Source organism: Lycium ferocissimum, chromosome 5, assembly GCF_029784015.1.
Source record: "Lycium ferocissimum isolate CSIRO_LF1 chromosome 5, AGI_CSIRO_Lferr_CH_V1, whole genome shotgun sequence".
Classification (NCBI taxonomy): domain Eukaryota; kingdom Viridiplantae; phylum Streptophyta; class Magnoliopsida; order Solanales; family Solanaceae; genus Lycium; species Lycium ferocissimum.
The window spans coordinates 70,696,115-70,768,203 of NC_081346.1; the positions used below are offsets into that span (position 1 = coordinate 70,696,115).

Below are 72,089 nucleotides of genomic sequence, written 5' to 3' on the forward strand. Positions count from 1 at the left end.
GTTAGTGTGAGAGGTACTTTTGAGCCCAAAAAAAAAAATAGATTGAGAGTATTTTTAGATCAATAGGTGGGTGGAGGGTATTTGTGAGTCATTTTTCATACGTTAGGGATATTTTTGGCCCTTTCCGTAACTAAAATAGTAATTTTCGTTGTCGTTTTCCAAAAATACTTAACAACATTGTTATTTATTAATAAGAAAAATATTTACAACTTTGTTAAATTTCTTAGAGTTTAATAAATATGTAAATTGGTCAAGTAAATAATTTTTTTTTTATTAAAGGTCAATAAATTGTTACATTTGTTGAAATAAAACTGTTAAATTAGATTGAATCATTGTTAGCATTTTTATTTAAAGCAAATTGGTTTTGTTAAACATTTTAAACTTCATGACCAATTTATAAAAATTGTTCAATTTGTGGTAGCATTATGAACCAAAAATTAAAGCGTTGGACGCCCACTTGTCAGGTTGGGTTCTACCCCTTTTTGTCAGTTAATGTGGTTATTCACTGAACTCGCTTGTGTAAAATTCTGAGTTAACCCCTGATATTCAAATGACATCAATTTAATAGTTCAAACTATCAAGGTTCATCTATGAAAACAATTTTTTAAACCCCATCTTCTTAAGGTTCTTGATGAATTTTCTTGAATGGTAAAATATTGTTGATGTATACAACCTAAATCACCTGCTTGAATCGTCGTCTCTATTGCGTTACGATTGTGATGGGATAGGTTGTCTCAGGTTCGACATGAAAAATTACCCTTAGCCTAAATCACCCTTAAATCATCGTCGCTATTGAGTAATTGAATAAGATCTTTCTATCTTTAATTAGAGGTCTCAAATTTGACTCTTGGATATGAGAAAAATTGATAGAGGGCGCTTCCCCCTTAAAATGAGGCATGTGGGACGTAATTTGATTATATTAATTGAGGCTCCAAAATAAATATTGTAGACCGAGTGGAAAAACCAAAATGACAATGACTCGCTCATTTACTTCAGAGAAGAGCCAACTGAAAGGCTTATTCTATTCTTTCCTTGAAATTCTTGAAGTGTAATTCCCTTCTTTTTTTTCCAAATGTGTCACCCATGAATGCCCTCATGGGCTGTTTCAGATGATTCTAAAATGTGGCCTATGCCATATTTTATTTTTATTTTAGAACCACATGGCAATTATAGGAAATAATAAAATATATAAATACATTAATTACCTTGTTAAAAATGTAGAATATATACATATATATATATATAGCTATAGCTATATAGTTATTATTGGCAAAGTTACTACTTTAAAGTTAAAAGAGTTAGTTGCCTGAATGGTCACTCAACTAATAGTAATGGATCATCAAAGTCACCTATTTTTTATTTTTCAAGAGTCATCTAACTTTTTCTAATTAGTTTTCGTGTTCATTTTAGCCGGAAATACATTTTTTTATATTTATTTAATAACGTGTTAACTGTAAATTTTAAAAATATATATAAAAAAATTAAAACTGTATTTGAATTTGTTTAGGACCCAAGCCACCTTAAACCCGACTCAATCCCTAATCCGACCTGCAAAAACAGTTCGGGTGCCGATTTAGAGTTTATGCAAGTCATGTAAGTAGTATTGTCAAATTAATAATCTTCGAATCTAAAGTATAAATTTTCAAATGTATTCAACAATTTTCATATGACACTTCAATGGATTGCAAGGAAGTATTTTACTAATTTTAGAGCTGATCCAATTTGGAAAGAGCTGGATGGGGTCGGGTCAGGTATTGGTTTCTAACTAAACCCGAGTATTGATTTTAACCTTTTTAATATTATTTATAACACTTACAGCTATCACGTCATTAAATCGTTATCGAAAATTATATTTCCGGTTAAAATGACTATGAAAGCTAATTAGACAAAGTTAAATGTGTTATACCCCGCGTTTTCAGAGCATGAGTATGGCATGTACCTTATCGTGGCAATGGGGAGCTTCGGAGTATTCCGAGATCGAGCAAATTGAAGAAAATAAGTTCGACGAAAATTTTAAAAAAAAATGTCAAGTAAATTTTAGTCAACTTTGGTGGCGCATATCTCATAGTATATGTGGAGTTTTAAGGTGTTTTAAAAGCCTAAATGAAGTTCATCGAGTCTAGTTTATGACGCAATAAACCGTTCATTGATAGGACATCGGAGTAGAGAATTATAGACGTTACAAACCGAATCGTCGACGCAAAAACAGCATTTCAAAGCAGCGCACAAGATCGCTAAGGAAGATCGTAGCTACAAAAACCGATTTTGGCCTTTTCTTTAAAGGGACAAAAAAACTTCATTTTTTCAGCAAAGGGTTCCAAACATTTTAAAAATTCAGCCACAAAGGGGTCATCATCTTCTTGTGGAAAAAAAAAGAATTGAGAAAGAGAGGAAGAAAAAAATTTAGCCTTCAATCTTTGATTCAAAAAAATTGATTCCTCTAGTATTCCTACTAATTTAAAGACCCTCTTCAACGCGGTATAATTATTGAAGCAAGCAAACCTCTTTTGGTGTCAAGTGGAAAATTGAGGAAAGAGGTAAGAATTTTTCTTCTTTTCATATATTATGGATGTCTTGTATATGTTGTAGAGTGGGGAATGAATGAAATTTATGAAATATGTAAGTATAGGGGTGTTGGCCGAATGGAAGTGGTGTGGTATAGAAGTGATTTTATGTAGCATTTTGATTGTTGTTGTGTTGTGGATTTTATGTTGTTAAATGGAGATTTAATGGTTTGAAATAAAGTTTGTAATCATTTTGGATTATGGAAGAAGTTAATATGACATTAGTATGGTTTCTTATAATTGTAGGGATAATGTTGCTAATATGTAGAATGTTGGTGTAGTTTATGAATTTGGAAGAAAGAAAATGTGTTATAATTATTCTTGTTGGACTTGAAAGAATTTGGGTAGTGCATGTGTTGGGTGGGTTGTTTGGGATATAGTGCGGGTTGTTGAAGTGCTCTTGAATACTGTTGAATGGTTTCGGATTAGTATTTGAATGCGTGAACAATTGTGAATTGAATATAAATGAAATATTGTTGGATTATGTAAAAGGAGCTACTAATGTTGGAATATATTTTGAATAAATTATAGAAGTTGGAAGATATGATTGTTTGTATTGTTATTGATAATTTGGCCGAGTTGCATTCTCGGGTTTGTTGATTGTATTTTTGGCCGAGTTGAATTTCGTGGTTGGTGAATATATGGGGGAGGTGTCTTTACGAAATTTTTATAGAAAAAGTGATGGTTTGGAATTGGAATCTTCATGTCTATGGCTAAGGTCGGATGTCCAATGACATTTTTGTAGATCGCGAGAAGCCGAGACGTAAGCGTGGATTAGCGTAGAGGGCGGCCAAGGTATGTAAAGCTCACCTCTTCCTTTGGCATGTCTTAGTATAGTAGGCTATAATATGGTCCCCGAGGTAACTCTACTCCCGCGGTCCGAGCATGTCCGTGATTCTTATTTGTTTCTTGACATCCGTATGCATAGTGTAGTTAAATTATGGTTTCTATGCCTTTGTATGATTGAATATGAATGTGCATGAAATATTATGTTCATAAAAGAGTTGGAAACTACGAACGTCCGTATCTTTCACATATGAGCTCGGATCGCTCCGAGAAGCTCGTAGAGGTTCCCTAATGTATAATATCCCCGACATTCATAGGCGGGCTCGGGCCGGATCGGCTTGCCCGTGGGCCCGCAAGATGTCCCGTTGTATAGTTTTAATAGCTTTGTTAATATAACTTAATATGGTTAATAATTTGACTTCCGAATATGATTACTCACTTATTTGTTAAGTTTGAAATAAAGGTTCGTATATATATATGATTTCCGATACGTGGTTATGATGCTTAAAATTATATTGGATAGGTTCCAAATAACATCCGAAAGAAACCCGATTTGGTTATTGCTTGGATTCGGAATGACAGCTTGTTTTGATTGTTCGTTAAGTCCGTGTCTATGTTTGGAGATGCGTATAGATCACCCGATCTCCGTTTCGTGCATATGTTTGTTACTCTTCGCCGAGTCCCGGCAGTACTATCGTGCGCACAATGCGAAATATGATGAGCTTCCGAAGTATGATGTGTCCTCGCACGCCGAGCCCCTTTTGGCCGGGTACCGTGGTTATGTGATATCATTATGGTGTTATGATGTGTCCGGCACGTCGAGCCCCTTCGGCCGGCACCGTGGTTACGTGATGATGTGTGACCGAGATGTGTGAGAGATCTCGAAAACTTCCGAAGTATGATGTGTTGTGGCGCCCGGCGGTGAGGGCGACCACGTTCCGTCCGGGCCGGGACCTCCATATGGGCCGCATAGGATATATGATATGCTATTCTGTTTGATCTGATGATATAATGATTTGGTGATGTGGAAATCTGACAATATAATGAGTCTGTTCTGATGATGCGATAGTCTGATAAGGTGACGATCTGATGATATGAAAATCTGATGCTATGATAATCTGATGATACGATAATATGATGGTCCTGTCCGATGTGATGACATGTGATCACGATGATTCTTTTTTACCGAGCCCCTCACGGAGGGCCGGGACACATTACGTGTTACATATAGATATTCGAAGTACGATCTATTTTTTATATGTAAGCACGTAAATGTTTTTCGAAAAGAAAAAGAAGAATAAGCTAAGCCTTCGACATTCCTCGACTACTAAATGTCGTACTTTATATGATTTCGAACTAATATGATTATGATATGTTTTGCTCACCGATATATATATACACGACAAGAGCTACGGCAAGTTATGACTCTACGATTCCTATACTTGTTTTCCGTAGTTTTTCATTAGGTTATGATTCCGTAAATGAATTTCCGCTTTTACATACTCAAGACATATTCCGCACCGACCCCCGTTCTTCGGGGGTGCGTTTACATGCGCGCGTGTACACCTGTGTGAGCTAAAGATATTAGCGAGAAGATGTTCCCGGGATTGGCGAGCTCCACTTGCTTCGAGCGCCGCCGAGCCCGAGTTTGTCCGTGTTATGATATCCGGTCATGTTAGAGACTTTGCGGCATAAAAGAGTCGTGTGTATAAGATGTTAGTTGTGAGAGCGGCTCTATAAGCCGTCGTATTGTCATTCATGATATTGCGGTGTTTTGTACGGTCGCAAGTTTTGTTTGATTTGAAACGATATAAAGTACGTTCGTTTTTCATACAATTTTATTATGTATTTATGATTTGGTCGAGGGCCCAGTATGAATACGAGTATTACGATAGTCTGAGGGTTCGCTCGGCCCTAGATAAGGGTCGGGTGCCCATCACACCCTATCGAAAATCGGGGTGTGACAAAATGACTTTTAAAACACAAAAGAAAACCAAGTGACTTTGCCAACAAATTACTATAAATTGAGTGATTATTGAGACAACGAACAAAAAGAGAGTCACTCCTTTGCTTCAGAGAAGAGCCAACTGAAAAGACTTACTCTATTCTTTCCTTGAAATTTTTAGAGTGTGATTCCCTGCTCTTTTCTAAAAATGTGTCACACGCAAGTGCCCTTGTGGGCTTTTTCAGACTTACTCTATTCTTTCCTTGAAATTTTTAGAGTGTGATTCCCTGCTCTTTTCTAAAAATGTGTCACACGCAAGTGCCCTCGTGGGCTTTTTCAGACTTACTCTATTCTTTCCTTGAAATTTTTAGAGTGTGATTCCCTGCTCTTTTTCTAAAAATGTGTCACACGCAAGTGCCCTCGTGGCTTTTTCAGACTTACTCTATTCTTTCCTTGAAATTTTTAGAGTGTGATTCCCTGCTCTTTTCTAAAAATGTGTCACGCTCAAATGCCCTCGTGGGCTTTTTTAAGGGACTCTAAAATGTGGCTATGCCATATTTTATTGGGAAAACAACACCAAATACTCCTAAAATATAAAATAATTATTCGCCTCATGCCCTTCCTAAACTAATTCCCTTCTTACCCAACCGGCCGAAACTATTTACCCGACGTACCCCTTTGCCCAAACTTCTTCCTCCGTGATATCATCGCAGTATATTTATATATCATGATGGTATCATGGAAGACTAAGAGAAGGATTGAAGTAGTCCTCCAAGATACAATTTCAGTATATTTATATACCACGATGGTACTACGGTCCCAAGGAGTGTTTCATTGAAGGACTAAAGCAGTCCTCCATGATACCACCACAATATATGCATATAAGGTGATGGTATCATAGAGGTTTTTTCGAGAAAAGTGTGTCTTTTTGAATAAATGAACATGATCATCTATAATACCATCTCAGTATATTTATATACCATGATGCTATCATGGAGGACTAAGAGAAGGACTAAAGCAGTCTTCCATGATACCATCTCAGTACATTTAAATACCATGTTGGTATCATAAATTTGGGGGGCATCTCGGGTAAATAGTTTTAGTTTTTTCTAGGGGTACGAAGTAATGGGGATATGGGCGGGTAATTATTTTGATTTGAGGGGACACACACGTTCTTTTCCCTATTTTATTTCTATTAAAGAAACACATGGCAATATATTTAGTATAGGAAAATAATAAAAAATATATAACTACCTTGTTAACTATTCAATAACGAACTTCCTTTGTCCCAATTTATGTGGCACACTTTTCTTTTTAGGTTGTCTAAAAAAGAATGCCACATTTCTATATTTAAAAATAATTTAACTTTATGAGATGATTAGCAGCCACACAAATATGTAAAGCTTGCTTATTGGCAATATCAGTATTATTGTACTTACTTGAGTTGATCTCAATTCATTTCTTAAAATACTTAAATTGACCTCAAAGCTATCCTTGGAAATGAGAATTTATTCCCTCTTGTTTTCCTTATATAGTATGAGTAATGGATTTGGATTTCCAAAGAGAACATATATGGAAATTAACGTTGTCAACATCGATGAGGTTGTCCTCCAAGATTTGTGCACGCCGAGATTATCCTCGGATGGACGGAAAATTCATAAAGTTCCACAATGTTTACGAGATGAGAACAAGGACCATCTTTACGATCCAGAGATTGTTTCTTTTGGGCCTTATCATCATGGAAACCCAAAGTTTCAAATTACGGAGGAATACAAATATAAAGTGATGCACCGCATGATTCCAGGGCTCAATGACGTGGTTAAACATTACAAGAGTTTTCTTGCTAGCATCAAGGATATCAGAGATTGTTACGTTGAAGGTTCTACGGACCGTTATAGTGATGCTGAGTTAGCTCGAATGATGCTCCTCGATGCGTGTTTACTTTTGAGCTTTATGCTAGATATCAACTCTGCTTGTCCTGCACTTGACGTAGCAATAATATATGCAATTTTCAATGATATAATATTACTCGAGAACCAAATTCCACTCTGGATTCTCAAGAGGTTGGCCACCTCGATATATGGTGATGGTAATATTATTGCACAAGGTAAAACGGGCTCGTCCTGGAAGGAATTGCTTGGCGAGTTCTGCAGGCAAACGGTTTACTGGGGGTCTATGGACGAGGCAAGAAATAGTCTTCAATTGTTTAGGAACAGATGAGGAAGCCAACAAAGTATTGCAAGAGATTCCCGCTGGTCGTATATTTTCCTTTGGTAGCGTTTTGGATGTCGCATTGGAAATTCAACAACATACTAGCAGCAAAAAAATATTATTGGCAGAGTTGTATTGGAAATATTTTAGTAGTCCATGGTCAATTATGACTTTGCTTGTAGCAATTGTGCTACTTGGCTCAACTCTTGCCCAGACCTATTTTAGTATCGATCCCAGGAAGTAATGTATTTATGTAGCCACTATTCTATATGTACTTTGGTATTTGGAATTAATAAGCTCTATAGTTTTGCTTTTTTTCGTTGTTTGTATTATTTGTTTTAAATGGCTCTTGCAGCTCGTGCTTTTGTTCAACAAATATGGTGATCAATAAAGTTGCATAATACTTATCAATTTGAATCTTATTTTGGTCATATGAAATACCCTCATATGGGGGAAATGAAAGACGAAATTGTTGGGAATAAACCCGCCACAGAAATAATATTCACGGTATTTACAGCGGCGTAATAATGTAGCTCCGTGATATGGTTAATCAACAAGAATAAAAAAGCTAGAGCGATAATGACACCAAGATTTTTACATAGAAACCCAAAAGAGAAAAAATCTGGTAGCAAAAGGAGAATCGATATCACTATAGCAAGGATTTTACGCTTTGTAGGTCCGAGTAAAATACTTCAAAGACCACTATACACTCAAAAGAAATAATCCTCTTTTAAGATTTTTTCACCTCACTACAATATCGCTCACACTCTCTATTTTTCCTCACAGACTATTTCTCTATCTGTGAAAAATCAATTCATGATTTAGATTTTAGAGTTTTGGGAATCTAAATTGGTTGGTACTTATTTGTCCATGTTAGTTATAGTATATATCAAGCAAGTTATTGTCATGAACTTGCCTTTTGTACAGAATCAATTTAAGTAAACTTTAAATATTTACTTATTTAATTGAGGTATCTATTTAATCTTGATTAACTGATACAAATTTGGTTCTTATGATCTAATAAACAATCAAACGTATTTGCATAATCCTACTATTTATGTTTTTCCATCCTAAACCCTAGTTCATGAAATTCAACCAAGAAAAAACATTTCTATATTTAAATGATGACTTTCAACTCAACGTACAACCCCTAATAATCATCTTAAACTCAAGGAAGATATATAACCTTTTGGGTTCAAAACCCTAGCTTCGATTTTCTTGTAGAGATTCTGGAGGAGGTTAGTTCTAGCCAGAGACAAATGTAGGATTTCTATAACATGGTTGCACCACTTAAAAAAAGAAGGAAAAAAAAATTAAAGTGGAAATTGATCCCTAATGCTCTAGGTAATAAACTCAGCATTGAACCCAGTGCACGGTTCAACCTTTTGGAGCATGGGTGTCAAAAGTTAATATTATATCAATTCTTAAAAGATATCTAATTTTACGGGAAGACCATAGGTTCACGTGCCCTGAAATTAATACTCCCTCCATCCCATATTACTTGGCCACTTTCCCTTTTGCAGACTCATCCAGAAATTATAATTATAAATAAAAGAAGTATTTCACTATCTTACCCCTATATCTATCCAATAAATACATTCTAATCAATATTGACTATTTTTATACTAAGGGTAAGATGGAAAAGATTTAATTGGTAAGATGGAAAAGATTTAATTAATTTTTTCTTTGTTTTGTAAATGAACAAGTAATTTGGGACATATATTTTTAGTAATATGACCAAGTAATTTGAGACGGAGGGAGTATGTAAATTCGCCCCTGGTTCTAGCAATAGAATTATGTTATTCCACTATTAGAGCACCAAGAAATGTTACCTCAGTGTAATTATGGTACCAAACCGAGATATGCTCTCTCTAGGATTCAATACCCAAAGTTTTCAAATGTATTTTTTGCCTGAAAGGTCCGCTTATCCGACGCATCTACAATGTATCTAATGAATGTAAATAAACTTTTTGGTTTGATTTTAACCAGAATAAAACTTACAAGTTAATTATTGTGTTTCAGGACTGTGTTGACCTTGGTGTCTTGAATCCTTTAAAACTACTGTAGTGTCTGTGATTTCGATAAACATAATATATATATATATATATATATATATATATATATATATATATATATATATATATATATATATGCATCTACAATGTATCTAATGAATGTAAATAAATTTTTGGTTTGATTTTAACCAGAATAAAACTTACAAGTAAATTATTGTGTTTCAGGACTGTGTTGACCTTGGTGTCTTGAATCCTTTAAAACTACTGTAATGTATGTGGTTTCGATAAACATAATATATATATATATATATATATATATATATATATATATATATATATATATATTAAGAAAACGCGTCATGATTTGATACAGTTAAAATGTTGAAATTTCAAAAGAAATATTCTGCATCATGCTTAATGGAGCCACATTCGTGTTTGAAATTATGATTTGATTTTATATGTTTTGCTCGAAGAATAATCTAAATTATTGAAGTCATATTATGTACATATATGTATAATTTGAATGCTAACAATTCAATATTTACGTTCTTATTGCATAGACACTAAAAACCCATTCCTTTTTATGATGAGCAACAACAATATAGATTGATCTCCAGAGGGAAAAAAGTTACGCCATAACTAAAAATGAAGATTGTGCATTCAAATAACTAACTCCATACATCGTTCAAGATCATGAATATATCTTTATAAAGGAATAATACATGTATAATAGCCACTGCCTTGAAAATTCACTTTAATATTCTTTGCACATATAAATGCTTTAGAATTTTCAAATATTTAGTGGTTTTAAAGACATTTCATACCCCTAAGTGCAGAAACAATGTCCATCTTTACACTTGGCAGCATAAGTAAATGTATAACAATGATAATAACAATCTGCAGCCTTGTTGCATACTGGCTGTGCTGCAACTTCCAAGCAAAACAAACTTGCAAAATCATTAAAAAAAATCTTGTAAAATAACAAATAAAAGAATTTGATTTAACCATCCGATATTCAAATCTCATCGGTACAATAAATCCACATTGACATTAAGTAGGCCTGTTGATGGGGTAAAGCGTTCCTCAGTATCGAAATCAAAAATTTTGTTAAAGAGCGTTCAATATATATATATATATATATATATATGTACGTACGTACGTATGTATGTATGTATGTATAAAGAGTAACTTTTGACCTATATACATAATATAATTTTTAATGGTAAAATTTTTCAATGAAGGGTGTTCCATCGACCACTTTTCGATCTACATATATGGCTCTCCCTACCATAACATTCTTCATTCCTAGCTATCAAACCTGAAAGCTCTTCATAATAGACTGTTTGTCGAGCTTCTAGGAAGTCAAAAGTGCTTATTTTAGAAAGTTGAGTGGTCAAATTTTTAGGAGAAAAGAAAAGGTGTTTTTGAGTAATAAGAAATAGGTTTTAAAAATTAGTTTTTCCCCGAAACACTTTTGGAACCATGGTCAAGCACAAATCGCTAGTCAATATTGGCAAAAGTGTTTTTCAAATTGATTAGCTAAACATGAACAACTACTTCCAAGTACTTTTTCGAAAAGTAGTTTAGATCACAAGTACTTTTCAAAATAAGCAGATTTTAGAAACTTAGTCAAATAGCTTTAGGTGTGCAGAGATGTCAAACATCCCACCGGTATAAAAGGAATGAAAAAGAAAATGTAATTAGCTTGCATAACATTTTGGTCTAACATATAAGAATCTTTCTCTACCAAAAATCTAAAATGGCTAAAATTCTTGCGCACCAAAAAGAAGGAAAAAATAAAATTGAATAGGATTTTTAAGTGAAGAGAGAGATAAATTACACACCAATAATTGCGATTAGAACAACATAAACCAAGAACATTGTGGTAAAGCAAACTCTAGCCATCTATTCAGATATAACACAAGTTTTTTTGATGAATTTCTTTTAACCTGAACAAATTTTACATTTCGAGGTGCAGATATTTATACACGCTTGTAGGAGAAACAAAATCTGATTTAGGTGGGATTTAAATTGGAAAATAATTAATTGTGTTGAACTTCTTTTGGTGATGGTTTGTTAGATTGTTTTAGGGTAATATGTCAATTTAGAAAGGAATCAAAAAGAAAATAATTAGAATTGAATGGTTGACCGAGCTTTATACGAAATAATTAAATAGTGACCTCTTACAACTATATAACAATGAAAAGTAATCTAAAATTTGGCTCGTAATATAGCATTTGTCGTGGGGCGTCATTGTTAACGTCACATGCATCAATTAGACAGGTTGATTTAAGCAACTGTCCTTTTGTTTAGGCCACCATATAAATATTGTCCCTTTTTTGCCTTAAATCCAGACAAAATCATATTTGAGTCTAATGTTTGCTCATGTTGGACGAAACATTTAGAATGTCTTCTAATAATTTCAATAACTTACAAAGTTTTAGAGTGATCCAGCATTTTCTCGTAAATTTTCAGTTTGTTTAAAAGGAACCTTTATACATAATTGAGCTTATTGTAACCTTTACATAGGTCTTACCGCCCTTTAAATATGTAATATTATAGCAAGCATTAAAAATATAATTAGACTTTTTATATAACCAATTAATTTGATATTACGACACGACTTACTCTCTTTCTTTTTTTTTTTTTCAAGACAAAATTAACGACACAACTTAATTTTTATTTTTCAGCCAAAAGCCATATGATCACTTTCGACTTGTTGCAATTTTATTTCTACTCTTTTCTGTAATCCCTAAAATACTCTTTAGAACACAAAATCCCTAAGTCCTTGCTATCATTCGTCTTTTTCATTTTCATGTAAAATCCTTTTAACATTGCAGCCTAGGTTGCACTTCGATTTCACAGTGCAAACAAAAAAGAGAACGAGGTACAAAGAGATCCTTTAAACATTTGAAAGGATGACTGATGATAATACAACATTTGCTGTACAAATTTTGAGGTGAAGCTAGTTTTTCCCTCATTGGAGAAATGTTCTAAATACATATTTACACAAAGTTTATGCCAATAGGTCATAACTAAATAGATCATTTTTCTTTCATATCGTCGTCATCCAAAGCAGTTTTCTTGCAGATCGGACACACGTTCTTCATCGACAGCCATTTTCTTATGCACCCCACATGAAAATCATGGCTGCACGATTTCAGCGTCCCGACATCATCCATGTTCACATACTCTTCCTGTCAAACGCAATCACATACAAAGCCCACTTGTTAGAATTTAATCTTTCTCCTTACTCGCAAGAAAAGCAAAAGCTCTATATGAACTAATAGACTGGTGGTAAAAACTACTCAATGCAGAGTCCGGTCTCAATGAGTAAACCCGCACGGAATCATAATGATGAAAGGATTTAAGTTATTTTTTACACTATCAGTGTAGTTAGTTACAAGTAATGTTTATCACAGAGATTTACTTGTAATTACTTAATTAGTGACACGATTGTGTATGCATAGAATTTAAACTCATCGTAAAAGCACCTAGGAGAAACCACAATGCTTGAAGTCATAATATCTATATTTGACCTGAATGATATACATTTCTACATTTCTGACAAGATAACAATACTCACCAAACAGATAACACAATTTCCTTCCTCATGAATTTGGTCGGAGGAACAATAAATTGACTCGGTCAGACACTTTGAAATCAGCTCCTCCGCCAAACCAGTATTTACATGGCCAATTCTTTCTCCCAGTGCAAGAAGTTCCTGGTCAAGTCGAGAGTATCGAAGCTGAGCAGATGGCTGTAAGTTGAAAACAGAAAGCGAGACAAAGGTGCAAGTAGAGTTTCAGCATTTACCTCATAGCCCATGTCGTCAATGTCAAGTCTCATGTCCCTATGCTGATCAAACATGCTTCTGGATCCATAATAAGTGGAACGATCTGGAAGAATAACACCCTGAAAGAACCCCAAAAGATTCACATTCAACACGTCATGAAGGTGATATGTTCAGAGATAGTAGAAATGATTAACTAAAACATCATATTAAAACCAAGTTGCCATCTGCAGTTATTTGTATTTCCCAGTGTGCCAAATTGAAATAAACAAGTGTCAATACCAAAAAGCAAAATAAATCCACTAAATTATAAGTTATGAGAATTGAGGAGCTCTGACTGAATTTCATCAAAGACTGACTGGATATAGGAAGGATCACAAGTCGAACAGCTTAAATTAATGACACGACCCTAAATATCATAAAACTGTGTGCATGCATATTCCCAGTTAATCTTTCAAAGTAAAGCACATAATTCCCAAGATTAGCTGGTTAAAGAATTGTACGAAGTACACCTGGTAGCATCTATGATTTAACTATAAAGAATTTACACCAATATGTATACACACATGTAAAGCAGAATAAGACTTTTGACATTCTAGTGGAATGAAGCAGAAAGGTCATTTTTTTATCAGAGGATAAGAAAAAGGAAGTCCTGGACATTCATGCAGTGGCATGAACCAAGACAACTAGATGCATGTCATGATGGCAAAAGACGGTGTATCTGCTATAGGGAGCCTAGACAGGAGCTAACACCTTCAAAAAGACGACATGACAATTTCTTGTATAAGATGAGCATACACACCTCAGATGCAAGTTGCTCACGGAAACCTGCATCACCAGCCAATGATCTGTACCTATCACTAGATACCCTAGCTCTCCCATTTCGGTCGCTACTACGCAGTCCTAGAGTAGACAATGGCCGTGAATGTCTTGAGGAGTAACCTTCAGCAAACATCTGTGATGCGTCATCTGAAGTACCAACATGCCCATGGCGCAAATAGCTTGAAGAAGCCCTAAAACCAGGAGAAGATCTTTGATTGTAGCTACTTCGGACTCCCCTCGAAGATTGCAAGTTGCCAGGCAAATGTTGAGGAAGGGAACTTCTGTTGGGGTTGAAATCATTGTGGTAATTCCCCATCTCCAGAGAGGTAGAGATATTGCCGGTAACCATATCATAGTGGTTCATATCATAACAATAGAAGCTTGTATCTGCAGTTTGCAAAACATTACTATTAAATTCAAAACATAACAAAGGATAACAAAATAATTTAAGAAACTAACCAGGAGGGAAACTCCTCCCATGAGCAGCAGCAGGCGGCATGACTGCATGGTTCCATTCCCTTGCTGAAGAATTTGAACTTGGAGCTAGATAGTTCACTGAACTACAATAATCAGTGCTTGTTCTACTGCTATTAGAATGATGTGGAGGAGTACTTGTTGTATGAGCCCTTCCTACATTATTTTGCAGGTCAAATGCGGCTCTGCTTCTTACATTCCTCTGAGAACCTTCACCTCCAATAGACAGACTATTACCTCTGTAACTAGGGTGTAAACCCCAACTTGTGTAATGGGAGTCCGGATTTTGTTTCTCATGCCAAGAGTCAGAAGGGAGATCAGATGAACTGCCAGCATCAAAGTATCTGCTCGTACTGCCACTTTCACCACCTGCAGGTATACTAGGACTCTTCCGTTTGTATGGCCCTCTCCCACTACCCATTGTGAGGTCAACAAGGCCTCCATCCACCCCATGATATGTCTGTCCGCCGTGGCTTGATGAAGATGCTTGATGTGGATAACTCTCATGGATCATATGAAAGCCTCCACCAGTACCTGAATGCAAAAAAGGATCATGAAGAGGACCTTGAACCTGTGGCTGACAGTGTGGAATTTCCATATTTGGATTCGAGGAAGAATATCCACTTGGCCTGGAGGCATGACTCCCCTGAGCAGGATGGTGAGTCCCGTCGATCGACATACTGTCCACAGGATAAACAAGATTACTGCTTTCAGGAGCACCAGCCCTTGCTGCAATAAAAAAAGGAGACATCGAAATGAGAAGATTCATTACTGTTTAATTGTATCTTTCAGAAAATATAAATGGTCAATAAAGTATACTTTCAATTTTATACAGACAGAAGGCATTATTTTGTTCACTACCCTCGGCACTTCCACAAGAGCATTTGTCAAGACTGTTAATTTCCATGTTTAGCCAAGGTCAGTTCCTTTAATCAAAAGCCAAACTCTGCTGTTCTCAGTCCAACGGTATAGTTCAAGTCCATCCACTGGTACTATATGTAGGTAGATTTTACATGGACCAATAAAAATGCCATTTTCCTACAGGAGACAATCCATCATGAAGCACCAGAAAGGCACATCTCCATTTTTTAAAAAGAAGAAGTTTCCAATGATTTAACTACTTTTAGCACTAATGTGATGATAGGATCATCTCCGTAATATAATTAGTTTACAGGCATGACATGGCAATAACCAAAGGAAGGGCAAGAATGAAAAGGAACGATCATGGTACGCTTAGACAAAGAGGGCTAGTGGCATGCTATGAACTTGCAGCTCCCAAGGCATGTGATATATTTACTTATAGACTAATTTCGGACAAAACTTAAAAAACCGAAAGATTGGTCAAGCTTTATCTTAAAAAATGAAATCTGTACACCTAAAAGGAATATCAATTGTTACCGAAAGGCAAAGGTGGCTGTTCTGGATGATTCCATCTCTGATCATCTTCTGTCTCAAATATTTGAGACATGTTGAATGAATTTCTGTGCCCCATTGTACGTGAATGTCGGCAATAAATTTATCTCTACGTGAAAAGAAACCTGCATTCAATAACAGGAGTTACTTCACAGAAAACATGATGAAATTATTTGCACTTTTGGTTTCACCTCGCCGTTTTTTTCTTTATATAGAACGGAGATATAAACAGTTACTTGGTGACAAATAATTTGACCATTCAGCTATACACCACAAAATGACACATCAAAGATCCACATTAACCAACCATGACTAAGAAAATATCAGCATAAGCTAATGTACAAGTACCTTAAAGAAGCACCTTTATGATACTCTCTCTCTCTCTCTCTCTCTCTCTCTCTCTCTCTCTCTCTCTCTCTCTCTCTCTCTCTCTCTCTCTCTCTCTCTCTCCCCCTTTCCCTTTTAGTACACATAGTAACGTATTGGAAAAGTATTATCGATCTTCCCTCATCTTCAGAACCCCGACATAATTCTATATAATTTCTCATAAAACAAACTTCAGACTTTAATTTCTATAAACCTACTCAAACACATCTTGTTACACATATTTACTGATAACAGATACAAGCCAACATAGAAGAAAGAACTTATCAAAAGTAATTTTAAGGAAAGTCGGGGAATAAGCTTGGGATTTCACAACGAAACAGGAAATCCTGATTTAAAATTGTCAAGCCCCTTGACAGCAAGTAATCAAGATCAGACATCTAGATGTGGTAGAATTCTTGCACTGAAAGCCACAATCAAAAGTCACAGAGATGTGAAACTTACGTAGCAGCATGCAGGATAAGTCAAACAGAGCTAACTTATAATCTTAACGGGCACAAGACATAAGCTACTTGATATGGCCAATCTGACGCAGATGACTGTTGCTATATGCTAAAACCATTTTTTCCTTTTGATAGTTTATGTCAAAAGTCGAGAAATAACGTTGTTATATGTTGAATACATCCAGATTAGTGACATTAAATATTATTCTGTGATTGGTAATCCAAAACATTAGGACAATTCCTTCTTCTTCTTTTTTGTGGAGAATGATAACAGTAAAACATCAGGACACTTCCTTCAGCCTAAATTTTCTTCTTTCTTGTATTCCAAAATTTCCTAATTTCATATTAGCCCATACTCCTGTGTAAAGAATCCTTATATGTGTAGGTTTTCTCTTTACTAGTTCCCTTTTACATGGTAAGCCTCTATAAACATGATCAACACATAAGCAAGCAGATTCTTTATGCTAATTGTCTGGTCAAAATTTTCCCTTCTTTTTTACAAGTTACTATTTTCACTCTGATGACCGTTCTGGTGGCACCACATCTTTTCCATTGGCACCATCTCTTCAGACCACTATTCTAGTCATTCTTCTAGCAACTTTCACGTAAAATGTTCTCTAAAACTTTTCCTACTCGTCTTTTTCTTTATTTTTTTTTTATTTTTTATTTTTTTAATCAACAGTTCCACCTTGCTGGTGGGGGTTAGGCATTGCCCAACCTGGTATATTTATCAAAAACCAAAAGTACACGGAGGAGGACATAGACCTTTGCCTCCAAAACATAAAATAAGAAGGTGATACTATGATCAGATCCCTCTTGCCAGAACTTCCCAAAACCATCTAGAGAAAGTTCAATAATTACATGAGATGGAGTAAAGATGGGAAACCACAGAGCCATAAGGATGACTGATAGTTCACTATTACACCAGATCATAGAAAGTATTTTCTTTATAGGCAAAAGTCATAGATAGCCCCCCAAACTTTGCCACATTTTCCTCTGGGGTACCTAAACCGAGGGTTGTACCTATTGGGTACCTAAACCCCTCTGAATTTGTAACACATAAATAGTTTTTGCTGATGTAGCAAAAAAAGTGAACCACACTTTCCTTTGGGCGCGTGACCCACTCAGAAATGTTAATTTTCTTTTTTTTTTTTTTTTTGATTAAAAACTTACCTCTTTGACTTTAATTAAATTTAAGAAAAAAAAAATATTGGCCCCACTCTTCAGTCACCTCCCCCCTTCGTCAGTCATCTCCCCTCCTTCCCTCTTCGTCTTCTCCACTTCTGTCTTCTTCAGTTCTTCTTCTTCTTTTCTTTTTTTTTTTTTTTTTTTTTTTTTTAGTTTCTTTATATTTTGTTTATAAAAATTAACTTTAAAAAAAGGAGGAAGACAAGTGGACCGGTCTTCCTCCTCAATTCTTCCATCCAACTATTTTCCCACCCCTCCATTTCCGGCGAAGCTCCATATCTGCTCCATATCTTCAGTTCTTCTTCTTCTTCTTTTTTAGTTTCTTTATATTTTGTTTATAAGAATTAACTTAAAAAAAAAGGAGGAAGACAAGTGGACCGGTCTTCCTCCTCAATTCTTCCATCCAACTATTTTCCCACCCCTCCATTTCTGGCGAAGCTCCATTTTTCCCTTCTTTTTTTTTTTTTCTCTTCTTCTTCTTCTTCATTATAACACTTCATTTCTTTTAATTATTTATAGAAAATTAATTTGTGAATTGGATGTAATTTCTTACCACCATTTTTTTGTCCTTTTTAGATCTGAAAAGTAGCATTACCATCTTGTTCACCGAAAAAAATGGGGATTCACCATTACTATGACTCTTTTTTTAATCTCACCTTTCATTAAAGGTTGGTGGGTTTTGTAAAGAAATTGATATATCTAAATAAGAGAAGAAAAGGGGAATAAATTATTGGTGGGGCGGGGGGACGGTGGTTGGGGGGGGTGCGGCGCCGGGTGGGGGAGCTGCGGCGTTTTCTTTGCGCTTTTTTTGTGTGTGGGGGGGGGGGGGGGGTGTATAATTTATTTTTTAATTATTATGATGGATCCCACCGCCACGTGTCATGTTTTCATTTGACTAAGTTGCCACGTCATGGAGAGTGTAATATACTCTCTTAATTTTGTTGATTATTGTGAAAAAGGTACCTAATGGGATCGAATTTGGACTAGTTTAGGCACCCAACAGGTACAACCCTCGATTTAGGTACCCCAGAGGAAAATGAGGCAAAGTTTAGGGGGCTATCTATGACTTTTGCCTAGTTTCTTTATTTATTAAGTAAAGTATTTTTCTTACTAATCACTACCAAGCGAGTACCATAAATACAAAAAAAGGCTTAATCACGGCTAAAAGTTAAGGGAATCTAGTACAGTTGACATGCTATTTCAAAAGTTCACCATGTCACATAATTATATTTTGTATAGATCTAGATTTAACACGAGAAATGCGATCTTTCTCCTCTTAAAAGCATTTCTCTCTCCTTGCAAGGCAGACAATCCATACAATGCATAAACGGGTCGTCTGCCCCAGCTGTCTCTATTATTTGTCTGTTTTCTGTCTCTGCCAGCAGTTTAACAACTGCTTCAGATTCTGTGCATAACCCAAAAGGCACCAAATATGTCTAGAACCAAGCCCATATCTGACGTTTGGCTGCAGTGAAGAAATAGGTGACTAGTTCAGGGGATTGCTCCCATACAAAACATCTGCTGCAGAGAGTAAATCCTCCGCACTGAAGCTTATCTTATGTTAAACATGCTTCATGTGTTGCTATCCATCCAAATATTGCTACCATTGTTTTCTCTTCATGATATTGAAGTTTGGGTATCGCTCCTTGGAAAATTGTTCCCACAACTTTTTTATTACTCTTCCGATGCCAATTCAAGCTACACTAATGATGTCCTAAAATTAACGTCACTGCACCTATTTGCAGTAATTGAGTTTAGATTTACTTTTTTTATTTTTTTTGGGGGGGTGGGGGGTGTTTGGGGTTGTATTCAAAACAGTAAGAAAACAAAAGTACATCCCATCCTAGATATGTAGGGCTTCTAGCAGCTAATAGAGTATAGATTTATTTCTGTGTATGTTACTAGCACTTTCTTTCACAATACAGTTCATCCCAACCGCTTTCTTTCCGCTGATGGTTTACTTGTTCAAATACCACTCCACCAACACTACTCGAGTGATTGATTACTATTTCTGTTATTTTTTTAGTATTTCTCTTTCGGGATTAACAGACTCAAGTTACTTCACCACCTTGAGCTGAAAGTCAAGAGAATTATGTCATTTTACGTTAATAAATCTAGGTTAATAGTGTGAAACATTCTTCATTGTACATAATTAAGAATTTAAGAATACTAAGAATTATAAACTTTACAACGACGACATACCTAGTGTAATCCCACAATCGGGGTCTGGGAAGGGTAGGATGTACGCAGACCTTAACCCTACCTTTGTGGGGTAGAGAGGCTGTTTCCGGTAGGCCCTCGGCTCAAAAAAGTGCAATCAAAACAGGATAGAAACGAAGATAACGACAGGAAAATAGCAAGCTGAACAAAGCAATCGAAGTAACAGGTAGTAGTAAATATGAAGAATACAATACTATGTGAATACTAGCTAAACTAATAGAGAATTATAAAAATAAAAAATAAAAAAAAAGAAGTATAAACTTTATTTCGCTTAAATTTTATCGATTTCATTCTTCTGTGTTCTCACTGCTTAATAAGTATTTCTTTCTTTCTTTTACTTTATTCTTTTCACAACTCAAAAGCTAAAACCTCAAAGAGGAACCACGACAAATAATTAGAAGTACAAGTACAATATTGAATTTCTTTTTTCCCGCAGAGGGTTCAACAAAGCTATAGAAGTAAATAAAAGCAGAACTTTCTTGGCGGAAGGTTTACTCCTTTATGTATTCAACAAAACAAAAAAGTTTGCATGTCGAAACAAATTGCTCTCTATTCAATAATGTAAAGCCCCAACTTGCATACATTGCAGGGAAGAATCCCTTTCAGTTGTGTACTTTATGGAGAAAGACTTCCAAGAGCAAGTAGATATTTACTTGTCAAACACATTCCTCTTCTTGTTGTCACACTAGCTACCATTTGTATCATTCTCTGTCGCTTGTGCGTATAGTTAGGCTCTTAAGCGATAGGAGGACTATAATGCCTGGGGCAATGATTGAAAAGATAGATAGAGATTTTCTTTGATTTTTGAAAGGAAGAGAATAAAGGAAGCTCTAGGTCTCCAACTGGACTATTGTGGTCAAGATTAGCATCAAGATAGAATTTTCTTTCTCTTGCCCATACCATTATTCTTGGCCCCTTGGTGGAAAAAGTTAAGAACCTAAAAGAAGATTATTACAGTTCAACTTGAATTATGTTTATTAGTTATCCATTTTCCATCTCTAACACGAGTATTCAAGGTGAAGACGTCATCCGCCTCCTCCTTTTCGGAGTATTCTACTTTAAAAGAAGTTATGTTTTCACAAAAACAATACTTGCAAACTGAATCCCCTACACAATAGAGCTTATGCAACAAACATTAGCTATCTAACCCTTTCTTCTTTCCGTTCTAGTTATATTTTATCTTCCTACCAATTAAAGCATAGAGTCTACTTAAACGGTTATCTTAACTTCAAATAGGTTTGCTGACAAGAGGAAACTCTCACGTTTATACATCTCCACAGTGCGATGGTCTATAATGGTTAATGGAATTTCGTTTGAACTTTTTCAGGAATAGCAGGATGTGCACGCAGAGATCATTTATCCCCATTACTTTACTGCTTTGCTATGGAAACGATTAATAAGGTGCAGGCAAAGCAATAAATGGAGCATGTCTGAATGGTTTTATGATAAAAGCTATCAGTAAACCATAGATTGAAATATCAGTTCTAATATAGGCAGATGATACCAATTTACTAGGATCCTCAATTGACACAGATCTGTTCGCCGTTTAAGACCTTGACATAGTTTGTGGCAGTGTATTGGCTCCGAACAGGTACAATAAAATCGGAGTTCAAACCTTTGGAAGGTGCATAATCACCATTGATCTAACTACGATCAAGGAGTGGTTGCACATGAGTTCCGTACAAACTGCCTGAATCTTCCCCTAGAAGGCAAATTCAAGGAGGGAGAGCTTTGGCTACTACAGTTCGAGAGAGTATTGAAAGGATATAAAAAAACGTACATGTCAAAAGGAGGGAGAAGTATTTGATGAAGAGAACTCTTATCTACATTTTCATATTCTACCATTGGTGCCTAAAAATACTGAAAACCTTATGAGGGTAAATGAATGAGGTAGAAATTTCACCTGGTGCGTTGGGAGAGCTGGAGAGAGACAAAGCCCCTATACGAACAGAAGAGCCTCAGTAGGAGTGGAAGCCTTACTATCTGGGAATAACTGTGTTCGACTGAGCCCTTTTGGGATGGTGGTGGGAGATAGAAATTGATGAGAGTGCTAGATGGAGGGAACTATCAATAAAATGTATAAACCCATACATCTTGGATGGTTATCAAAGAGGCGATTCATTTTTATAAAACAAGCTAATGGAAAAGATCATGAAAAAAGAGAGGATTTCATGAAGTTCATAGGAATCTCTTTTAGGGACGAAAACTGTACACGATGTTGGCTCGATATTTGGTGAGATGGTATTATTCTAACAGCTGAATTTTCTCATCTCTATTCAATCTCAACTGCAAAGAAAGCCATTTATGGAGATTCTTAATGCGAAAGGACGGCAGATCGCACCAGACAAGAATACAAACTAAAAATTGACAATGTGGAAAGATTTCCTCGCAACTATACAAGCTTTTCATGATTAGGGCGATGAGATGGTCTGGATAGTGACCTTCCCAAATTATTCTCCAAGACGTCTTACCATAACCTCCTGCTTGAGTGGGGTTGAAGTACAACCATTTGGACGTCAATATGGCAATTTGGAACCACCAAAAAGTGGCATTTTTCACATAAAAAGGTTGTCAATGTGTGAAAGTATTGTTATAAAGGCAACAAGACCATTAAATTATACAGTATTATCCCTTTAAAACAATAAACTAAGTATGAAGAGATCAGTGGTAAAGAGATATGAATCACTTATAAGCTCATTAAAACTTTACGCTACTTTCACGCTCAAGATCATCCCCGATCAATCAGAAAAAAAAAAAAAAAACATGGACAGCTAACAAGTTGTCTGAATATGTGAGCCTAAAGAACAAATTGTCACTAAGCAAGATAATGATAGTAACGATACACCTATTGCACATAATTTACCCAAAATTGATGCAGTCATGATAATTTCTTTCTCAACGTTAACTCAGTAAGGATTAGAAAATGGAAAGAGTAGTCATGTCTCCCCTGGGGATGGATATCTATGACCATTCCTATTGAACTACTCAAAATTGAATAGAAAACAAGAACACAAGCTAAACCACTTGATTACTCCTGCTGTTTCACCAAGATGACAGAAAATATTAAAGACAGCTCATTATTAATAAAGCTAAAAAGCTAAACATATCATCACAAGTACCTTTGACGAGCCATACCACCAAATAGACATGGCCAATTTGGTTTCCCTCATCCCATGGCAGTCTCACTGAAATATATTCCATTAAGAAGAAGCCCCTACAATTTTTGTTCCATCAATCTTTTCTGATAATGACTGTTTCAATGTTCAGAACTCAGATAAATGCAGGACGAAGAGCGAGGGGTGGGAGAGTAGTATGAGAGTTCCTATGCAAGCACTTATTAATGTTTTCTATGAGATGTACCAGTGTAAAAGAATATATGAGAGTTTAGAAAGAAGCAACTGCTATTTTTGTATGAGATGCACCAAAACAAGTTGACTTGTCTGAGAGAGAGAAACTATATGGATAGGGATGGTATGAGACAAGCTAAGAATCATCTTGTCAGAGGGAGAAAGTAAGGAAATAAATTTGTTAACAGTAGCAGATATGCTTTGTGCTTGAATGAATTCAGTATGAAGTGTTGCGAGTACAAAATAATGATTAGAAGCAAAAACTGTGAAATGGCTGTAAAAGCTTCCATCGTTGCATCTACTTGCAAAGTGAAATATAAGAGGCACCACCTCAGAAGATTGTGGGTAGTACAAAAAGATGAATAGTGCCGGGTATCAACTAGCCCCAAGGATCTACAGAGAAATTTCCAAGATACAGAAGTGTTACAAGTTTGAGAGTTTTTTTTACATCAATGGGAGCTCAACCATAAATACAGAGGCTAACTGGTAATGTACATGTTGTCTCATTCATCTCAACCACCTATGATAGTTGTCCTTCAATATTGGGTAGACCAAGCAACATTATGATTAAGTGCTCTAAAGAGTTGCAGCACACTTAGCAATATACTAACATCAATGTGCTACATCTTAGTGGCACCACTATGAAAATGTACCTTCCATTGGGCCCCAGCTCTGTATTGTGATGCAACACACAGAATCTATTAATCAGGATTGCTCTCTCACTCTGTTTCGTACTAAGGCACCAATAGAGTAAGATTACAACCTAAGCCTCCAAAGGAGCAGAGGATCACTAACTCAACAGGCTCAATTAAAGGAATTAGCAGCATACAATTGAATCGGGATAAAACCATCTGGCAGTGAGAAAAGAGAGAGAACATTGCGTCTAGTGAGCACTATAGTATCTGCTCAGTGCCTCTACTCTGAACCTTAGGGGGGATATAGTAATAAAGTTTCAACCCACTCAACTGTGCACCATTCAGTTCTTTTTCACCAGCAAAAAATTCAAAGTGTGCACAGATAAGCAGCAGATCAAGATGGCGCACACCTGCTCCCATGTCACTACCAACAGACGTAACACAAATCCCAGTCAAGAATGTGCTCTGGAAGCAGCATGGTCAGCAATCATCACCTATCATCAACCAAAAATGGCATAAGCCAGACAGTCCTTCCAAGAGAAAGTTGCCCCGTACTACCAGCAGTTGTCATAGTGCAAACGAGTCCCACAACTAATCAGAAAGTTAGTTGCACCCTGTCGAGTGAAATTCAGGTTTTCATGCTCACCCCACAGTTAGGCAGCCTGTAAAATGAACTTCAGTTTTTCAACAACTCCTCACTCCCCAATTAGTGGCAGTGTGTAAAATGAACTTCAGGTTTTCAACAACTCGTCACCGTCACCCCATCACAGAAGAATCTTTAATCGTATAGGTTGATTTCATTTTTCACACTGCAAGGTCATTAATTCTGCAACAATAGCAGAACCTATTTCCTATGAGCTCTTCACGCTCATAGGAACACCATAAGAATGAGATCTCTTCATAACCTGCCAGATTGACCAAAAAGTTGCTTGCAACATCATTTGTGATTGAGGTTCTATACATTAGCAAAGCTAGCTAGCTATCCACCATATAAATACCCTGCACGAGCTCCCAGATTATTGTTCAGTGAGAGAGATGAGAAGAATCAGAAATATGATTATGACCTATCCTAATTATCTGAGACGGTAATAAGAAGCCCGGACTCAGATTGAAAAAAGAAAGGAAGAACAGGAAGATGCTAGAGCAAAAGCTGGAAACAGAGAACAACGTAAGCTGAGGACATTGTTCCTCAAAATAAGTACTAAAGATAGAGATATGGCTGGACTGAGAAAGGTAGGTACCGAAACCCCTCACCTGTACTTGTAATCTGTCCTCATTCCAAGCCCTCACATCAACTTATGTCGTGTCAAAGTAAGAAATGCCAAAGGAAATGACATTTGATCATCATGCCCTCAACTCCAACAAAGCCCTAGTTTGAACTATTTAGCCCAGGAAACCCGTTCTTATGAAACTAGGGCAATAACCTTCATCTGACAATAATAAGCCGCCAGCCTCCCTAGCCTGCATATGAAAAACCATCTAAACCTAGATGCTCTGAAAGGTAATATAGAAAAATGCTAGCACATAGATTCTAGGAACTCAGTGCGCCTAAAGACGATAAATAGATTACAAAGTGGGTGCTTAGCAGGAATATGGGACAGATATTTGCTAATATAAAGCCATTGTCACATGGCTTCAGATAAATGTTTGCATAGAGTCATTTAAGTTGGTTCATCCTATTTCTTCAAGTTCATATCCCGATGCATATGGTCCCATAGTATAATCAATTAATGAGACAGCAAATGCTGAACAAGATCACAAAACATCAAATAGTTAATGGAGTAAAGCTAAATGTTTTTCAAGTTCCCGAGTAGTCCAAGGGAAGTAACTTTACATGGTGTCCAACAAAATGACAATATAATATAAGCAAATATAGACGACTCAGTGCTACGATGTAGAACAAAGGGACTGATCAAATGTTGTTTCATTTATATTTAGAGTGTTCAAATATGTAATCGCAAAAGTTGTTAATAAGGAGAAAAATGTATCAGACAACTTTTGAAGAATAACATTGACATATCATAATATGTGGCACCATATCCTCCTCTGATCCAAGGAGAGCTATGGCCCATGATAAGAGAACTCCAGACATCTAAAAGCTGCATGGTACAGGCAGATGTTCCACCTAAATTCTTTTAAGGGTAGATCTCAAAACTAACAATTTGAGAGTTTACATGAGAAAGGACATGCTTACGTGAACAGGAGAGTCTCACTCAAATCTTGTCAGCAACAAAGAAAAGGTATTATGTCTTCAGGTCCTTGCAAGGCCTTCAAGTCCGCGGTTGTATGGTATAATGTGCAAATAAAACCTGCTTCATTTGCATTGGACAAATTTTGAATCAATAGTACATATTAAAGGAGTAAACAAAATCTTGATTTTCAGGGACCACTATAATACTATATGCACCTACTCCCCCACAATCACAAGTTATGATTTCCTCATATTCTTGCAAAACACAATAACAACTGCGAATCATATCTAAAGAAATTCAAATGCATTCATGAAATGAATTTCAGAACAATGGTATCTGCAATCAACAGCATAGCTCATGGTCGAATGGTATAAAATTGATTCTAGGCTCCATTTGTATTTGACTTAAAATTCATGGAGAAGGTGTAATTTCTTATCCAAATAAGTTGCATGACTACGAAACTCAAATCCCAGTTCAGTATAAAAGATAAATGCTGACACCTATATATCCATGGTCCATCACATCTCATCTTTGATTGGCCCCTAGGACCCTGACGCGAATTTAACTCCTAACAGTTATAATACACTGGACACGTATTTTTGAGAAAAGGAATTTCATGCTGGTCCATATAAATGCCAAACACAGTCAAACTAGGGGAAAAGTTTATACTAACCCTACATGATATAAAGAACTCAAAGGTATTATTAGATTATACTGATTGCCACTATGAGTAGCTAAATGTCAATGTTCCTCTTAGACTAAATTTGACATTCTACCTTAGTGAAAGACGTATAACTGAAATAGAACTAAGACAACGCAAAAATAAGTAGAGAATGAATCTACGCACACACACACATATATGTATATGGATTATATTTATATGGATTTTACTATTAGCCCTCCTCTTTTCCTTTTAGTCGTAGCACTCAGTTATCGCGTAGTCGCTTATTCTTCGGTGTGTACTACTATTTGTTGCTGCATTTGTTTTGTATCTTGCTATTTTGCTCTCATATTTTATTTTGAGCCAAGAGTCTATTGGAAACAGTCTGTGGACCTCCCAAAGTTAAGGGTAAGGTCTGCGTACATCCTGCTTGTGGGATTACACTGGGTATGTTGTTGTTGTTGGATTTTACCATTAGCTTACCCAAATTATGAAAAGATTCACGTCAAATTACTAACTCTATTTACTTGGCGTGAAAAGGAGTGTTGTGCTTTACTGCTCTTCCAATCATACCAAAACAAAACTAAGCCATGAATACTCCAAATTAGCTTGTTTGACCAAGCTTATTTTTCCTCAAAAGTGATTATTTTTTCCAATACGTGCTTCTCTTAAAAAAGTGAAGTGTTTGGCTAATCTTTTGATAGAAAATAAGTGCTTCTGGGGAGTAGCAAAAGCTGTTTTTCAGAAACTACAAAAATGCTTCTGCCCAAACATTAATTGCTGCTCAAAAGTGTTTTTTTTTAATTTAATTGGTGAAACACAAACTGCTTTTCGCCAAAAGTACTTTTTTGAAAAGCACTTTTCAAAATAAGCTGATTTTAAAAGTTTGGCCAACCAATTTCTCTCGTTTAATTCTCCCCACCCTTTTTGTTAAATAATTAATGCTTTCAGGAACTCCTATATAAGCTTTCCTGGACAGCAAGATTTTCACATTTAAAATCTACAGTTAATATTATCAAAATGTTAAAAAAACAACCTATTCATGCAAAATAAAGTAAAACTAACAACATAAAAAAATCACACAGTATATATACTAAACGATCGGGTTAGAAAATCAGCTCGAAAATGATTTTTTTTTTTTTTGTTAGAAAATTGCAACCAAACAAAAGCCTAAAACCCAACAAAAAATTACAACCAAAAAAAAAAAAAAAAAAAAAAACATAGCAACTGCACGATAACATAAATTTGATGATCGGGTGAGAAAATCAACTTAAAACAAAATTAATTTATTTTAATCGATGAAACAAAGCAAAATCAAAACAAATATAATAACTATAGGGACTAAAACAAACAAACAAAAAACATGATGGACTAAAAACGATGATCGATGAATTACCTGAACAAAAAAAAAATATTTCCGGGGAAGAAAACAGTACCTTTTTGCTTTGTGGATGATCGGTTTGATTGAGATGAATAATTTTAATTAATTTAGAATTTTGATATTTATGGAGATATAATTTTTAGATGAAGAAAAGACAAACACGTAAAGAGAAAGAGAGAGAAAGAAAGAGAGTAATTTTGTGTGCTCAAGGCAAATGAATTACTACTACATAGCGGTTGGGGTTATTTTATAGAAGTAGTGGCTTCCTTTTTATTCTTTTTCTTTTTTTCTTTAGAGAAAATTACATTTGTTGGGAAAACAATGTTATTAAAATTGGCTTTTTTTTTATAAAAAAGACACAATTTTTCTCTCTGCGCGCGCTCTTCTCTCTCTTTTTTTAAAATATGAGAATTTACTATTTTGTCAAAGAATAGTAGGCGTGTAGGAGCTTGCGTTGGAATGCAGTGAGACAGCCCGAAGCTATTGAATTATTCCATAACCAAGGAGAAGAATAGAACTCTTTCCCAATATCATCATGTCTCGATGGGAAATGAAACTTAGATCACTGAACCTACTTTTTTGGAATTTATAAGTTGACAAGCAAATTCCCGTAAATTTACAAACTAGTCAAATTTTCCTTTTTTATCCATGACCTCCTTTTTTTTTTTTCCGAGATTTACTAATGTAGTAGTGCTAATTTGTCAAAGAATTAAACTTGCCCAAGGGAAATTCAAAAGGAGAAATTTTATTTGGAATTTTGAAGATGGAGTTAGATTTTGCAAATTATATTAGATATAAAATATTACGTCACATAACTTGGTTATATTTTTTAAACACCAAATCAATATTATTGCGTCGGGTTTAAAAAAGATTATACATAATGTATCGGGTTTTTCAATCGGGTTTTCATAATATTATATAAAAGTTTTTATAAACTACATAATTGAATTAATTTAGAATTTGATATATGGAGATAATTAGATATTATTATTATTATATAATTAGATCTTAAGAAAATAACACACATGTAAAGAGGGAGAAAGAATAGAAAAGCTAATTTTGTGTGTTAAAATAAAGATGAATTAACTACTTCATAAAAGAAAATTATTTCATAATCTAAAAATACTAAGTCATTTTTATTTTTTCATCCATGATTTTATATGAAAAAAAAAAACTTTTGCTTTTTGTAGTCTTTTTTTAAAATCTGAAATCAATTTTGTCAAAGAATAGTAGATATCCAACATTATTGAATGCAGTGAGAGAGCCCGAAGCTATTGAATTATTGTTAGGATTAGTGTTGAGTTGGTTTTGGTTTGGACTTTCCCAATATCATAATGTCTCGATGGGATATAAAACTTAGATCACTAAACCTACTTATGAGTGGAATATGATAATAGATAAAAAATTACAAAAAAACTTAAGAAATATTTATAAATTACTTTACAAATAAATATTTTTATTATTCTCTCTTTAAAAATTGAATACATTTTTCGGAGTTGGTTTGGTCGATTTGACTTTTTTTAGTTAAAACCAATAGATTTATGGTCAAGATTTTTTTTTCACAAATCAAGTGATTCAACAATTGACTCATTATCGGTTTGGAATTTTGAAGCGGAGTTAGATTTTACTTTTATATTTAGTTGAATGTATTGAAAGTGAAAACATGATATTTGGAATTTTGAACTTCAAGTTGCATTTGGAATTTTCATGATCAAACGCTAATTTTTAAATAAAGTGAAAATATTTCGAAAAAAAATGAAAAATTCTCATGGCCAAACGGGTTAAACTTTCCCAATGCAAAAAAGGGAAATTTTTAAAAATATACAGTCTCGTAGTAATATTTCAGTTTATACATATATAATGTATCAACTTTGTATAAAAGTGTATAAAACGTGCTTAAACACAAAATTATGGGTATGTTGTTGTTGTTATTGTTATTAGCTTACCAAAATTATGAAAAGGTTCAAGTCAAATTACTCACTCTATTTACATGGCGTGAAAAGGAGGGTTGTACTTTACTGCTCTTCCAATCATACCAAAAATAAAAACTAAGCCATGAATACTCCAAATTAGCTTGTTTGACCAAGGTTATTTTTTCTCAAAAGTGATCATTTTTTCCAATAAGTGCTTATCTTAAAAAAAGTGAAGTATTTGGCTAATCTTTTGATAGAAAATAAATGCTTCTGGGGAGTAGCAAAAGCTGTTTTACAGAAGCTAAAAAAATATTTTTGCCCAAACATTGATTGCTGCTCAAAAGTGTTTTTTAAATTAATTGGCCAAACACAAACTATTTTTCGCCAAAAGTACTTTTTTCAAAAGCACTTTTCAAAATAAGTTCATTTTAGAAGCTTGGACAACCAATTTCTCTCGTTTAATTCTCCCACCGTTTTTGTTAAATTATTAATGCTTTCAGGAACTCCTATATAAGCTTTCCTGGACAGCAAGATTTCCACATTTAAAATCTACAGTTAATATTATCAAAATATTAAAAAAAACAATCTATTCAAGCAAAATAAAGTAACACTAACAACATAAAAAAAAATCACACAGTATATATAATAAAAGATCGGGTTAGAAAATCAGCTCGAAAATGATTTTTTTTATTTATTTATTTTTTGTTAGAAAATTGCAACCAAACAAAAGCCTAAAACCCAACAAAAAATTACAACAAAAAAATAAAAAAAAAACATAGCAACTGCACGATAACATAAATTTGATGATCGGGTGAGAAAATCAACTTAAAACAAGATTAATTTTGTATTAATCGATGAAACAAAGCAAAATCAAAACAAATATAATAAATATAGGGACTAAAACAAACAAACAAAAAACATGATGGACTAAAAACGATGATCGGTGAATTACCGGAAACAAAAACAAAAAAATATTTGCCCGGGGAAGAAAACAGTACCTTTTTACTTTGTGGATGATCGGTTTGATTGAGATGAATAATTTTAATTAATTTAGAATTTTGATATATATGGAGATAGTTTTTAGATGAAGAAAAGACAAACACGTAAAGAGAGAGAAAGAAAGAAGAGAAATTTTGTGCTTTCAACGCAAATGAATTACTACTACATAGCGGTTGGGTTATTTTATAGAAGTAGTGGCTTCTTTTTTACTCCCTCCGTTTCAATTTATATGAACCCATTTAATTGGGCACGATATTTAAGAAAGAGAGAAAGACTTTTGAAACTTATAGTTCAAAATAAGCCTTAAAAATTTGTGTGATTGTAAATCATTCATAAAGTGAATTTGTTTTTAAATTAATAAAGAGGTCATTCATTTTGATACGGACTAAAAGGAAAATAGGTTCAAACAAATTGAAACAAAGGGAGTATTATTTTTCTTTTTTTTTTATTAATCCATGACCTCTTTTTTTCTAATATCTTTTATTTTATGCGGGAAAATTTCAAAAATATATAATTTAGTCACTTATATTGCAAATTATATCCCGAAACTTACATTATAAAAAATAGCCCAAAAAATACAAACATATATAGATATATACAAACATATATAAATACTTATACCAATATATACAAACATATATACAAAGGCAGAGAGAAAGCGAGAGAGAGAAAAGTTTGGGTGATTTTTTTATAAGAATTAAAAAAGTGGATCAATTTTATAGCATTTTTGCCCCCAATAAACATATAGTGTAATTTTCTCATTTACAAATGTAGTGTGCTAGTTTGTCAAATAACTGAACTTGGCGAGGGTAAAAGAAAGGAGAAATTTTAAAAAGTATACACCCGACATAAAACACTAAGTCACGTAACCCAATATATAATATCATACAATATTATAATTCGGAAAAAATATTATACATAACGTATCAATCTTGTATAAAATGCATAATATTATATAAAAAGTGTTTATATACTATATAATTTAATTAATTTAGAATTTGATATATGGAGATAATTAGATATTATTATTATTATTATTATTATTATTATTATTATTATTATTAGACAAAGAAAAGACACACACGTAAAGAGAGAGAGAGAGAGAGAGAGAGAGTAATTTTGTGTGTTCAAGGCAAATGAATTACTACTTCATAGCGGTTGGGTTATTTTATAGAGGATGTAGTGGCCTCTTTTTTATTCTTTTTTATTTTTTTTATCCATGACCTCTTTTCAAAAAAGACACACTTTTGCTTTTTGTAAGTCTTTTTTTAAAATATGAGAATTTACTATTTTGGTGTGCTAATTTGTCAAAGAATAGTAAGCGTTTGGCCTTATTTGAAATTTTGGAGTTGGAGTTAAAGATAGAATTAGTTTTTGCAAAATATATTTAGTTTATGTATTGAAAATGAAAATAAGATATTTGGAATTTTAATTGACCCCATAGTATAATTTAAGAGTATTTGGCCCTAAAATTTTTTTTGAACTATCAAACGCTAATTTTCTTTTCCGTTTTTTAACCTCTTTTCAAAAAAAAAATTTGCTTTTTGTAAGTCTTTTAAAAAATGAAAATTTACTATTTTGGTGTGCTAATTTGTCAAAGAATAAACTTTCCCAATGTTAAAAAAAAGGGGAAATTATTTTAAAAATATGAAAGTGAAAATAAAATATTTGGAATTTTGAACTTCAAGTTATATTTGAAATTTTCATGATCAAACGCTAATTTTCAAATAAAGTGAAAAAATATTCCGGAAAAAAATAAAAAATTTATGGCCAAAAAGTGTATAATAATGTTTAAAAATATATAGTGTCTTATACAGTTTATACAATATTATACCTGAGGATATATAATGTATCAACCTTTATAAAAGTGTATAATAATGTATAAAAGGTGTTTATACACAAATATGAGCTAATATAACGTATCAACCTTGTATAAAAGTGTATAATAATGTATAAAAGGTGTTTATACACAAATTTGAGCTAAAAGCGTGTAAATATTTTCTTCCAGTAAAGATAAAGTGTAATACCAAAGAGAGACTTATAGTCAAGCTTATTTATAACAGTTTTGTTCAGATATGTTTTAATGGCTATGGAAAATATTATTGCAGAAATCATATAATATAACATGAAAAATGTGTTCTAAAAAGAATTAACCTCTATGATAAAACGTTGTTATAGATGATGAATGTTATAGAGAGGTTTTAATGTAATGTTAAATATTTTTTGTCAATTTAGATATGTGTTCTTTGTTCGTTTATTAAGAAAGTAAAAAAGAAATGGTGGATATATTGTTTTGTTCATTTTTTTCTTCCAACATTTTTCCTAACAATTGTTTCACTTGATTATTTGGTTGGGGCTTGGTCATGAGTTTGTGTCGATATGCGGTTAGGAGCATGAAGCATTTCATGTTGATTTGTCAACTATAAGAGTAAAAATAGCCATTTTTCAAACTATTAGGTAATATCTTTAAAACCGTATATTAATGGTAAATTAATAATCAATAGCCATTACCTCATAATTATGATAATTTAAAGACCAATATCTCATCAAGAGTGAAAATAGAACAGAATGGAGAGACAATAATGAAAAGGATCAAGAGAGACAAGTAGAGAAAAAACAAGAAAGAAGGGGGTAGGAAACATCGTCAAACTAGAATGAATATTAAGCAATAAAGCTACTTTATTTTTCACCTTTGGTTTATCATTTTATTTGCTTCAATACCTAATTTAAAATCAATACTGATTTGATTTGTGGTCGATGTTTAGTATCATAGCTACATAGGACTTTCACCTCAAATAGCAGTTAAAGTGTTTTTTTTTAATCTCAATCATCAAGTTATAGAGATATACTGTAAAATTGCATGTGCCTTATTTGTTCGCTTTTAAATGTAAATTACTTAGAAAAACTATATTTTTCAAGACAGCTTGAATGTTTTAAGATTGAATTGATAGAGAATTCTTTTAAAAATAAAAAATTACAATAGAGTTGAATTCATCGTGCCCTTAACAATCAATAAAAATAATTGTCACAGTATGAGTTCCAGTTTTTAACGAGATTTTCTTATTTATGCCAAACTTATTTATCATTCCCAAAAAATTAAAAGAATTTCTTTATAAGTAATCCATAAAATGATTTTTTCTATTATTTTTATTTAAAAAAAAGTATAACGAAAAGCTATACAAACTTGTATAACAAAAAGCTATACAAACTTGTCCTGGCCAATTTTTCCATTGCATTTTTCCTCAATAATTGCCACGTAGGCATGGACATAATTTACGTCAAGGTCTGGACTCCGAACCAAGAAATATTTGCAATTAGTCAATAATAATAAAGCCAAAATAAGGACGAGATCTTCTATATAAAAAGGACTGCATAGAAACAATAACATTATGTGCACACTATGTGTACAAAAGCCAAATTTATGACGATTGCCTTTTCTCATGGTAATGTGCTAAGTGCTAACCAAGGAAAATTTTGTTTATTAACAATTGTTTTTTTCCTGCCTATCATTTTATTTCCTCGCAAACACTAATAATATTCACACTTGTCAATCCTAATTGTACACATAACTACACTCATTCATTATTATTAATTAATCGCTTGATAAGAGAATATGTAATTACTAGACTCAAGTAAAAAGATATGTGTAAGACTAGTGATATTTTGTATTAATTGAATTTGTGTAAACAATGAGACTGATTAAGTTTTGCTATTAAAAATACTTAGAAAATCAAACTAGCAAAGTTATTAAGAATTGAAAGGAAAGAGGGCATCGACTCCTTCAACTGTGGACTTTGGGTGTATAAGAAAAAATTGAAAATTTAATTGAAAAATTAAGTCAAAATATGAAAAAAGTCAGATTTATGGTTTGACTTAACATTTGTGGCTAAAAAAATTCATTAAGGGTAAAATGGAATGTTTAGGTTAAATCATTTTCATTATTATTGCAAAATGTGTTTGTTAGATTTGTTGTTCTTTTGACGACTTAATGATTGAGGTTTGCTATTTATGATAGGGATAAGGCACCGTTACCCCCCTGAACTATACCCGAATTTGCTACGACACACCTTACCTTTCCCAGGGTCCTATTACCCCCCCCTCTAAACTTATTTAAAACTAATAATTACCCCCTAAACGCCGATGCCCACTCATATGGGAGAGTGACATACACTCTCCACACTATGTGTATTTATTTGTTTTCTTCTTTTTTTTTTAATTTTTTCAGCTTACGTGTGAATTTTTTTTAAAATAAAAATAAAAAACTGAATTTTCATTAAAAAAAAAAGAGTTTTAAAACCCGTCTTTTTTTTTAATTTGAAAATTTGATTTTTTTAAACCCATTTAAAAAAAAAAAAAAAAAAAAAAAAAAACTAAAAACATGGATTAAAAAACTGAATTTTCTTTTAAAAAAAGGATTTTTAAAACCCTTTTAAAACAAAAATTGAAAATTTGTTTTTTTTTTTAAAACCAGTTTTTGAAAAAGAAAAAAAAAACTGAAAAATGATTTTTTTTTAAATATGGAAAAATGGATTTGTTAAAAATATGGAAAACTTGATTATTTTTTTAAAATGTCTTAAAAAATCTTGATTTTCATGATTTCATTTTCTTAGGACACTTTTATTTTTCAAATAAAATCCGGAAAAGTGTTTTTCTTGCCAAAATGTGAAAAAAACTGAATTTTTATAAAATTTTGAAAAAATTAATTATTTTCTTAACATGTGGAAAACCCTTTTTTTAAAACTAAATGTGGAAGACAAGATTTATTTTCAAATTTTTAAGAAAATGCATTTTTAAGGAAAAAAATTAAGTTTTCCCCTTTTTTATGTTTCTCACTCTCTCAAAGAGAGTGAAACACACTCTCTTTGCCACATCAGCATTTGGTGGGTAATTATTCCGTTTTAAATAAGTTTAGGGGGTAATAGGGCCGGTGAAAGCGAAGGTGTCAGATAAATTTCGTGTATAGTTCTAAGGGTAATGGTGCCTTATCCCATTTATGATATATGGAACTTATGTTTCCAATCTGAGCTTGTTTGGAGTAGATTTGAGTGTTAAATCGTGTATTGAATTTTTTAAATTGGAAGAACAATTTGTTTTGGCAAAAAATTCTAGACACATATGGCTAAAATTTTAGCCAACTTTTTACATGCACTTCTGTCTGAGTGAAGACATGCATGATAAAAAAGTAAAAAGGATGTGTTTGTTAGATTTGTTGTTGTTTTGACAAACTGATGATTGAGGTTTATTCTTTACCACCTATGAATTTGAACTTATTTGGAGTAGATTCGGTTGTTGGATCATGTTTTGGATTGTTGAAATTCATAGAGGAATTCTTTTGTCACTAAAATTTAGACACACATGACTGAAATTTTAGATGATTTTTTTATACAGTCCAGACATGTATGACCGTAGTGCAAGCATACGTGAAAAATTCAGACACAAGTAAGTGAAATTTTAGGCAATTCTATACGCACTTTAGTAAGAAATGTGTGAAGTTAGCTTTGGAAAAGTCAAATAAAATTTCAATAAAAAATATCCGAAATTTGGTCTTGTCAAATTCACAACTTCAATAAAAATATGACTGAAATTGGACCTGGCGAGTCATATCAAACTTCAGGCAAAAATGTTTGATGCTTAACCTTCACAAGATCACACTCCGTATGCAAATTTTCAACTTCCTATCGCGTACGTCTGAAGTTGTTTTCAAAATGGATAAACTTGAAAAAAAAATTAGAAAATCAATAGAGATATACAAAGAAGATTTACACACATATTGATAGAGGAAAACAAAACAAGAGATGCACTGGCAAATCAAGTTTTGGATAGAGGTGCAGTTAGATGTCAACATTTTAGGGATTTAGAGGTGGAGCTAAGAAGGATCTCAATAGCGACAAATCACAAGTTCCATACTTGAGCATATAGGCAAAAAATGAAGAATACAAGCAACTCAAAGAAGAGTTTTCATACACACACAACATACATCAACAAGAACTTTTCAAAAATGGGAGATATACAGGCACAAAATCGACATGCAAGTAGTCAGAAGAGAGAGGATGCGAATCTACACATCAATAAATTCTGGTTGCATGCACAGCTTGTTGAAAACAATAGAGACTCGATCTTAAAAAAGGGAATTAATGTCTGCAAACAACACACAGAACCACTGTGAGGAACACATACATACCAATTTCGCAACAACAATCAACAAACAAGAAAAGAAGGAAAAAGAGATAATACCTGCACGAAACCATCAGATCAAGAACATGCGGAGTTCAAACATGCGAGAGACAAATGGATTCTACGAGGATTCACGTGAAAATGCGGCATAGAAGACGTCGAAGAACTAGATTGCCATAACTGGAGCCTGTGCCAACAACAAATCGAAGATAATAGCAGAATCAGGTGTTTCATTTAGTTTACTTTCCTTTTTATATTTTCCAGACTTTATTTTTGCTGCTGAACCCTTTGCTTTTCGATATTTATCAAATAGCCCCTCTAAGGCTTTAATATACTAAAAAAAATAAGAGTTAAATGGGCAATTTGCAGGATTGCCCTTCTTTTGGGGTGGTCTTTAAATTTTTCCCCTCATATTTGTGGTCTTTAATTTTTGCCCTTCGCATTGCAACCCTGAGCTTCGCGCATAAATCATGAGGTTCTGTGTTCGAACCCCGCCCAGGCATAAAATATATATGTAAAAAAAAAAATCGCAAGGCAAGGCTTGGGGCGCGTGTATGCCGGATCCGACATACACTTCTTAAGGAATAACTATAGTTATACCGAACCTAGCATAAGTATAAGTTCCGCCTTATAAGACAAAGTTTATGCCTTAAGGAAAAGTTCCACCTTAGGGGCATACTTTTAGTTATGCCTTAACTAAACTAAAAGTATGCCCCTAAGGCGGAACTTTTCCTTAAGGCATAATTAAAAGTTTGCCTTATAAGGCAAAGTCTTTGCCTTAAGGAAAAGTTCTTCCTTATGGGGCATACTTTTGGTCATGCCTTAACTAAAAGTCTACCCTATAAGGCATAACTAAACTATGCCTTAAAGAAAAGTTCTGTCTTATGGGGCAGACTTTTAATTATGCCGTGGTTATTCCTTAAGAAGTGTAATCCGGCATATACGCGCGCCAGGCCTTGCCTTGCAATTTTTTTATTTTATTTATGTCTGAGCGGTGGTTCGAACCTAGAACCTCAAGTATTCGTCCACCTTTTCAAGCGAAGGGCAAAACTTAAAGATCACAAATATGAGGGGCAAAATTTAAAGATCATAAATATGAGAGGCGAAATTTAAAGACCGTCTCAAAAGAAGGGCAATCCGCGCACAAAAATGTAGTTAAATGGCGGCTCCAAAAACGGATATTCGTGCACTTAACCCACCCCAAACATCTACTTATAGATCCAAAGAAAATTTGGGCTCACTATTAAGCCTCGATATATGGGCCGAAGTTAGGCTCATATATAGTCACATTGTTTTCCACACACACTTTACTTGCATCTAAACTTCATGACGGCTGAAGTCCAACAAGTACTACAAAATTGAATCTGCTATCTTTGTGAGTTTCCAAGTTCTTTTTCGTTGAACAAAAAGATTTTCTATTAGTAATTGTTCTAACAGATATTTAAAAAAAGAAAAGAAAAAGAAATCTACCCTAATATATCAATAATCTTAGACCTATTTTATTTATATTAGTAACTGTTCTAACATATATAATCTTAAAAAAAAAAAAAAATTACCCCCAATCTATCTATACTATATTAAAAGTACGAAGGGCCTTAGAAATGTTGATTGAACTTTTTGCCCTTCATTAAAAGACTCTACAATAGACAAAATCGTCATTTACTATATTCGTCAATACTTAATTATTATTTTAATTTAATAATGAGTAAACCAATTCGGAATTGGTTTCTCGTGTATGTCCATCTGGACTACGCAAAAAAGGAATTGGATACTGATTTTTTCAATAAAATATTATGGAAGACCACATCAATTATGACATTGGACTTTATGGAAAGTCCATAGTCTATGGGTTTCAATTTTTCCATAGAAATTGTCCATAAAATTCTAATTATGGAATTAGACTTGAACCCCAAGTAAACCCTACCTTAACCAAATAAGAGAAAGGTTTATAAATGACCCTATATAAAGGGTGATGGAAAAGTTTCATAACAGGTTTTATTATGAGAAAAACACTTATTGAAAGTGTATTAGACCAAATCAAGATCGTTTGTTGTGAGTTGGGATTTTTGAGAAAAATTTCAGCAAAAGAGTTTTAAACTAATTTGTTTGTAAGTTCCGTTGATCAAGGAGTTGATAGCAAAAATCAATCTTGGTGTGGAACAATAGAAGCAATTTGCGATCTTAAATATACCTTGATCTTTTATTTTTTTCCTTATTTTTCAGGTAATATCATAAGATATATGTGTTGAATTAGATCATCATTGGCTCTCTTATGCTGGTTTGTTGTCCAAACATGAAGCTTTTAATCAGTTTGTGTTCATGAAAATAAAATATCATATTATTTTTTGCCTTTGCTTTATTTTTTTTGTAGCAGAATTTGTCTTGCCATGGCAAATACTGCCTAGATGAGGGTTAGTAAGATCTTTGAAACTAATTTTGTTTCATCCATTCACGGAAAATTTCTTCATTAGTTTTTATCTATCCCCTTTATGTATGTATGCAGTTATTATGATACATAAATGATCAAATCTATCTTTTATATTTTCGTGGAATTGATAGGTCAAAAACTATTATGAATAGCAGAAAGAACTATGGTGCAGTAAGTCTCTTTAATCGATCTGATTTTTTTTTTTTATGTACTTTATTTTTAGTCTATGCCGCCATGCTACACTATGTTATTTCATCTACTAATTGGTGATTATATAGCCATAAAGTTTTAGTTGGCAAAATACTTTATTGTGGCTAAATTACTAGAAAAAATTGTTCGTAGAATATAATAATTAATGACTGAGAAGTTAATTTGTAGTTTCTTTCTTTATTGAATTAACTTTTTATGATCCATAATTATCATTTTCAATAATCTAAATTTTATGATTCAAACTAAATTTTTAACATGATAATATATATTTTTTCTTTAAAAAATATAAATAGATATATTTTTACAGGCATTTTTTCTTTTAAATTTTTTTTTTTTTACAAAGTTTAAATATATATGAAAAAGTTTAAAAAATAAAATAGGGGTCCTTTTTTATTTTTCCCCACTTTCAAAATAATTATTAGATTTAGGACTCCTTTTTCTTTCTATGATATTTTAGCATGTTTGCATTTTGAGCACTATCGAGTTTATTAGAACTTGGAAACTCCAATACAAATTAAATTTGTTCATTTTGGAAAAACAAAATTGTGAAAATAATGCAAAAAGATCGGATTCTTTCATATCACTTTAAGTAGGCCCTTGGCCATGCCATGGTTTGAAACCATGGTTTCAAAACCAGTGTTACTGACATGAAGTTTAAATCATATTTCAATTTTTTTTAAACATAAAATTTAACTCATGTTTTTATATTTTGTAAAAAAAGACCCATAAGTTAGTAGATATTTTTAACAATTACCCCCATCAATCATTTATCAATCCATTAACTTCCACCAAATTTTATTTATATCTACCAACCTTTTAATTTTGTAAAAAAAGACCCATAGTTTAATTTTATTTATTGAACTAAAATTTGATCAATTAATGTTGTATTTTTAAAAAGGTCTTCTAGTATTAATTTTGAGCAGGTTGTTATATATTAGCGTATTAATTTTGTTATGAACTATGACTTGCTCATTTAGTAAGATTGTATAAGAATTGAGAATATTTTGATAGTTTTCACAACTTGTGGGGTTTTTATGTTTATAAGAGAAAATGCTCCTTAAAATATCCAAATTACATGTCCAAACATGATTTCAAATCATGTTTCAAACTATAACTTCAAACCATATCCAAACGGGACCTAACTTTGGATTTCTTTTACCAAATGGCCGTACTATACAAAGGGGAAAAACCCGGCAACTATTGTTAATTAGGTTTAGGATTTTTTGTTTTACCAGAATTACTTTAGGATACAGAAAAATAAGACCCAGCTATTAATGTCACTTTATGAGCCTTTAAGTAACCGTAAGTTAATATTTTTTATTTTTTAGTATTAATTTTGATAATACCTTTTTTAGAACAATTTTTTTTCAAATTAAAAATAATTATTGTTGTTCTAGAAAAAAAAATAAACTTTTAATGTAACTAAAAAAAGTGAAGACATCTTATCCTTGTATATTAAAAGGCACGAAGCCCCTTAAAGAAATGTTGTTCGCTTTTTTATTCTTTAAAAATAGATTTCATGTTGGACAAAATTGTCATTTAATTATTTTTCTAATATATATTAAGTTGTTTCACTCCTAAATAAAAATGAATTATCGATGGAAAGTTAGATAGTAAAATTGACCGTTAATCCTATTTAGCGACAGATTAGTAACGAATTATAATTTTTTTTTATAGCTACAAGCAATTTAGCAACGGTCAACGACGAAGTCCGTACTAAGTCCAATTTTGTTTACGTAGTGTTTGTTGTCAAATAAGGTACACACTTTGGTCACGCGCAAAGCGCTACACCGAAACTAGTATATCCATAGTCTTAGGACCCGTTTGGCCATGGGAATTTTTTACTTTTTTCCGGAACTTTTTTCCCACTTTATTTGAAAGACCACAAAAATTCCAAATACAACTTGAAAAACACTTAAAAACCTATTTCACCTTTTTTCACTTTCGGTACATTCAAACAACCAAATATCCTTTTGCAAAAAATATAACCAAACACAACTCCATTTTCAACCCCAACTTCAAAATTCCAAATAAAGTGAAAAAATATTGGGGAATTCACAGGAATGCCCCTTGTTCGGGGTGGTCTTTAATTTTTGCCCTTCACTTAGAATACCCTGAGGTTCTGGGTTCGAACCCGACTCAGACATAAAAAAAAAAAAAAAAAAAAAGCAAGGCAAGATGCCTTATGCAGCATAGGTTGCCTTAAGGCATACTCAAAGTTCTGCCCGATCCGATAGAGGTTGCCTTATAAGGCAGGCTTTTAGTTATGCCTTAAGGCAACCTATGCCGCATAAGGGAGTCTTTTCCCAAAGCCTTGCGATATTTTTTTTTGACTGAGCAGAGATTCAAACTCAAAACCTGCTATTTTCAGTCATTTATTTTAAGCGAATGACAAAAATTAAAGACCGCCCAAAAGAGCACAATCCGTGCAAAAAAAACAGAAAAATATTTTATTTTCATGGCCTAACGTCTACTTAGATCCAAAAAAAGAATTTGGGCTCACTATTAAGCCCAAAAATATTGGGCCGAATATATATAACATCGCATATTTTTCACGCAAGACATCTTCTTTTGGAATTTCATCCAACATTTTCATAACGGCTTACCTTAGGTTATTTGTTGTTAAAGCCTCCAATTACTCTTCACTTACTCACTTCATCGCCCACCGCCGGCGCCAACCATCTCCGACGAACTTTAATTATCTCCGGCGCCGTATTTTCTCTTCTAAATCCCATAATAATATGGTCAACTTTTTCCCTATACTCATTAATTCTAAAAATTCTTTTTTTTTCTACTTTTTTAATGTGAATTGAAATGTTGTTAGCTCAGTTTTTTTTTTTTTTTTTTTTTTTGTTATATTTATTGATTTTGTTTCTGTAAATTTAAAATTTCTGTACTTTTTTAATGTGAATTGTAATGTTTGTAGACTGAGTTTTTTATTTCTAAATGTGAATTGATATGTAAGCTGAGATTTTTTGGATATTCATTGATTTCGTTTCTGTAAATTTAAACTTTCTGTACTTTTTTTTTATTTTTTATGTGTGAATTGAAATGTTTGTATGCTGAGTTTTGTAGTATATTCATTGATTTCATTTTTGAAAAATTCAATTTTTTTTGTACTTTCTAAATGTGAATTCATTTGCTTTTTCGAATATTCATTGATTTCGTTTCTGAAAATCCGAACTATGTGAATTGAAATGTTTGTATATTCATTGGTTTTGTTTCTGAAAATTTGAATATGTGAATTGTGAAATGTTTGTAGGCTGAGTTTTTTCGTATATTGATTGATTTCGTTTCTGAAAATTCGAACTTTTTTTTTTTTGTATGTGAATTGTAATGTTTGTAGGCTGAGATTTTTGGTATATTCATTGATTTTGTTTCTGTAAATTCAGACTTTCTGTACTTTTTTAAATGTGAATTGAAATGATTGTAGGCTGAGTCGGAGAGTAAATCACAGGAGACAGTGAAAAATTGCAAACCGGAGGTAAGAATGTGTCCGCTACTAAAAAAAACATGAATTAGTGACGGACAAATTTTGCAGCTAAATCGCTAATCCTATTTAGCTACGAGCAATTAGCGATGAAGTTCATAGCTAGTTCCAGTTTTTTGTAACGGGTATCAAACAATTTAATAGCTGATACTTCATATATGGTCAGGAGGAGGCAATAAATTGAACTTCCATAAATGAGCGAGAGCATTTGTTTCAGTATGAAACAAATATTAAAATTGGAATTTGCTACAAACTACGTAGCTAAATTGCTTGTAGCTAACAGAACTTTTTGATAATCTGTCGATAATCTGTTGACGAATAAGATTAGGACAAATACTGATGTTTAGCTACAGAATTTGTCCGTTGCTAATTCCTGTTTTATAGCAGTGGTTTGAGGTAGTTTTGTGATACACATTGTGAATTTCCTTTATTGAGCTTGCTTTTGGATTGACTTTGAGTATCTGACAGGCGGCGACAGCAGCAGAGGGAAAGCAATTAACACCTGAAGAGCTCGAAAAGAAAAAGAAAAAGGAAGAAAAGGTTCGAACACTATGTTGTAATTCTACAATATTTTTGGTGTTCAAACATCATTTCCTTGTTAAAATCAATATTCTTAGTGATATGCAAGTATATGGATTCTAACTTAGGATTGACGCAGTTAATTCAGAGGCAAATATAGAATTTTATGTAGATGGGTGCACCATTATGGTAAATATTTACCCGCACTTGTATTATACTACTAAACTATATTAATTTACCATAATTAAGCGATAAATTTATTAATTAAGTTAACAATATTTATTAATTAACTATGATTTATGCTGCGACCCTTCCCCGGACCCTGCTAGAATTTTACGAAGATGATTTAGTTATAAGGTTGTCTACATCCCTACCCTGGACCTTGCTAATGCGCGATGCTTTGTGCACTATGATTTAGTTATACTTGTCTATTTAAAGACATATATGGTATATCCATTTAGTTAGTATATATAAACACCAGATGCAGTTAACTTTTCACCACACTACTACTTTCAAATATGTAGTGATGATAATTTAATGAGCACACAATAATTAATACTCTGTAGGTATTTAATTAGTTTATAGTTGGCAATGGAAATACATTGGAAAAAAGGGAAAAAAGGAAAAAGAAAAGTTCTAGGAACAAGAAAAAGTAGATTTCTATCCCTTCTCCTTTAGGAAACAAAGTAGCTACCCTACCAGTGCACATCTCGGACCTTTTAGAACATGGGGGCCAGCAAGTGATATTACCAATATCATGAGCATTATGCACACTATATACCAGAATGGATGACCCTGGTTCACGTGAAAGTTTACACTTAAGATCCACCACTGAGATAATTGATTGATTCAAAATATTCTAAGTGGTCCTTTTGTGTTAATTGGTTGACAGGCTAGAGAGAAAGAGCTGAAAAAACTCAAAGCTGCACAAAAGGCGGAAGCAGCAAAACAGGTAAAACTACTTTGTTTATTTATCTAGTTATGTTTGATACCTGTGTACTTCATAAATGCTTGGCTTGGTGGAATGGCTATTAGCTATCTCTGTTATGCCGTTTGCAATATATTGATTGAGCAAAAGGAATTGCCAAACTCTAGGTACGACTACCAATATTTTTCAGCAAGTCCAGACAGTGATGAATTATAATTTTGTTTCAACTCTAAATCTAATTAAGGCACAAGCCAGCTCCAATGTGTCAAAGACTGCCAAGAAGAAGAGCTCAAAAAAGGATGGTGGAGAAGATAATCCTGAGGATTTTGTTGATCCGGAAACACCTTTGGGGGAGAAGAAGAGGCTCTCCCGTGAAATGGCAAAGACTTTTAATCCCAGTGCTGTAGAGAAATCGTGAGTTTGAAATTGGTTTACCTTTACTTTCTAATTTACTAATTCAGAAAAAAGATTTCTCTTGTTAGCACACTTTATGATACTTTATGCTAACCTGACTAGGTGGTATTCGTGGTGGGAAAAGTCCAATTTCTTCGTTGCAGACCCAAACAGCTCTAAACCACCTTTTGTGATTGTGAGTTTATCTTCTGACTTCTTGTGATGTTGTTCTAATTGATGATTTTGGTGTGAATGAATATGTAGGACATATAGAATCTAAAAGGATCTGGGTTCATCTACAAATGCATTATCATTATGTGTACTTCGAGTTCTTAGGATAGTAAGGAGAAGCACATGGTGGTATCTCATGGCGTTTAGTAATTTTTACTTACTGTGAGGTTAAGGTTTGATTGTGGAATTTCGCTGGGTATGTTGTTGTTGTTGGGAGGTTTAAGTTTGAATATGTGTTCGTACATCTACACCTTCATTTGTTATCTTAACTTGATTTGGTGCCATAAAGTGGGTTTGGAAACCTATTTCGTACCCTCTTTCTCATGGATTACAAAAGTACTTTAAAAGCACCTTGTACAATTTAGTAGTTACAAATGAGGATGGAAAGTTTCAGTTGCTCATTTTCCGGGAGTACTCTCGGACAATTTAGTCAATTTCAACCATTCATTTCTCTGACAGTTTGTTATGGTGTGCGTTTGGAAACCTATTTTCTATCCCCTTTCTCATGGATAGCAATAACATTTTAGTAGTTAGAAAGGATAAAAGGAAGTTTCTGTTGATTAATTTTCCTTGAGTTCTCAGACAGTTTGTCAGTTCCAATAGCTCATATCTCTAGGATTTAAAAGTGGAGGATGTTATTATTCCAGTTAAATTACCTTTTTCTTGGGACTAGGTGAAATTTTATTAAGACCAGAAACAGATGTGGCTGATGATTTCACTTAGGAAACAAGTAGATAGTTAGACTTTATAGATTCTGCAGTGAGCTATCAAATTCAAACATGGCAGTCAAAATCATTTATAACAGACATTCTGTTCCTATAATAAAGCAAAAGTATACATTTTAACATAAGATAATGAAGAACTTAACTGGTTGCTTTCGTTTGGGCAATCACTTGGTGAATTGTGTTACTCAATAAGTTGGAAGGAAAATGAACTGAAATGAAAGTCTTGTTTGTTACTGTGTACCTGGTCTAGCTTGGACTTCTTTCTCTAGAGCTGCTAATCTCTTTGTCTAAGTGCAGGTCTTGCCCCCACCAAATGTAACAGGTGCTCTTCATATAGGACATGCACTCACTGCTGCCATCGAGGTATCAGAATTCAGAATCAGCGAGCCTAGTTCTGAGTGTTCTTTTTATACAGATTTCATATTTTACCTTCGTTTCCAGGATACTATTATTCGTTGGCGTAGAATGTCTGGATACAATACCTTGTGGGTCCCCGGGATGGATCATGCTGGGATCGCAACACAGGTTGTGTTTCAAACATTCAAATCACGACTTTAATTTTTTTTTTTGTTTTTTGTTATTTGTACAGTATACGGAACTGTGTCGGAGCATGATCTTCATACATATGCACTTACTTTACAAAATAGATCTTATAAGGAGATGCTGTGCTGTTTCATTTTTGGATTATGCAAACTGTGTTATTATCGGAGGGGCATGATCTTCATACATATGCACTTACTTTACAAAATAGATCTTATAAGGAGATGCTGTGCTGTTTCATTTTTGGATTATGCAAACTGCTGTCACTGTAGAGAAATGTTCTATATATATACTTGCTTTGGTGCCTGGGATGAAATGAGTTCACAGTTTGACCATGATATGCAATTTGCTAGAGACAGGCTTTTTGGATCATATGTCAATAGTCAGAAAAGAAAGAAAGATTAAAGTAATAGTAATATTTTCCGTAAGTTAGTCAAATTAGAAGGCACCAATTACGTACGCTAAATCAGCATTATATTCGTTGAGAAGAAAAAAAAAATGTGTTTTCGTTTTGGTCAAACGGAATGACAATTGCTTAAATACGTTCATATTACCACAACTTGAATAAAAAAGTTACTTAGAGAAGATGGTCGAAATTACAATGTTTTTTCAAGATGAATCAGAGTTAAGGATGATATTGCTACTAAAAGGTAAAACTATAAGATAATATCATAGGTCAAGCTTAGTGTTCCTGGACCTTCTTCTCAAAGTTTTGCTAGGGGTTAGGGCATGGATTAAGTTAATCCGGTTATCTTTACCAGTTTACCTTAATAACATAGTCTTTTCTGCTATTTATATACTATTTTCTAATTGTTCATTGTGGATGCTGAATCTAGGTTGTTGTGGAGAAGAAGATCATGCGGGAAAGGAATTTGTCTAGACATGATATTGGTCGGGAGAACTTTGTAGCTGAAGTGAGTATATAGTGCTAACACATTATTTATGCCTTAAGCTTATTTTGAACTTTGAAGTCTATGATTATTAGTATTTCATTCCCGTGAAAAAATCACTTCAATGGTTATAATATCCTCCCAATTGTTGTTGCAAGCAAAAAAGGAAAAAAAAAAAAATCTTTCCAATTGTTGCCTCTTTCTCAATCTGGAGCAAGGTCTCTGCTGAAGAGTTAAATAAAGAAAACCAAGTGCTAATTTTGAACGATTCTAATTGCACTCGCTAAGGTTTTTGTAGGTCTGGAATTGGAAGAATGAGTATGGGGGTACTATACTGCAGCAATTACGCCGCCTGGGTGCATCACTTGATTGGTCTCGTGAGGTATGAGTCAATATTTTACCCTTTCCTCCTCCTGTTGGGAAAATCCTGAAGTTGTAGCTATACATTTCTTATTTGTTGTGCTCTAACACATATTCTCCCAAATCAGTGCTTTACCATGGATGAGAAGAGGTCTAAGGCTGTTACTGAAGCATTTGTTAGGCTTTCCAATGAAGGTCTTATATACAGGTATGCAGTTCCCCTTTTTTTTCTTTTTTCTTTTTTTTGTCCGTCTTGTCTCCTCATTATGTGCATGTGAATGTCTACTTTCTTATGTATAGGACGTAGCCATATTCTTGAGTGCGCACTATTTTTGGTTCTATATTAAACTTTTGTTATCATTTATGAAGGGCTCCACGTATGGTGCACTGGGATTGTGTCTTGCGTACTGCTATATCTGATATTGAGGTGAGCCATGTCGCCATGCTGAATCAAGGTTTACATGGTTGGCAAATAAATCTTTATACAGTGTTGAAGCTGCTTGCTGTTTGTAGGTTGAATATACAGACATCAAAGAGAGGACTCTACTGAATGTTCCCGGATATGAAGAGCCTGTGGAGTTTGGGCTGCTGACATCATTTGCTTACCCCTTAGAAGGTGGTCTTGGTGAAATTGTTGTGGCAACCACCAGAACTGAAACTATGCTTGGTGATACTGCAATTGCTATACATCCTGAAGACAAAAGATACAGTCATCTTCATGGGAAATTTGCTATTCATCCATTCAATGGAAGAAAGCTTCCAATAGTTTGTGATGAAATACTTGTAGATATGAACTTTGGGACTGGTGCTGTTAAGGTATTCTATATCATTAGTTCTGAATGTGTAGAAATGATTGCCGTGTCCCTAATACTCGTCATTGCTTATGGACCGTTCTTTGAATATCCTTGCAGATAACTCCAGCCCATGATCCAAATGATTTTGAGGTTGGACAGCGTCACAAGCTTGAATTCATAAGTATTTTTACCGATGATGGGAATATAAATAGCAATGCGGGTCCAGCCTTTGAAGGGATGCCTCGTTTCAAAGCTCGTGTCGCTGTGACAGAAGCTTTAAAAGAAAAAGTATCTTCATAACTTTTCTGTACTGCTTTAGCTGGAAATAAAATGTTAATAGATTGTGTGCATGTATTTGATCTAATTTATGAGGTCTTGCATTTGAAAGATTGATGGACGTGTCTTCATCGAAGGAAAAAAAAAAAAAAAAAAAAAAGAAGAAGCATCCATGGATGTGTGATGTACCCAATTGTGGCATAAGGATTTTATGACATACTTGAAACAGTCTAAAATAGTAACTTGGGTTGATTTGAGTTGTGTGTGGCTAAGATGCGTTGTCTTTGATTTATGTGTTCCAGGGTCTCTACAGGGGTGCTAAGAATAATGAGATGCGCCTTGGGATTTGTTCAAGAAGCAATGATGTCGTGGAACCGCTTATAAAGCCCCAGTGGTTTGTCAACTGCCAGATTATGGCCAAGCAGGCTTTGGATGCTGTTATGGATGATGATAATCGGAAACTGGAGATCATCCCAAAGCAATATTCTGCAGAATGGAAAAGGTAATTTTGGATCTAGCCCCAAAAATGCTTTGATTCATGTTGATCATTACATAAAAGCCAGGTTTCAAATGAGATATGCTAATTTGTGCTCTCCATGACCCTATGCGTATGTAGACTAGTGCATTTTGGTGGGTCTAATGACTGTGTTTTAGGTTTAGGTTCTTCTATTCGATATCGTCTTCTGTTCATTGCGGAAATTGATATTTTATCTTTTACTTTTGTGCAAGTATCTCATCAGACATAGATGCATACATGCAAAAAACTTGGTTGCGATTTTTGTTATGGATTTTAAACATAAAGTTTATACAGGATACTTCCATAAAAAACTTTATATAGGGTATCTTGCGCCATTTTCTCATTTCTTGATACGTCACCTGCTTAAACATCTGTTGTCCTTTATGTCATGAAGACTTATGTGGTGAACATGCAGATGGCTTGAGAATATTCGTGATTGGTGCATCTCGAGGCAACTCTGGTGGGGTCATCGCATTCCTGCTTGGTATGTGACACTTCGTGATGATAAGCAGAAGGAATTTGGTGTCTGTGATGATCATTGGATTGTTGCTAGAAATGAAGAAGAAGCTCGAGATTTGGCTCATAGGAAATTTTCGGGGAAGGAGATTGTTGAGCTCTCTCAGGATCCAGATGTGCTAGATACCTGGTTTTCGTCTGGTCTTTTTCCGTTATCTGTATTGGGGTGGCCAGATGATACTCCAGATTTCAAAACATTTTATCCAACTTCAGTTCTTGAAACCGGACATGATATTCTCTTCTTCTGGGTTGCACGTATGGTGATGCTGGGAATAAAGCTTGGAGGTGATGTACCATTTTCAAAGGTGAGCAAACCTTATCCTTGGTCATAGGAAAAGTCATCTTTTCTTATTGAGCTTTATGTTATAAGTGAAGTTTGGTTCTTTGAATCTATTTTAGGAATTATTTTCATCGAGATCTGTTTCAACCCAGGGCTTTTTCAGTCCTTAAAATTGAATATTAAATAGAGTGTGGTTATGAAAGTTATATTTAATAGTTCGTATTTTATCTGCACGAAGTAGTTATATAAGTTGATATTTCTGCTGTGATCACAACAAATTCTTATTCAGTTTAAAATGATTTGCAGGTTTATCTGCATCCAATGATCCGCGATGCTCATGGGCGTAAGATGTCCAAGTCGTTGGGAAATGTTGTTGACCCTCTTGAAGTTATTAATGGGATTACCCTTAATGGTCTTCATAAGAGATTAAAGGAGGGTAACCTGGACGCCAAAGAATTTGAGAGGGCAAAAGAGGGACAGGCAAAGGACTTCCCTAATGGTATTCCTGAATGCGGTGCAGATGCTCTTCGATTTGCCCTTGTCTCATACACTGCCCAGGTTTTTCACATCTGTGTCTTAAAATTTTATAAGCTGTTTCTTTTGACTCTCTTTGGACATTATTAACTTTCTTAATTTGTTCTTCCAGTCCGATAAGATCAATCTTGATATCCAGAGAGTGGTTGGGTATCGTCAATGGTGTAACAAACTGTGGAATGCCATTAGGTTTGCCATGAGTAAACTGGGTGAAGATTACACCCCTCCAACAAAGATAGTTCCTCATGAAATGCCTTTTAGCTGCCAGTGGATACTCTCAGCACTTAACAAGGCCATAGGGAAAACTGTCTCATCCCTGGAAGCTTATGATTTCTCCGATGCAGCAACAACGGTATATTCGTGGTGGCAGTTTCAGTTGTGTGACGTGTTTATAGAAGTAATCAAGCCATATTTTGCTGGTGATAATCCAGAATTTGTATCTGCAAGAAGATTTGCTCAAGATACCTTGTGGCTTTGTTTAGATAACGGGTTGAGATTACTCCATCCATTTATGCCATTTGTTACTGAAGAACTGTGGCAGCGCCTTCCTGCTAGTGGGGATTCTATAAAGAAAGAATCTATAGTGATAAGTGATTATCCTTCAATTGTAGAGGTATGATTTAAGCGCAGTTTTTAAGTTCCAGAACTAGCAAATAGACATGTTACCTCTGTTGGTGTCTGTTAAGTAAATTTTGACGTATAGTGTCTCTTTTATTTGACTGAGGTTAAAGTGTTGTTTCTTTTCCTTCTTTTCCTCTTTCTTTTTGCTTTTGGTTTTGGGGTGATGGTGTAGAGTCTTGATGGTTTTGCTGAACTTAAGTATATTATCTATTTCTGAGAAAACAATTTAGAATCATGCATATATGTTTTGTCAAACTTCTCATCAAGTATCTGTGAAAAGAAACCCATGTAGGCAATTCATTTTGCAAGAATACGCATGTGGAATATGTTAACTTGCTTGAGGATCTGAAACATGCAGCTTTTCAGGATGCGTTTAGTAGTAGAAAATAGGACTTAATATAAAGGCTCCATGCTAGATGATTTTTGCTTTTTATTGACCATGTTGCTTTACGTCTGTTCAATTTTTCAGAGCTGGAATAATGATATAGTGGAAGCTGGGATGGAAAAGGTGTCATCAATTGTTAAAGGCCTTAGATCAAAGAGGGCATTGTTGCCTCCAAAGGAGAGATTTGCAAGGTAAACATTTTGGTGTATCCTGGGTGAACTTATCTTTTTCATATGTAAAAAGCAGTTTAAATGGCATTTTCTGGTTTCCTTCAGTAATCTCTCTCCGTGTGAAGCCTATATTCATTGTAACAGGGCATTAAGTGGTTTTTTTTTTTTTAAAACATGTGCAACCCTATCCACGCGAGAATGTTTGAAGTACCGTAGGAATTACTTTTGAGTGAAAAAACAATATGGTGAATAAAGAGCATGTTAATACCATCTCGTGTTTAATGCCCGTTGAATAGGCCGTTGTTCAATGTGGCATTTTGATTATTAGAGATGTGAGAAGGTTGAATTTATCTTTGAAGTGGTGGGAAAGATAATTCGTTCTCTATAGTGGAAAGAGTTAAAAGTTGTCACAACTGGGGTGGGAGTATAATACAAATAAAGAAGGTTCAAGTGCCTGTTCATTAAATAATCGACAATCAATGAATTAGTTAATGTCTTCATTCCTATTACAATCTCTCATCTTAGTTGTTCGTAATATCACTCTTTCTTGCGCATTTTTAGGAGATTGGAGTTCACTGCTTCAAATTCCATACTGCTGTAATTGATATTTATCAGTTAGGTTGTAATTTCTTTAGGGGTGCCTATGCTAAATTCCACAAGATATATAATGTATAGCACTTGGATGAAGGATGCTCGTGTGCTGTGATCTGTTTGATTATGTGTTTGTGAATCAGTAAGTGATACACCCTTGATACAGATAGATGATAGGAAGAGAGATTGATATGTTAGGCTTTCTTTGTATGGCTTGATATTATAGTTTGGTTTGGGAAGGACAAAAAACTTTCTTATAAAGACAATTAGGACGTTTAACTTTCCAATCTAATGGTGGTGATCTTGCTGTCCTCAGGCGAGAAGCATTTGTGCTTTGCCGGACAAATGATACTGTGGAGATCATAAAAAGCCGCGAACTCGAGATCTCTACTCTAGCTACACTGTCATCTTTGAAGGTATCTCTTTCTTTGTCTGGTTTGGCTCTCTTTGATTCAAGGCTTCTTCATCTCCTCCTTACGGCATCTCTTCGTTTTGTGGAAAAAAGAAAAATATCATATTGGTAATTCTGTTTATTTATGATTAAAAAAAAAGATTATATTGGTAATTCTTTTTATCTAATCAATGCATGTTTTGATGTGAGCTGTACAACTATGCTGTGAAAACTAGTTTTATTGTTTTGCAATGGCATCAAAAACATGTTATTCATCCTTGTTTTCACTCTTTTTGTGGTAAGAGTGAATAATTTTATTAATAATGGGAAAATGTCCCATAGACAAGATGTATACCAAAAAATAGAGAATCTACAACAAATATCCCTATTTAGTTGGTACCTTTCCTTTTCCACATGATATGAAGCTGGACATGTATCATCCTTAAAATATCCTGTATGTTGTCCTAAATATTTCACTTGGCCTTTAAAATATAATGGCCACTCTTCAAGTCATGATCAACAACAGCCTTGCCCCAACATGTTTTTAGTCGAGGACGCAATCGCAATCAATTGAAGCCTTTGTCTTTTGAGGGAAAAGTGGAACTAGATGAGAGGGGACCAACAAAGAGTGCATTTAAATAATCCTATGTAGTATGTATATGAGCCTGACTTTTCAGTGTCTATTGGGTTGGAAGTATGGTATATGCATGTTTTTTAAAGTTATATTTCCTCATTTTTCTTACGAAACTATATTTCTTGCATTAATTCTCATCAGGTCTCAAGTGACAGTGATGCAGCTCCCACTCAGTGGCTGACAGAAGTTGTGGATGAATCTGTCACTGTTTTTCTTGAGGAAAAAGGGTCTATCAGTAACCCAGAGGCTGAAGTTGAAAGGCTCAAAAAGAAGAAAGAAGAGACGAGGAAGTAAGTGAAATTTCATAGACTATTATTACAAATTTTGGTTTTCTGGCTAGTAGAGGTAAGTGCCTTTGAATTGCTTAGCTAGACTCTTTTGTCCTGTCAGGGAATGGAGAAATTTAGCTTTTGTGTAGAAGAGAAGTAAAAGAGATGTTGAATCCTATGTTGCTCAAACTCTTCAAATTTGTCGATGGGTGCGTGTTGGATCCTCCAAAAGTAATGCAGTCATGGAGGATCCGACCCGTGTGCGGCAACATTTTTGGAGAGTCTGACTACATAGATTGAATCAGTATATAAAATATTTCAGCTTGAAACAAAAGGAAATTGGTGTTTGTCTTTAGTTTTACGAGTTACTGCAACCTGAGGAAAATCAATCAGGTAAGGTGTAGAGTCATTGAGTTATGTCAAAAAACATGTTGGGCGAATTAGGAAAAATTGTGTAAAAGATCAATCTTTTCACTAGATATTACTTACCAATCTTTTCACTAGATATTACTATCTTTTTCCAGATACTCACCTTCTTAATATACATCTGGCATGTTCCTTGATAGTCTGAAATCACCTATTGTACCAATTTTTGTTCAATTAGTGCATCCATTTGTCGAATAGTGCAGAAATGCAATTTGGCCTTTTGTCGTTCAGCTGTCTTCGTTCAAAACTGGACTCAAGTGGATATCATGAAATTTGAGTCAGTTTATATTGTGAAGTTTACAGAGCTGTTTAATTTTCGATGTACCAACTCTTTCTTCTTTTGCAGGCAATATCAAAGCTTAACCAAAATCATGAGCGCCTCTGGCTACAAAGAGAAAGTTCCGGCTAACGTCCATGAAGAAAATACATCGAAACTTGGTGTCCTCAAGCAAGAACTGGAATCATTCGAAGAAAATATTGAGCGTCTCATACGTCAAATGGAAGCACTATAATTTGCAGTATTTTCAGGTTGTTGTACCCAAGATCACCATTTTTGGAAGCAAGTGACTTTACCCCCTCGATTGTTTAACACATTTGGTCCCCTATAGCTTTTACAGCGAAGTTTGTTCTATTGAGGTTAAATTATGTTGTTACTAGTGTACCATGTTGCATTTTTGATATAAATGACGATTGTTGACATTTGTAATATGGCAAGGTCTTTTCTGTAATTATCGTGAACTTCTCTCTCTTTTGCAACTCCTCTAATTTTTCTGTTATATCATTGAAGTTGGTTCAGATGAACTACCTCCTACTAAGGTTCTCGTGGGAAATCACAATTGACCTGTTAAAATCGTTCAAATGCAAGCGACTTAATGATCCACTTATTATTAACTCAGTGCTTTCTCAATTCCGCCATTTAAAATTGTGTTTATTTAAGATTTGGAGGTTGAGGATTAGGATAGAGGGTTAGTAGGTAGTTGAGTTTCATCGCTTTGAGTGTGTGGGAGATTTTGGGGGGAGGAGTGGGGCTTGCCTTTCCATCCCTTCGTCTTTTTCTTAGTAGTATTGCTTTTATTTTGGTATTGCGTAAGATCTGGTATCTTCATAATTTGCTGTCTTATTTCTCTAACATTTCTGCATTTGACTATGTTTGTTTTTAGCTGAGCATCTATCGTAATTTTTGAATAACTTTCCCTCTCTACCCCATAAAGGTAGAAGTTAGTTTGCTTTGAGTGTGTACTTTCCCTACCCTCTACTTGCGGGACCGAAACATTTGACTACGTTTGTTTATGTTGTTTATTTGCGCAGTGAGTAGCCCAGATTGACCCATGAGAAGTCTAGTAATTTTTGATGTTATATAGCAATTTTTGCTTACTTTCCTAGTTGTGGAAAAGGCAGGACTTTTTTCTTAATAATATCGGGCTGCTCTAATATATATATATATATATATATCGTTCAATTTTATGCCCATATATATTAAACCCTCTCGTATTAAAAAATTAAACAATATATATATATCTCGTAAATTTTCGCCGACGAACACTCCATAATATATGTATATATATGCCCCAATTTGGCTCCGCCCTGTTAACAACTCATAGTATATATATATATATATATATATATATATATATATATATATATATATATATATATATATAATTCAGCCAAATCTACCCATTTAATGCTCCTAATGATCAGACTTGGTGTAAGTCAATAAAAGGCTTAACACTTACCTCAATTAGCAAAATATTTTATCCTTGCACGCGTAATTGACTTTATAAATTTTCTTTTTCACTGTACCAGTGTATGTTAACCTCATGTAGAAGATTATATTTTTTGTTGTTAAATCTCACTTTTATGAACTGTTACATGAAGTTAACTGATTTGATAGCATCAAAATTCTTTTACACAGTCTCTGTATAAAATTCTTCAAATCAAAATGCAAGTATATATAACATTTGGTAATTTGGAATCAGGTGCATCTGTCCACAACTTCCAAAAGAACAAGCTAAAAGCAAACTTATGTACCATGGTATAAACAGTATTCCAAAACACAACCAAATAAATTGTTTACATGAACTTAAAAATGTTCAATTCCTTCTGAAGCTAAAGCAGCAAAAACAAATTTGCAGCATCTCTATAACTATTCACTGTTGTCTATTATATAACATTCATATCAAATGCTGCTCTAGCTCTGAGGAACAAACTCTAATATATAATTCCTAATCATTTTTCTATTTTTACTACAAACTCAGTACACTTCCAATCCCTATATAAAGCACACATTATCTACTAACCTACTTAGGGTGTTTATTAAAATAATTGTTGTTTTCTTCGTCTTTATTTTTGGTGGGGGTTGGGGGGTAGGGAGCGTGGGGCAGTAAGTGGAACAGAAGTTTCTGATTGAATATGACAAGTGCGTTATACGTCTAGCTAGTTTCTGGGAGAAATATGTCCACACTTTATCATATACTAGTAAACTTATCCGCCCTTGGCCCGATCGTTAAGAAAATGATCTTTTCTTAAAAAACTTTAATCAAGATAGATGAGATAAATTTATTATGCAATTCGCATAGAACACTAATTCTAAAGATAGAAAAGTATCACACACATTTCATATCACTAATTCTACACAAGCGACATTTATAACACGAAAGATACGGAGAGTGAAATTAAAACAAAATGTTAACAAATTCCTTGATAGAGATCAAAATGTTCCAGCAGTTTTTTCTCTTCCGGCCATCAAGTTACAATCTTTGTTTTCTCCGAGTATTTGACTATTGCTTCAGTCTTCAGCTCTGTGTGCATCTCCTTGTTCCTGTACTGAAATTTTAAATCTACTGACTAAGTAAACTAATAAAAAGTAAGGCAAAGACAAAAGTGTTGTTGGTCCTCTCAAGGATTAGCATGAAGAGAACTTTAAAGAAGTGAGAATCAAAAACTATAATAAGTTGGTTATTTTTCCCCAAAAAGGCCGTAACATACATACAAAACATTATACTCTTGATTATATACATATTACTCGTATTGATAATGGTCTAATATGTTAAAAAGACATCAAAAGAAGCATTAGCATTAATACTAATGATTCCCCAAGCATCACTTATATTTTCAACTAATTTAATAGATAACGCTAACTTGCTAGATTTTATATAGTGATATATAGCTCCAACCAAAATTCATATGACATGAATGCACAATCACATGCATGAAATCTTGGACACAAAAATCAAGATTTGTAGGACTACTCTCCAATATAACAATGTTTTTAATTGGAAAGCTCCTTGATTGAAAACTGGAGTCATGTCATAATTATCTTCAAATATTTCGAAGTTATATCTGAAATTCAAATGTGGTTTCATCAAATGTGATTTGGATTAGTTGGGGTGCAGTAGCTAATAATCTCTTGAGATTCAGCATTGCTTTTTAGTCTTCTTATTTTGCATGTTGCCTAACGTTTCTTGAAGATGATTAAAAACCTTAAGGGATTTAGAGAATAAATAGCAATAATGAAGAGATTAAGGGGAGGGGGAAAGGTAAAAGGTAACGTAAGTAACAATAGTAATAATGGAAGAAAGAAATAAGTCATCTTTAATTTTCTGCAAATTTTTTCAGCAAAATATTAAGGGAAAAATTCAAAAATTTGAGAAAAGAGATCACTCTTGTTGGTGATCCTAGCCAAAGAGAGGTGCCACATTATTCTCTTATTACCCACAATAAAAAACTATAATATGGTAAATTAAATTGCATTCATCAAATCAAAAAAACTAAAAGAAAAATGAATTGCCCAAAAATAAAAATTAGTTAAATAGAATACATCCATACTAATAATTTTAGCTAAAAAGATAAAGAACAGAAAAAAAGGAGGATTCCAGAGGGACTTACTGGCGTCAAATTTAACAAAATTGGTGATCCTGTTATTTTCCTTTGAAATGGCCCTTATTTGTTGAACAAATTTTATCTAAAAGCACACACATAGAATGAGCGGAGGAAATTAAAAAAAAAAAAAAATCAATATAGCAATACGATGATAAAAAGTTATAATGAGAGGCAACATAAACTATTATACCTTGAAATATTTGTTTTCACTACAAGAATTTATATACATTGAAAAAAAGAACGAAACAAAAAAGAAGACAACAACATTAAAGACATAAGTGAATCACTAAAAAATATAATATGGTAAATTAAATTACATTCACCTAATCAAAGAAATAAAAGATCAATGAATAACTTAAAAATAAAAAATAATTTAAATAGAATTACATCCGCACTAATAATATTCTAGGCTAAAAAATTACAAAAAGATAAAGAACCAAAAGAAAAAGAAGAAGAGGATTCCAAAGAGACTTACTGGCGCCAAAAGGATTGGTGAAGTAGAAAGATAATGGCTATTTGATTGTGATTCTTGGGTGACATTTGATATTAAAAGTTATAACGATAATAGGTATTAAAGAGACTGAAACACAATAAATGGTGGTTAATATTGAGCAATTGTAAGAAATGAGTAACGTAGTATAGCTAATTGTTTAAGAAGTGACTTTTGTATTTTTATAGATTAAAAAAAAATAAAAATTGAAGAAATGTCAAAATATGAGAAAAAAGATGAATAACAATGGTGGCCATAAGGAGGTGCCACATCACCTTGTCTATATCTAACTTTATTATATATATAGATTTCATACATCACACTAGATATATAAATATCATATTCATGAAATGCGCTTCAATGTCCTGGTGGTCGAGGCTAAATAATCTTATGAAGTTCGAATCCTCTTCAAGGCATATCATAACGAGCATTCTCAATAAGAGAGCTCATTGAGAACATGCTATTCTTCAAACAGGGAGGTTCTTAAATAGCAGAGACTTGGTTTGATCATAATCCATTCATGAAAACGAATAAAACGCACTCTTGAAGTGCGTTTAAGTAATTAAAAATTGTGCTCTTTCTAATAATTGGTGAGCTAGCTAAAAACAATATTTTTTTCTTTACGGGGATGACTAATTAATACATGCCCATGACCATGAGATCTTCAGGTCTCTCTTCGTCAAATATAATACGTCGAGCAAAATTGATGATACAACTGGAACATGTACAAATAGAAAAAAATATTTTGTACTATTATCTTATGGATTTTAATATCACTATTGTTTGAAAAATAGGTAAACATGATTGAAGAAGAAATGAATTTGAGGCCGTAGTGGAGCCAAGATTTTATCAAGCGGGTTAAAAAGTATAAAGAAGTAAACACACAAAGAAACAAAGAGGGTTCAACATCTACTATATAAACATAAATTAGTTTTAACCTTATATATACAGTGTAATTTTCGCGGAACGGGTTCGGATGAAATCCCTGACCCCGTACTGGCTCCGCCTCTGCTTTGAGGCGTGAAAATCTGACCTTTCTTAAAGAGATATTGTCCATATACATATTGGGAAAAATACAAGCAATTCCCTTCAGAATACAACAGAACCCATGTTTATACCTGCAGGATTTTCATATTCTACTTCAAGAGTGTCCTTATATTTATAGAACTTAAGAGATAGCTTTTCATAAATAGTGATGCTCTTTCACAAATAGATGTGTCTGTTCAATTTAAGACCTTTTATATTACAAACTATCTAAGAACTATCCTTTGAATCTTGGATTCCGGATTTTAGTATTTTAAGTTACTGATTTCTAAATTAATAGTTGTATAATGGATTTCTCAAGATAAATGTAGAGTTTTCGGCCGAACCATAAGCTATACTCTAGCTCCACCCCTAGAGTTGTGTACTTCTATTTGGACTTTTTGCGAAGGAGAGAACACTTTTCTCATGTTTGGAGTATTTTTCCAACTTGGAGTCGAAGATAGAGTTGGAAAACAAGTTTGGAGCAATTTTCCAAATTTGAAATTCAACTCCAAGTTGAATTTGAAAATTTTATAACCAAACACTTGGTGAGCGTTTGTGTCAGGCTCTGAACCATGGCCTGGGCGTAACACGACACTTGGTGCCTTGCTGCATGTGACCGAGCGAACCACATAGCTTGCTGAATCAACATGGGCATGAACTGATGCGGAATACACTTTAAAACATAGATAGTCTGAATAACATGAGTCATCATAATACTAATAAAAATACTGTTTCAACATGATGCGGAAATAACTTGAAAATATATCAAGTACTGAGCCAATGTTGGCTATACGACTCTGAAGATCTGACATGACATGTTAGACCAGTCTATGAAACCTCTGGACATGAGTCTGAACTGCTAAACTGTTTATCGGGACAAGGCCCCTGGCATACCTTAACTGCTAACATGACATGAAAGTAAAATAAAGATAACACCCCGAATATAATGGGGCTCACCAAAAGCTGATACGAGCAAAGTCCTAATGAACTGATTCGTCATCCTGTAAATCTGCATCGTGAAATGCAGGCCCCAGACAATAAAAGGGGACGTCAGTACACTTGAATTGTGCTGGTATGTAAAGCAACTGAACGAAATAAACATGGCACATGAAATAGTAAAACTAAAATTGAAACTATATCTGTAAGTTGAACATGAACATGAATATCATCTGACATGAATATGTATAACATGAATAAAATATTTTAAGTCTGTAAAGATATCTGTGGGAGTGCATTAGTATAACCGACATGTAACCACCACATAAACACGTGGCGTCTGATCTCTGCCCGATCAGCTAAGCTATCTTATACCTTGCCAGGGTACGAGACATGAACATGACATGAATGGATCCAATATCCCGCAATGGGAAACATGAAGGAATCGTCCTAACCTGGCGGAGCGGTCCTTATCCTATGCTGGCATACGTAGTTTCAGGTTTAAACCTTCTGGGTAATCTGTGCAACTCCCAAAACATGAACATAGATATAGTTGGCTTAGAAGCCCATTAACCACATAAACATGACTTGTAATATGGTGTATAAGTATAGTTTAACATGAAAATGGATATATATATATATATATATATATATATATATATATATATATATATATATATATATATATGCCCGTGCGATGCACGGGGCCCAACATGATTAATTTAGTTACTCACTTTAGTTAGTCTTTATGGTTTCTCCTTAGTGAATCTCTATATTTTGTTTCTTTTCCTCTTATTTTCCTCCTTAATTTCTCAATTGTTGTTAAAATTTATCTTATTTTGGTTATGTCTGTCTCTATTTATATTTAGTAAGTTGACAATTCAAATATCTTACATGTCAAGTTTATTATATTATACACATTTTTGATTTAGAACCACAAGATTCAAAAGTGTATGTTTATTTGCCCGTGCGATGCATGGGGCCCAACATGATTAATTTGGTTACTCACTTTAGTTAGTCTTTGTGGTTTGTATATTTTGCAAAAGATACCGCGATTCTCCTTAGCGAGTCTTCATATTTTGTGATTAATTTGGTTACTCACTTTAGTTAGTCTTTATGGTTTGTATGTTTTGCAAAGGATACCGCGATTCTCCTTAGTGAGTCTCCATATTTTATTTCTTTTCCTCTTATTTTTCCCCTTAATTTCTGAATTTATTATTAAAATTTGTCTTATTTTGGTTATTCCCGCCTCTTTTTATATTTAGTAAGTTGACAATTTAAATATCCTACATGTCAAGTTTATAATCACAAGATTCAAAGATTTTTATTTTTATTTTTTATATTATACACATTTTTAATTTAGAACCACAAAATTCAAAAGTCTATCTTTATTTTTTATACTCTGTGTCTAGTCAAATTTAGACACTTAAATTGAGACAGAGGGAGTATATGCCAAATGAAGGAAATGAAAGGACAATTGAGACACTGCGGACACATGGGAACCTAAAAAGTAAACACACAAGAGGTAAAATTAATGTTAAACTTCTGAAATGTACACATGTTAGTCCCTGCTTAGAGTACAATTTCATGTGCTTTCTATAATAGAGTAATAAAATGAAGTGTAGAAGTAAAGAAATATCATAACGTAAAAGTGGAATACACGTGTACAGAGAATAGGTGGCAAACCAACTACTATAATATATAATAAAATATAAAAAATATAAGAAAATTGATTTAAAAAAAAATTCATGACATGTACAGAACTTCTCCATATTGTAAATTGGTCCCTTTGAATATTCTACTCTCGTTGGTGTACTCTAATAAAAATAAGCACTAAAGCAGATGAAGATGTGAAGCAGACCAATACACGTGTTATCCGTAAAGAGATGGGTCCAACTCTCGGAAGTCTTGTTCACTTTGCTTTTGGTACAATAAGTAATTGCAGTGTTCGTCCACCCAACTGCGGTTTCCATGGGCGGAGCCACACCTATTCAAGGGTGGTCATATGAACACCCTTCATCAGAAAAAATTATCGGATGCCTATGTTAAATATAGAATTTTGTGGATATATACTAGTAATGAACAACTTTGACATAGAAACGAAGGATAGCAGTTGTGTGCAAACTCTTGCTCCACGCGAGTTCGAATCCCAAAGAAGAACAAGACAATTTTTTTTTTATTTTTGCATTAGAGAAAATGGCAGAGGCAATATATATATATATATATATATATATATATATATATATATATATATATATATATATATATTTTCATGGGATTGATCATAATAGTTAATAACTTTGCATTTAAGAACCCATGGAATGCAACGTATGGGCTTCCATGGATTACAAACAGATTCTCAATAACCAAAAGGGAATGTTAAGAACACAATAACGAACTACTAATACAAACATGGTATATCATGGTACACATACTTAGGGTTATTATGAACATGTATAGAACCCTAATTTTGGTGAACTTTTGTATAATCATGAAAGAACATGGCGTGCGGAAGAATAATGATATTCCCACACGTGATAGAAACCCTACATTCCTGTAACCAAAACTTGTATAAAAGTCTGAACTTTGAGAAGAAGTCCAAAAGCCTTAGTCTTGAATCCTTGTGATGGGTTTTCTTGAAAACCCTAGGTTAGGAATAATGAATTCTTATTTAGAAATCATGGATATAGGTTAGAATTCACTTAAAAGGCTTGGAATAGACTTACCTTAGCGTATAAGAGTGATGGGAGGAGAAACACTTCATTCTAGGGCTTCAGAATATGAAAAATAAGAAAAATAACTGAACTCCCGTATTTATACTATAGCTGAGTCGGGAAAATGTATGGGCGCCATGCACAGCCCGTACAATAACGTACGGCCCGTACTTGGTGACCGTACCTCAATGTCAACTTCCGTAAAACTTACGATTTTCATTTGTGGGATACGACTTGAAAAGCATGGCCCATACTTTAAACTACAGTCCGTATAAAATGTATGGTCACAAAGTACGGCTAGAAGTATGGCCGTACATGTTGGCCGTACCTGGAATGTCACATTCCAGTGACTTCTGATTTTTCCCCGTGAAGTACGGCTCGTACAATTGACGTAACACGTCCTTTTACCGTTCTGATGCGAAAATTCTAATCCCAACACTTCCGTCTTGGTTTCTAAGTCCCTGAATCATGAACATAGCTTAGTTTAAAGGTACGAGATGTTATACTTTGGCGATGAATATCATTTACTTTTTTCGGAGTTGAATTCTGGTAATCATGTTTGGCCGTAAAATTTCATAAAATTCTGGTTTCCACCTCAAATCACTCATAAAATTCAAAAACAATTCCAATTTTCAAATTGAAAAAAAAACAATCTTTTTCAAATACTCACAATTTTCATTGCCAAACAGACCCTAATTTTCGAAATATTTGGGCCGAATTCCTAACGAAATATATAATCGCATTGGAAGGCCAAACCCTGCAATTCTTCAAGCATAATCCCAATTTGAGCTCATGATTAAAGCCCAAAATATTGGGCCAAATTTCTACAGAATATCACTTGCTCAGTCCACCACCTTTTCTTATCTCCGACGCTGTATTTTCTCTTGTAAAACCGATAATAATATGGTCAGTTTTTTCATATTCTTACACCTTGTTTGGATGCTTGTTACTTGTTAGACTTCACGCTTCTGTTAGCCACAAAACTCAATTTCAAAACCTTCCCTAGGCACCTTCATCCCTTCTGCCATGGATGTTCAAGATGAAAAGCTTCTAGTTTCGACCCCCGAGGCTCTTGTAAGAGCTGGAAAAAGGTTTAACGACTTACTAGGTTGTATGACTTTAGTTCTCATTTGGACGACTATTAAAGCAAGTGAGGAACTATTCTTGATAGTCGAACAACAGAAATTCCTCGTTGAGAGGGAATATAATATGGACAATTAACCCCTCAGAATGATAAGCTTTTATTACTTGAGGATCAACTGGTCATGAATGCCGATATAACACTTTTTGGCAAACAATGTTGGAAATTTGGGAGAGCAAGACAACAAAACTATAACTCAAAACTCACTAGAAGAGAAATGGAGGGAAGATGATTTTCTATTCAACTTGACTTGATCCAAATGGTTAGATTACATGACTATTTATAGGTGAATTCATCCATGTATCTAGCCTAGCATTACATGCATACATATCACTATTAATAATTTCACACTTACATCCTCCAAGTACATGAATAAGAACTCACTAGACTAATCTGGTTCTTTTGGACATTTTTATATTAAAAATGAATGTGTCATAAAGTGCTTTTTTAAGGCCTAAATTAAATATAATGTGAATATTAAATAATGCATCAACAGATTGATTTTTACGCTTTGTTGCCAAAGTGACCTTAATAGGCGTAGATGGTGGTGTCCTTTTATTCTATCCCAACGTTGTCTTGGTGAATATGGCCATTACTTCTTACCAACTCTTCTCTCCATTATCTTATTTACTACTCCACATTCTCATCATTTTAATACACCATTATTCCACTCTCTCTCCATTCAATTCAAGGATGATTTTTTTCACATTAGTTATCCATTTAACTTGTAGAGTGTAGAGAAAAATATATACTTTGAGAGTTCTTGAAAAGTAAGGAAAATAAAGAGAGTTTATTAGTTGAAGGAAGGTGTTCTAATTCCTGAAGCTTTGGACTCAACATCTTGTCCGAGTTTGTTGAGTTATACGACGTGAGAAAACGTCGTATCTGAGGGGACAAGTCGAAAAATAATATGAACAGTATATGGAAAACCAAATTGAATCTCCTTAAATTCGAATATGTCCTTAACCAAGATATTTTTATTTTATTCTTTCAATTGTAATTGTAATATTATTGTATTATTAATCTAGAATTTAATTCCACCAATTCATGTATCTCCTAATACATTAATCTATTAGTTCATGAACTAAATTAAATATAATGTGAACAAGTTTATTTTTTCAACCGTAGATTGTCGTCAAGATATTCTATAACTGTCTAGTCAATCATGTTGTCGGTCATAATTCTTACCAACTTCGCTCCAATTATTCTGATCTCCCCCAAAATTATGTGCAAGTAAGTGTAATTTCATTTTCTATTCTCTCTGCCATTTTTCTGTCTTTTTTCACATTTTTGTGTATTTTTTTTTCCAGAGATGCAGTGGCAATTAATGTAGGATGAGAGCCAACTCTACTGAGAAGTTAATTCCATGCATCTGTTGCGTTTGCTTGGATCTCTTCGTTTAACAAGTCTTAAGACTTAAGACTTTGTGTATGCCTTGATGGCACTGGTTTTGTTTCTTGTGTTCAAACAATTGTTTTCGTTCTTTATTTTTTTTGATGGCATCGTCTGAATGAAAGTACTTTCTGTGGTATATTTCTTGGTTGATATGAGCACGTCTTTATAAATTTTCTTGGTTATCCAGCGAAATATGAATCAGATTAATTAATGAAAAATTTAGTTATGGACTTTAAATGTGTCCATTAGATTAATGAAAATTTATAAATTTTCTTGGTTATCCACGAAATATGAATCAGATTAATTAATGAAAAATTTAGTTATGGACTTTAAATGTGTCCATTAGATTAATGAAAATTTTAGTTATTGACTTTAAATGTGTCCTCTCTACATGCACAAGGCTAAAACTTGCGTACATTCTACTTTCCCCATACCTCACTTGTAGATTACATTGGGTATGTTATTGACTTTGAAAGCATGAACAATTGTTTCTAATTGTTGGCTTCGTTTGAATAAATTTAACTATAAAGTTTATGTCTAGGTGATAAGGATAGTGGATAGTACATGTGTTGATGGAAAGTAACAGGTACTCGTAGAATTAGTTGAATGGTGGAAGGTAATAGGTACTCGTAGAATTAATTGAATTACACAGGTTAGCTTGAATACCATGGCTAGCAACAAAACACACGGTGGCTATGGAAATGCAGCATTTGATTCATTTGTAAGTACTCATATTTGTTTTTAATAGTGTGATTGAAATCTCTATATTTTTTCTAATTGTAAAATTTGCATTGAGATTATGTTACATTTTGGGTAATAATTGGTAAAAAAAGACTGCAACTTTGGCTAATTAACTCACGAAAAGAAAAGAAAAAGCAAGTTATGTATACTCTATGTTTGCATCCTTAAGCTTTTGAATATACAAGTAAGGAAATGTGGAACTCTTCTTTTGTTTTTTTTTTCTCTTCATATTTAATTTGTTGCATCGTAAAGCCAGTCAATCATTTATTAGGATTCTAGTGGGAGGGGCGTGCCACTTTCTCCCCAGCGGAAGATCTTCAAACTAGTCTTACGCTGATTGGTTATATGATGGAAAATCATTAACCTGACCATCTTTTATTCTGAAATGATTTTTTCACAAATTACAATTGTGGGACCATCCCCGTAAATAATTCAAATAACTTAGGTGAATTATTATAATTAATAGCCTGTTTGGCTAAGCTTTTGGAAAGTCAAAAGTATTTATTTTAGAAAGTTGAAGTGTTCGCTCAAGCTTTTAGAGAAAAAGTAAGTGCTTTTAAGCAGTAGTAGACATTGTTACTAGTGTACGATGTTGCATTTTTTGATGTAATGACGATTGTTGGCATTTGTGATATGGCAAGGTTTTTTCTGTAAGTATCGTGAATATCTCTCTTTTGCAACACTTCTAATGTAACGTTATTGAATTGGCCCAGATGAAATATTTCCGACTAAAGTTCTTTTGGAAATCACAATTTACGCTTACACACATAAAACTGAGTATGTGATTACCGGAAACATCCTCTCACCTCTCACATGGTAAGGGTAAGATCTGCATACACTCTATCCTCCTCAGATCCCATTTTGTGGGATTACACTGGGTATGTTGTTTTTATTGTCAGTTTATCTTAACCTCCTGTAGCTGATAACGTGCTTATTGTTCAGGTTGTTAATCTCTTTTATTTTTTTACGGTTAAATAAACGTACTTTTTAAGTGATTTGATAGCGTGAAAAATCTCTTATAGTAATCAATATCTAATAACTTGCTGCAAGTGTATACTAACATTCGGTAGATTTATGCACCCATGTTATAAACATTTTCTGATACACAACCAAATTGTTTACATGAACTTTAACAACAATATTAAATTCCTTCTGAAGCTAAAGCAGCAACGACCAACTGTGCAGCATCTCCATAGCTGATCACAGTTGTCTGTTATATACATTAAAGGAAATGCTGTACCAGCACCAAGGAACAAAGTCTAAGTATATAATTTCTTATCACTCTTCTATTTTTACTTCAAACTCACCACACATTATCTAGTTAAAGAGACTCAAATCTACTCAGGTTGTTTAATTGTTGTTTTCGTCTTCTTCTTTTTCTTCCTTCTTCTAATCTTTGAGAAGGGGCCAATCTCGTATCTGATGGTCGGCGTGGCAACAGGTTTCATTACTGCAACTGCCTTCCTAGTTGTTGAAATACTAAGTGAGAATGGTAGGGGACACACAAACAAAGAATGTACTCCTGATTATTAGCTAATAGAAGTGGAACATAAGTTGGATGTAACAAGTGCGTTATATATGTCTAGTTTCTTAGTAGAAATATGTCATACTATATTCAGTACCGCAAATTTCAAAGAAAAGGACATGACAAATTAAAATGGTAAGACACATAAGAACATACTCCAAAATACATTATTAGTCGGAACTATTCCGTATTGTCTGGTTGAAAGTTATAGCCGTGTTCATACTTCAACATCTCTTAAGAATTAAAATGGTAAGACACATAAGAACATACTCCAAAATACATTATTAGTCGGAACTATTCCGTATTGTCTGGTTGAAAGTTATAGCCGTGTTCATACTTCAACATCTCTTACGATCATTTTCTAGACCTTTGCATTTTTAGCATATTGATTAGTTTTGCTAGCTACCGCAACGTGTCTAGTTGTAGTATTAGCCCTATTCATGTAGTTTGTTGCTATTTGATATATGTTACTATCTGTTGTTTATTTTATTTCTGCTATTGCATTATTCCTTAGTGTTGTTCTTTTTCTGTATGCTCTGTAATGCTTTCCATATTAGTTGTCATGTTTTCTTCACTGCCATATTTTCTTTTTCATAACTGTTTTGATTTGCTGCACTTGAGTCGAGAGTCTTCCAGATATAGCCTCTCTACCTCACGAGGTAGGGGTAAGGTCTGCATAAACTCTAACCTTCCCAAACCCACTTATGAAATTACAATGAATATGTTATTGTTGTTGTAGAATAGTTGCTGGTTAGATTATTCATCATCATGCATTTGAGACTGAAAATGTCAGATGATGGTTTATATACTTTAATATGATAACAAAACAGATAAATGTCTTAGATTATCGTCGTTTCATCATCGCTCATTATCAAAATTGTTTTTATGTGCTCTGTCTATGAAAATTAATCAAACTTACATGCGAGGAAACGTGTTGAGACATTGGCGGATATACCTTGCCCAAGTGGTGTGAGGGGACTTGTCATATAACACATAACGCCACTAATTGTCACTATATTAATTTATTCATTTGTTCACTTCTTCAAATGTTGACATTGCTTACGAAAGATCCTGAAACTTCAAAGATTTGAAATCCAAATCTTATACTCCCTCCGTTTCAATTTATATGAACCCATTTGACTGGGCACGACATTTAAGAAATGGGGAAAACTTTTGAAACTTGTGGTTCAAAATAAGCCTTGAAAATTTGTGTGGCTGTAAATCATTCATAAAGTGAATTTGTTTCCAAATTAGGAAAGAGGTCATTCATTTTGGCACCGACTAAAAAGGAAATAGGTTCAAACAAAACAGAGGGAGTATTAGTATTGGGAAAAGGACAAGACAGTAATTTGGATATATCATGGATTTCTAACTAAAAAAGTGAAAATTTCAGGATATTATCATAATTTTTGAAAACCATGGTAGTGTCATGGATTCAAAAGAGCGGTTATTTTTCAAGGGAAAAGGCTCATAAATACCCCTAACGTATGGGAAAAGGCCCATAAATACCATCCTTCCACCTTTGAGTCTAAAAATACCCTTAAGGTTTGTTTTTGGGTTCAAACTCACCCCTCAAACTAACACATCAAGTTTGTCTCTAGTAAAAAGCCACATGGCATTTTCTAGTTGGCCCCTTTTTTTTAATTTCAGAATAATTAAAACCCACCCGCTTTTTAAAACCCAAACCCACCCTGACCCGTTTTCACTCTAAATTAAACATGCAATCTTTTCTCCCTAATTAGAAGGGTTCTGCAGCTACTTTGAGTCTCTTCTTCTCCATTCAAGTTAATTTCCTTCTTCCTCTTCTTTATACTACTTTTATGTTTTCAAAATCCTCCATTCAAGTTTGCATAAAGATTTGATATTTGTCCATCAGTTGCAGTACACATTTGGTCACTGTTGCTTCTTTTTCTTCTTCATATATCATCAACACCATATGTATTACTGTCACTCTCCCACTAACTATCCATTTCAAAGGTCAATAACGATATTCAAAGTCATTTATTTGATAACTCTTCAAACTCCTCCATTTTATCACAAAGATTTTTGTTTTGTGTTAAAATATCCGAAAAGATTGTACCATCGTTTGATTTAGAGTGAAAACGGGTGGGTAGGTTTGAGTTTTAAAAAACGGGTGGATTTTAATTATTCGGAAATTAAAAAAAAAAGAAGGGCCAATTAGAAAATGTCACGTGGCTTTTTAACAGAGTCAAACTTGATCTTTTAGTTTGAGGGGTAAGTTTGAACCCAAAAACAAACCTTAACGATATTTTTAGATCCAAAAGTGGAAGGAGAGTATTATGAGCCTTTTTCTATTTTTCAAGTACTTTTGAAATTGTGGTTATTTTTCAATTACAAGTATTGAAAAGAGATCCCTATGGAAAATGCGTATTTTCTAACTTTTAACATGGTGGCTAAAGGCCCATTACTAAAGCATGGGCTGGCCCAAAATTTAAATACGAGTTTATTTGATTTTTTTCATTGTTAAGGTCATCTCTGTAAACGACTCGGAAATAAACATCCTATTTCTTACATCTAGTTTACATTGATATCTTGCTCTAATTCTTTCGTGTTAAAAATCTGTAAACTAACAATCTTGCATGATCTCTCACATGGTAACAGTTTCTAATTGAATAAATATGGTATTTGGAATACTCTATGGTTATAAATTCACAAATAGCCACTTTTCAGCATCTGTAATGTAAAATATAGCCACTATCATGGAGTTTTAAATTTCACAAGTGAAACTCTAGGATTTTATAGAGTTCCAGATTTCACAGGTGAAATTCTTGAACAAATCCTATATAATTTGAAACTCCATGACGGTTGCTATTTTCCAAAGACATGACTGAATAATGACGGCGCCAATAATATTGTTAGTTCATAGGTCACTACAGCACAACTCTATTGCTAAGTTTGTTTGGCTCATCATTTTTTGTACAATTTATACATTGAAAGCACTTAATGTCGTCATCTTTCTGTACTTAAGAGAACAAATGTTCTTTTTTAAAAATGCCTCGTAGAGGTGTGAGGTTCAGCAGAGAATATCAGTTTATAAGATGTGAGTTCCGGACTACATAAGAGATTTTCTGTATATATCTAAATATGAAAAAATGTAATACATATTTTATCTAGTTTAGTAAACCACAATGCAAATGAAATGATAGGTTAAGATCACGCTGTTCATCGAAAAAAGGGTGATCATGAGCACACATCAAAAATTAATTTTAATTTTTTATTACCGTGTAATAATTCGTTATCTAGATGCACACGTTCAATAAATTTATACTAAATACCCTGATTTGTCCCAAGCCAATTCAATTATAGAGCATACGAGAGAGCCGGACGAGAGTTCTAATAGTTCTCTTCAACCTTGCTGATCTACAAGCGCCATTCCTAATTATCATTTTCTCTTAAATTCTCCTTGTTTCCAAATTTGTTTTCAAACTTGTGAGAAAGTAAAGTATATGAAAATGCGTTCACGTCCTATCAAAGAATGTTTAACACCTAATCTTTAATTTAATGCAAAAAAAGTCTTAACTTTACAAAATAATCTTTAAT

General features: G+C 33.7%; 2 protein-coding genes across 12 annotated transcripts; one reads left to right on the forward strand and one right to left on the reverse strand.

Moving 5' to 3' along the window:
• Positions 1 to 12,409: 12,409 nt before the first annotated feature.
• LOC132057272 (probable E3 ubiquitin-protein ligase ZFP1) lies at positions 12,410 to 28,684 on the reverse strand. Of its 10 annotated transcripts, none has more exons than XM_059449804.1 (11): positions 28,530 to 28,684; positions 26,435 to 26,549; positions 25,495 to 25,701; positions 23,378 to 25,239; positions 16,009 to 16,148; positions 14,848 to 15,339; positions 14,596 to 14,766; positions 14,117 to 14,523; positions 13,338 to 13,436; positions 13,108 to 13,245; positions 12,410 to 12,718 (listed from the first exon to the last, which is right to left on the reverse strand). In XM_059449804.1, exons 5-11 carry the CDS (start codon positions 16,100 to 16,102, stop codon positions 12,566 to 12,568), a joined length of 1,554 nt encoding a protein of 517 aa, XP_059305787.1. In that variant the 5' UTR covers positions 16,103 to 16,148; positions 23,378 to 25,239; positions 25,495 to 25,701; positions 26,435 to 26,549; positions 28,530 to 28,684; the 3' UTR covers positions 12,410 to 12,565. The 10 variants fall into 10 exon arrangements, with proteins under 10 accessions (XP_059305787.1, XP_059305781.1, XP_059305783.1 ...); XM_059449798.1 differs by having other exon boundaries at positions 14,596 to 15,339; positions 23,378 to 23,472; positions 24,259 to 25,239; positions 28,530 to 28,664; XM_059449800.1 differs by having other exon boundaries at positions 14,596 to 15,339; positions 24,651 to 25,239.
• Positions 28,685 to 42,735: 14,051 nt separating this feature from the next.
• On the forward strand, positions 42,736 to 55,406 carry LOC132057274 (valine--tRNA ligase, mitochondrial 1). Of its 2 annotated transcripts, none has more exons than XM_059449806.1 (22): positions 42,736 to 42,942; positions 43,632 to 43,692; positions 44,170 to 44,228; positions 45,100 to 45,159; positions 45,380 to 45,549; positions 45,652 to 45,724; positions 46,782 to 46,847; positions 46,926 to 47,009; positions 47,861 to 47,938; positions 48,213 to 48,296; positions 48,403 to 48,482; positions 48,644 to 48,701; positions 48,788 to 49,090; positions 49,186 to 49,356; positions 49,647 to 49,846; positions 50,277 to 50,682; positions 50,964 to 51,215; positions 51,304 to 51,804; positions 52,282 to 52,388; positions 53,275 to 53,374; positions 54,125 to 54,273; positions 55,025 to 55,406. In XM_059449806.1, exons 1-22 carry the CDS (start codon positions 42,940 to 42,942, stop codon positions 55,188 to 55,190), a joined length of 3,231 nt encoding a protein of 1,076 aa, XP_059305789.1. In that variant the 5' UTR covers positions 42,736 to 42,939; the 3' UTR covers positions 55,191 to 55,406. The 2 variants fall into 2 exon arrangements, with proteins under 2 accessions (XP_059305789.1, XP_059305788.1); XM_059449805.1 differs by having other exon boundaries at positions 43,632 to 43,682; positions 44,157 to 44,228.
• Positions 55,407 to 72,089: the final 16,683 nt, after the last annotated feature.

Excerpts from the sequence above, each read along its gene's own strand:
- LOC132057272 (XM_059449800.1), bottom strand. The coding sequence starts at position 16,102 with ATGGGGCACAGAAATTCATTCAACATGTCTCAAATATTTGAGACAGAA. Across the intron at positions 15,340-16,008 it reads ACAGCCACCTTTGCCTTTCG|CAAGGGCTGGTGCTCCTGAA; the intron begins GTAACAATTGAT and ends TTTTTATTGCAG. Across the intron at positions 12,719-13,107 it reads GAAATTGTGTTATCTGTTTG|GAAGAGTATGTGAACATGGA; the intron begins GTGAGTATTGTT and ends TGCGTTTGACAG.
- LOC132057274 (XM_059449805.1), top strand. Across the intron at positions 45,160-45,379 it reads AGGCGGAAGCAGCAAAACAG|GCACAAGCCAGCTCCAATGT; the intron begins GTAAAACTACTT and ends AATCTAATTAAG. Across the intron at positions 46,848-46,925 it reads CACTCACTGCTGCCATCGAG|GATACTATTATTCGTTGGCG; the intron begins GTATCAGAATTC and ends CTTCGTTTCCAG.